The sequence below is a fragment of the Arachis hypogaea genome, chromosome 5 (assembly GCF_003086295.3).
Source record: "Arachis hypogaea cultivar Tifrunner chromosome 5, arahy.Tifrunner.gnm2.J5K5, whole genome shotgun sequence".
NCBI classification, from domain to species: domain Eukaryota; kingdom Viridiplantae; phylum Streptophyta; class Magnoliopsida; order Fabales; family Fabaceae; genus Arachis; species Arachis hypogaea.
In genome coordinates this window covers 93,600,592-93,672,680 of record NC_092040.1, presented here as the reverse complement: position 1 = coordinate 93,672,680, position 72,089 = coordinate 93,600,592, and the positions used below count along the sequence as shown (strand labels likewise).

At 32.9% G+C, this 72,089-nt stretch overlaps 1 protein-coding gene, 1 long non-coding RNA gene and 3 pseudogenes across 2 annotated transcripts in view; 3 read left to right on the top strand and 2 right to left on the bottom strand.

Annotated features, from left to right (window-relative positions):
- Positions 1 to 1,713, top strand: part of LOC112801987 (uncharacterized) — a gene marked incomplete at its 5' end in the record, with an annotated part of 2,359 nt that extends 646 nt beyond the window's left edge. Inside the window, 3 exons of the mRNA XM_072237465.1 lie at positions 417 to 724; positions 860 to 946; positions 1,030 to 1,713. Coding sequence (XP_072093566.1) covers positions 417 to 724; positions 860 to 946; positions 1,030 to 1,041 — 407 coding nt within the window. The remainder of the gene's footprint in view (positions 1 to 416; positions 725 to 859; positions 947 to 1,029) is intronic.
- Positions 1,714 to 18,574: 16,861 nt separating this feature from the next.
- On the top strand, positions 18,575 to 23,296 carry LOC112803772 (large ribosomal subunit protein uL4z-like; annotated as a pseudogene).
- A 15,888-nt stretch (positions 23,297 to 39,184) lies between these two features.
- On the bottom strand, positions 39,185 to 43,945 carry LOC112801986 (uncharacterized). The gene is made up of 5 exons (XR_011881690.1): positions 43,573 to 43,945; positions 40,668 to 40,738; positions 40,345 to 40,430; positions 40,140 to 40,225; positions 39,185 to 39,479 (listed from the first exon to the last, which is right to left on the bottom strand). It is a non-coding gene; the product is annotated as an uncharacterized lncRNA (long non-coding RNA).
- Positions 43,946 to 44,772: 827 nt separating this feature from the next.
- LOC112801985 (lupeol synthase-like) lies at positions 44,773 to 71,050 on the bottom strand (annotated as a pseudogene).
- Positions 66,412 to 66,895, top strand: LOC112801984 (uncharacterized; annotated as a pseudogene).
- Positions 71,051 to 72,089: the final 1,039 nt, after the last annotated feature.

The window sequence follows — 72,089 nt, the reverse complement described above, 5'->3', positions numbered from 1 at the left end:
CTGAATGCTTATGCCCATAACTTGCTCATCTGCTATTCAATGTTTTCTTTCTTTCTGTTATTTTTCGTATTCAATGATGTGATTGTGTCAGGATTTGAGTTAGAATTATGTCCCGGAAAGAGGAAAAAAGAGAAAAGTTTGCTCATGGAGTGTGTCATGAATCGTTGCACCTTGGTGGTAGTCATTAACCTCCCATCATAATATTCTATTGGATCATAGTCTAACTCTTAGCTTAATAATTGATTCGGTGCTAGTCATTCCTTTCTTTCTTTCTTTCTTTCTTTCTTTTACTTGTTTGTTGTGTTTGTTGATACGATATCATCAGAAGATAATATATCGAGTTGTTTTATTATGGCATCATTATTTGCATCATTCTCGGCATTACATTTTGTACTTAATCCATTTTCTTCATGCAGCTGCGCTTGGAGCAATTTTGCATGTAATATCCACTTCACTGCTTGGCATAACAGCAATCACGATGGCAAACACCATTGCTGGTGAAGAAACAGTGTATAAGCTTGCATCAATGCTACTTGTAGTTCTTGGTGGTGGTTATGTTATTTTGTTTTTAAATGGAAAGGGTGGCCATAGTCATTCACATAACCAACCCATGGAGAAAATGGTTGTAGCAGGACTTATCCTTGTTCCTGCATTTTGTCTCCTTGTGCTACGACGCTTCCGGTATTTCTCGCCGCGCCTCGCCGTCACCTCGACTCATCAACTTGTGTGTCTCATTTCCCTTCTAGAAATAAATTTCATAGTGTTGTACATGTTTTTCATACTTACCCAATTTTCATGCCCACCATTTGCATATGATTCAATAAAATTAATTGATAATTTGCCATTTTCCTCTTCTTAGTCTGAGAGATCGAGCTCAACAAAATTATTCTCCTTCTTGGAGCCTAATCTTTCTCATAGCACCTTGTTGGCTGGCTACTTTAGCAAGGTATATTTTGTAGTTGTGGCTTATCTGTTTAGTTCATTGTGATTTCAGCATTTGATATTAAAGTTGGCTCATTGTGATTTCAGCATTTGGTCTAAAGTTTGGAGATTGATAAGTTTCAAAATATGGAAAAGGAATGGAACTAGAAATGTCAGTGATTTCTAGCTGTAACTCCTCCGTTGTGATTTCGTCGATGAAGAACAAGTAACATTTATTGATTAAGACATTAATTTTTGCTGATTCTGTGATTCATTAGGAAAACAACTTGAAGAGTACATGGGATTTGAGCTTTTTCACATACTGCAAGATTTGTTCTACTATTATGTTTTAATTGAGAGTGATATGTTGGTTGCAGGTGTTCTCTTTGCTGGAGACTTAGGAAGAGAATGTCCTTTTGGAACATAAGTATGGAATCTAAGTTGAGCTTCTATTTTTATGAGGGCCTAAAAGTTTGATTCAGCTTTGTACAACAGCATGCATGAAGCACCTTGCTATGGTGAAGAATCTTTAAGTCAATTTTTCAGTTGGAATGTTATACCAGACTTTACAAATTGACAAATTGAGATAGATACAATTGTTTGGTCTAAGTAGATATTGAATAGAGTATAGTTATGTTCATGAATTATTTTTACCATATTTTAGTCTAGATTGTGGATCATAAATTTAATGTATTTAAGAATTTTCAATATGTTAAATTCTATATTTCTATGTAGACATTGTAAATGTTGTGGTATTTATTTGAAAAATTAATCTATACTCAATTCCTTTTATATTTTGTAGAAATATAATTATTTATGAAAATTTAGTTTTAATAGTTGTTAATATGAAATTAGTAAAAATTTATAATTATAAAATTAGGAACAATGACCAAGTTAGTGACCGATTTAGATTTTTAGTTCAGAAATTAGTGGCTAAAGGGTTCAGCGACTGATTTTCAAGAAAAATCAATCACTAAATCGGTCGCTATTCTGGTAATTTTTTGTAGTGTGAATAGGGATTATAGGAATATCTTTCATTGAATATTTATAATTTTACTAAATTTTCAATTAGATCCTTATACTTTTTTTCTTTTCAATTAGGTCCCTAAGGGTATACAAGTAATTTCACAATTCACTAACATTTTTTTGACGTTTAACGTTAATAGGGACTAAATTGAAAAAAAAATAACGTATATGGACCCAATTAAAAGGAAAAAAAATATAAAGAACTAATTGAAAATTTCGCAAAACTATAGGACCAGTAAAGTAATTAAACCTATTTTTTTTGGCCAAGTGCTTGAAAAAAATATATAAAAAGAAATAATTAATTAATTACCGGTTGAGGGAAGTCTCCATCTTCCATTTATAAATTTATTAGTAACTCCATCCAGGTTGTATGAGTGTTGGATCAATCTCAGCTTTTTTTTTACACAAAATAGCACAATATATAGTTTACATCTTATATATTAAGAAACAGTAATTGCGCATATGAGTATAATACTATATGTCACGTATAATAATTGCAGTGAAACAGAGATAAAAACAAGGGTGAAACTAAAATATGCTATTTCATATATAATATAGCTCAAACATATATATATATATATATATATATATATATATATATATATATATATATATATATATATATATATATATATATATATATATATAAGCCAAGTCTCTGGTGGCTATGGCTATGGTAACTAGTGGTGGCTAAGGTTACACTTTTAATTTAAAAGTGTAATCTTTCACAAAAAAAAGTGTCACCTAATGGAAAAAAAGTAAATTAGAAGATTTAAGAGAAGAAATAATTAAGTTATCAAAATTAATAGATCAAAAATTAATGATTTTAACTAATGTCAATTGTAATGACACCGAATTCTTAAAATCAATACAAAATGATTTTTCTCAAAATCTTTATTTTACTATAAGTTTTATTCAAAAACCTGAAAAAACTTATTTTTCACATGGAATTTCTAAAAAATGTTACCATGGAAATGATTCCCCACATCTATATCATACTTTTAACCCACAATTAAATTCTATAGTAGATATGCTTGAAGAAATATTAACATCCATAAAATTTCAAAGAAATAAGGAAAAAGAGAATCCCAAGGAAGAAAAATTCCAAAACATAATTAACATAACAGATTTAAAAGTAAAACCACCACTAAAATTATGAATATTGAAGAAAAATTAGAAGAAGTTACAATGCTTTTTAAACAATTAAAAATGGCTCAAGAAAATAATATTATGGAACATGGTTTTCAAATAGAGGAAGAATTAGTAAATTCTGAAAATATAGAAAATGAAGAACACATTCTAGATTATTCAAGTGACGAAGAACCAGCTATTCCAATACAAGTAAAAAATGAAGCTGGAACATCTAAGGATAATCAATCTCAATTTAAATGGGAAACAGGTTTTGATAATTATGCTTTTAAAAAAGGGTTTATAAATAAAGATTCAAAATATGCAAAAATACCATCAAAATACGTTCCTAAAATCCAAGAAATGGAAGGAGAAAGAATGCTCGATTTAGACTGCAAAAAGAACGAAAAAGAAATTTTCGAAAACTGGTTGAATTCCTTCTTATTAGAAGCCTTTACTAATCCAAAACTTGGTGAATTGTCTGGAAGGGACATTTGGAATTACATAGGGTTTCACACTAAAGGAACTATAAGAGATTATATGACATCAATAGAAAACCAAATAATAGAAGAATTAGAAACAAAAACAACAGCTTATGATAAGATATTATATATAATGATGATTCTATATAAAGAATTTTTTGGAAAAAATATTATAGATCATAGACAAGAAGTCTATAATAAAGAATATCAAGAAGCAAAAAACCATTTAGCTAATATTCAGATATATGATTTATGTAATGTGGAGTCCTATATATGTGAATATAGAATGCATTATTACAAACTAAAAGAAGAAGATAAAAATCATTATCTTAGTATGTACATAACAAGACTTCCATATCCTGCTAATGAATTTATAATGGGAAGATTTATAAGAGAAATAAATAGAGGAACAATTGAAAATAATTTTGGTGGAGCAACCTCTGCTATAAGAGAGGAAATAAAAGAACGTTGTATGCAAGAAGCAACTCAAAAAAGATTTGCAAATATAATCAGAATTTGCTGTCAGGATAATGAGGAGATACCTCAAAAATATGGTCTTAATAAAAATCTTCAAAGAAAAAGAAAATATCAATTTAGAAGAAGAAAATACTATCCAAACTGGAGAAAAAAGAGATATTTTAGAAAAGAAAATAACAATAGAAACAAAAGACAAAGAAATAACTATTGCCCAAATAAAAAAGAAAATTGTAAATGTTGGTATTGCCAAGAAGAAGGACACTACGCAAATGAATGCCCGAAAAAGAAGGATAAAAAGGATCTTACTAAACAAATAGAAATTGCTAAATCTTGTTTCATGGAACCATTAGAAGAATCTGATGATAACTTAGACTATATTTTTGAATATGTCTCGGAAACAAACTCAGAGACTGAGTAATAATGCTACATTTATTACTATAAAAATAACAGAAAAGTTTATAAATGCTTTCATAGATTCTGGGGCAACACAATGCTTTGCTAGTTCAAGTATAAAACTTGATTGGAAAAAATTAAAGAAACCATTAAAAGTTAGAATAGCTGACAAATCAATACATAAAATTGACCAAAAAGCAGAGATGGTTGAAATTTTTATTCAAAATTATAGGTTCATTGTTCCATCTATATATATGTTAGATTCTGGAATGGATTTTATCATAGGAAATAACTTTTTAAAGCTATATCATCCATTCATTCAAGAATTAACATATATAGTTTTAAAAGCTCCACACGATTCTTTAATAAATCAAAAATCAAAACGTATAAAAATACCAACTACTACTATAGATAAGATCTTAAAGTTTAAAATATTTTCTATATTAGAAACATGTTATTTAAATCTATACTTTCAGATAAATATTCCAAAAAATAATCTTGAAATAAAGATAGAAGAACTCTTGGATGAAATTTGTGCTGAAAATCCTTTAGATATTAAAAATACAAATAACGAATTAGTAAGCATTAAATTAAAAGATCCCACAAAAGAGATAAATGTTCCAAATAAAATTCCTTATTCCGCGAGAGATAGAGAAGAGTTCTCATTAGAGTGTAAAGATCTTTTGGAAAAAGGAATTATAAGATTAAGTAAAAGTCCTCATGCGGCTCCAACTTTTTACGTTGAAAACAATAATGAAATTAAAAGGGGAAAACGAAGAATGGTAATAAACTATAAGAAAATGAATGAAGCAACTATTGGTGATGCTCATAAACTTCCAAGAAAAGATTCTATTTTAGAAAAAATCAAAGGAGCAACTTGGTTTTCATCTCTTGATGCAAAATTAGGATATTGGCAACTTCGTTTAGACGAAGAAACAAAGAAATTAACTGCTTTTACTTGCCCGACAAAGGAATCAACAAGTGTGTTGCTTTATGAATGGAATGTATTACCATTCGGATTAAAGCAAGCCCCAGGTATTTATCAAAGATTTATGGAAGAAAATCTAAAAGAGTTAAATGAATTTGTTCTAGTATACATTGATGATATACTAATTTTTACAAAACAGGATAAAGAAGATCATCTTCAAAAATTATTAATAGTTTTAGAAAGATGCAAGGAAAAAGGATTAGTTCTTAGTAAAAAGAAAGCAAGAATAGCAAAACAAGAAATAGAGTTCCTTGGATTAATTCTATCTACTCAAGGAAAGCTAAAACTTCAACCAAATGTTCTAGAAAAGGTAAATTTATTTCCTAATAAAATAGAAGATAGAAAACAATTACAAAAATTTTTAGGGTGTATAAATTATATTTCTGATAAGGGATTTTTAAAGAATATAACAGAATACACTAAAAGCCTATTTCCAAAAATAAGTACTAAAAAAGTATGGAAATGGGATGAAAAAGATAGCATACAAATTCAAAGAATTAAAGAATTATGTGAAAAACTTCCAGAACTTTATATTCCAGAAGAAAATGACTACTTAATAGTAGAAACAGATGCTTCAGACATAACCTGGTCAGGATGTCTAAAAGCTAAGAAAGCTATAAAAAGTTTGGAACAAGAAAAAGAATCACTAGATTCTAAATATCCCCCAAAGGAATTACTTTGCAGGTATATTTCAGGGACTTTTACTCCAACAGAACAGGTATATACTACTCATGAAAGGGAAACTCTAGCAGCAATTAAATCTCTTAAGAAATGGAAAATTGATTTACTACCCAAAGAATTTACATTAAGGACAGATTCAAGTTATTTAACAGGTTTCATACGATATAATTTAAAAGTTGATTATAATCATGGACGATTGGTAAGATGGCAATTATTTTTATTACAATATCCAATAAAAATTGAATATATTAAGGGTGACAAAAATGTTATTGCAGATACATTAACAAGAGAATGAAGTTCGTCTACAACGCATTAAATCAAGAAATTCAAAAATACGAACAAGAACTCAAAAAATGCAAGCATTGTCAGCAAATAAGGACACAGATCCAATCCCTCAAGAAGGCCATCGAAGCAATGAAATCAACACAACAACCAAAACTATCAGAGTTCAGCCAGCTAAGCGTGGTGGACAAATCAGGTGAGGAAAAAATTCCAGAAAATAAAACAATTGCTGAAATTATCAAAAAATCCACCCAAGATAAAAAACATTATGTAATTTATAATGGCCCCATGAAAGGAGTATATGATGCCTGGGAAAAAGCAGCACCATTTACACAGCAATCAAGGATAATTCATAAAGGAGGGTTTTTAACACTGGAAGAGGCAAAGGAATCTTTTAGAGAATATGAAGCTCTTCATCCAGAGCAAACCCTAAAAAGAGCAGATAAAGCTCCAATTCAAACCCAGAGAACAGGGATAATAAGAAACATTCCTACAAGGGCTAAAATCAAGGAAAAGAAAAGGGTTTGTAGATCAAATCTCAGAGAAACCCTTAACATAGTCTTGAATTGGACTGCAGAAAAAAGGGCGATCTTGGGATATTATCCTATTGCCAAAGAACAGCTAACAAAGTTGGTTATATTTCCAGAGGCTTCCCCATCTGACACCTATCAGTTTTTCCAGTATGGATTAATTGATACAATCTTAATTTTTAATGATTTAAAAATTATTAGTGAGTTTCCTGCAGGATTTATTGATGCAGTAAAAAGATTTAAAAATATGATTGACAATGTAAATCCAAGGGATATATCCCTAAAATTTACGAATAGTCAACCTATTTTTAATGAAGAAGAAGAATGCTTGGTTCCAGCACATCAAGTGATCTTCATGTCCGTCTTCCCAGGAAATTTTCAACCAATTGATCAAGTTCAAGATTTAACAATCTACAATCATGAAGGAAGACTAGCCAGCACACTAGCAAGGGTCTTCGAACGAACTCAAAAGATAACAAGGGAATCTCACACAAGAATCAATTATAAAAGCAGAAATACTTTGCTTGTGTCCAGTAAAAGGAATGAAATTGAAGAAAGAGAGATGAGACTCTTAGTAGAATTTGAATCAGCATTCTACAACTTATCTGGACTCTTAGAAAAGCTCCCCGAAGGGATAAAGAGGAATCTCTACTATTTGATAAAAGACAGAGAAGACCACAAGTGCCAGCTATGTGTCTCAGAGTTATCTGAAGAAAGCAATAATAAAACGGAATCAACCCACATGATAAAGGAAGAAGATAACGCATCTGAAGGTCACATGATGAAAGAGGAGGACAGCACATCTGAAGCATCTCTCAACATTATTGCATAGTGACGTAAGCGCTTAGGTCATAGAGCACCAACAATGTAGCTGGTGCAAGATAATAAACAATGACGTAAGCAATGACGTCATAAGAAGGGTAAGGATGGGAATTGTCCATCAGACCCAACCATTATAAATAGGTTGCTTAGGCAATTGTAGAAGGCATCAAACAATAGAAAGCAGAAGGCTAAGAGTACTCATATGCTAGGAGAGCAAGGAGGAAGCGGCCGAGGCGATTCTATAGTTTGAAGAAGAATTCCCTTAGGAAAAACCAATTCTAAACTCCCCTCTGGAGTTAGTATCTACAATCTCCCCTTTGGAGATAAAAACATCTTATGTAAAATATTCTAAATAAAGGAAGTTTTTCTCCAGAAAGGTACGCATTTATCTTAATCTCATAGTTATGAATTATTTAGAAAGTCTAGAATTAACGGAAGAATCTGATTATTATAGACTATCTGCCTTATTAGATAATGCAAAACAAGCTGTTCTAAAAACAGAATTAAATCTCAAATCAAATGAAAATTTTAATAAACAAAGTCTTTTAAAAGAAGTTTTTAATAGAAAAAATATAATATACTATGGAAAAATTCAACTTGAAGCCCCTATAAAGATAAAATCTGCTAATGGAGAACTTGAAATAGCTCTGATAAATGATGAAGAATTGAGTAAACAGATTGAGAAAATTAAGGATCAACAAAAAAGATCTAAAATTGGATGGATTCATATTAGTACTATACAAGTCTTAATCAAATCCACATACATGAAAGGAATTAATTCACCAATAAGCTTAGCAATCTGTGACAAAAGAATTACTGATGACCCAATAGATCAAATAATTGGAATTGTTCATGGAAACTTGGCAAACGTAAATTCAATGCCCATCTTGGATATGCTATACCTTTATCAACTGAAAATCTTGGAAGATCTATAAGTTTGGCTTATAAATTTCACAGAAAGAATCTAATGGAACAAGACGATGAACCATTTTCAATTACATATGCAATAAATTATGCTTTAACAAATAGCCATCATAGTATAATATTTAAAAACAGAGAAAGAATTTATGTCGATGAATTATTTCAGAAAATTGTAAAAACAGAAATACCAAAATATAAAGCTATTGAAAACCCAGTTCTTTTACTAAAAGAACCATCAGGAAAATTAGTTTCATCGAATTTTCAAATAAGAGAATCCAAAATTAATAGCCCTTTAAGTTTATCTAAGTTAAAGATTAAAGAAGAAAATTCTGAAATAAAAGAATTAACAAAAAAGGTCGAAAAATTAAATGACACCCTAAACACTAAGTTATGACAATAAATAAAGAGAAAATATATGTAACCTATCAAGACAAGAAACAAGAGCTCTTTGAAAGAAAAAATCGGTTGAATTATTTACAGTTTTCTGAAATAAATCAAAGAGCATTTGAAACTCTAAAAATAATCTATGACAAATTAAAAGGAGAAGTTGAAGTGTTAGAAAAATTAATAGAATCTCTAGAAAATAATGATGAATCGATGATAGAATTTGCAGAAATTCTAAGATAACTAATGAAGTATACAAAGATTGAAAGACCAGAAAATAAAATAAAAAGAAAAAGGGCGAAAAAATTAAAAAGTAAAATAAAGGAATATAAAAGAGAATTAAATAATCTTCAATCCGAAATTAATGACCTTATAAAAAGGATAGAAATAAGAACAAATATAAACAAGCTGGAGCTAAACTTAAAAAATTTATAAATGCCTGGAACACCATATTATGATTTAAAAGAATTAAAGCTGTTAAAAGAAAAAATGGAGAATGAAATTGAAAAATTAAACAGATATTTAGAAACAGGAGAAAGTGAAGAAATAAAAGAAGTTATTGAGGATTTGAGAAATTATATTAAAGAAAAAGACAAACAGATAAAAGATTTTATATACAATAATCCATGCAAAAAAGAATATTATAAACTAAAACAATATTGAAAAATTATGGTCAATACTTTTTATAAAGCACCTATACAAATAGAAATTTCGAAAAAGAAATTAAAAGAAAAATTCAAATTAAGATTTTTGGTATCAGAGCTAAGTTAACGATTAAGGGTAACACTTTCTTTTTAAGCAACACTTTTAGTGATACGCTTTCAGTTACCAAATGTCCACAATTAATTGGTAAACTCCTTTATAGTCACCATAGATACAATAAGATGATAGGTATCATAGAAGGCACCATATATATATATATATATATATATATATATATCATTCTGTGGTGGCTATTAAGTTTCTGTGACTACAATAGCTATAAGGGTTCTTTTAATTATTTGTTTACAATTGGTAGGTAACGTTGCCTTTTGACTTTCAAAAAAGAATGTTGCCTTTTGATGACTTTCAAAAAAGAATCTTTCAACACGGTAAAAATTAGCTAATAGAGGAGATAAAAATTTTAAAGGATAATTAGATAGAAAATTACATTACTTTTTGATAGAAAATTAAAATAAAAGATAGACATCTCCTTCCGAAATTAGTGAATGATCAAGTATAATTAACTTAGGGTTCTTGATGGATTGTTGACGGTGTCCTGTTGCAAGATTTGGCCATTAAAACATAATTGTTGTAACCAAAAGAGGGAGAAAAAATCACGGCAAAATCGCCGTCGAAATTGCTAGTAATAGCTGGCATGACAACTGACAACGACGAGTGGGAATCGGAAAAGACAGGGCAGATTATAAATAATAAATAAATAAATATAAAAATTTTAAAACAATATACGAATAAATAAATATAAAAATAAAATTCTTTTTATAAAAATATATTGATTTTAAAAATAAAAATGATTAAATTTATTTTACATGAATAATTAAACAAAAATATTTTTATATAAACAAAAATGTAAAATATTTATCCAAATTAATAATTGAAATTTTTAAAATTAGAGATTTAGTCTTTTAAATTTTAAAATATATAAAACAGTCTCCAACAATTATTTTTTTTCCAATTCATTCTCTCTCCAATTTGATTCGAAGAGTAACGTATAAAATTCTTTTTAAGAATTTACAATTATCAAAACAATTTTTAAAATTACTTAAAATTTTTAAAACAATCATTTCGATTACAAGAATCAAGTTGAAGGGAGATTGTATTGTGCCATAAAAGAGTAAATATTATGAATTATTTTGTGTTTTGAAATTTAGGAGATTCAAATGTTTAATATTAAAAATTTTAAATACGTTTTTAAAAATTTATTAAAAAATGTATTACATAATTAAAATTTAAAATTTTAAAATCTAAAATTTTTCAAATAATTTTGAATTAATATTACAACATTCTAATTAAACATCTACAATTTATAAGATATATCAGTATTCATAATACTAACATAAATAATAGAATTTTATTAAAGAAAAGTTTAAAAACCAGTAAAAAAAGAAAAAGAGTTTCAAACAAAAAAGAGGTGTCATAGAGGATATTTTCCTCTTCTTTTTATTTTTTATTTTTCCTCTCTAACTTGTAAATTAGATTTTCTCTTTTTTTTAGAGTCATGTATTATAAATTTGGTTATCGACTAATTTAGTTTAAAATAAAATAAAAAAACCCAAGATCTTTTCTTCCTAGTATTTACTAATTTTTGTCCGTATTAGTGTTGTGTTTTACATGTTTTTGTTGACATAGCACACAGCCCATATTGTAAGATTTAATTTTTGGTGCTCAAATTTTTATTTTATCCTGACATTAACATTTGATGAGTTATGCACTCTTATCATTTTCACTATTAATTAAGCAAATTTCTTTTCATAATCTTTTGACTAGATGTCACATATCTATTGATAAATCAACAATTAGCCACTAGACACCATTTCTTGTACCACTATGTTTTCCGTGGAAATACCACCAAAGATTTTACTTACCAGCCCTGCACCAATAAGGGACAGTAAAGCCCACTATGTTTGAGCTATGTTTACGCAATTATTTTCTAAATTTGTATACACCTGTTTGACAAAGAAATTTAGCATGCTATGCGAGAGCATAATTAACTTTATATTTTGTTTCTTTATGTCCTCTATATACTATATATATAGAGTACAGATTACTCATAACCAAAATAAAAGTAACATATAGAACTTGTTTTGACTTGACAAGTAACTTTCATCCCAACTACCATTAGGAAGTTGTTTTGACAACAAAAATTCACATGCTTTGCGCAATGAAGGAAAGTTATGGTAGTTCTTTCCAACGGCTTCTAGTCCTTCCACAGCAAACCATGTGCCATATGTATAACAAATCCCCCAACAGCCATATATATAATTGTGCTTATAAACTTTGAATTATTTTTACAAGAAAAAATACAGGTAGACAATGAAAATATTAAACAATATGAACAAATCAATATATTGAATATTCATTTCACTAGATGTACAGATGGTTATTTTAATATTAAAATTTAGATGGATAATTTGAAGATATAATGTATTTTTATTTGATTAATAGTTGTTCATATTATTCAAAATAGTCTATGTTTACCTAACACTCCTCATCTTATAATTATATTTTTTGAAAATAGAAAAAAATTGAACAACAATACCAAGAGCGATCAGGATTCTGTGTGCTTTCAATGAAATGGATTGACTTGGAAATTGGTTGATCTATTTCCTTTCTTCTGTGGTTTGGGTAAAGCTCTCTGAATATAACCAATCCCAGCATTGCTGATGAAGTGCACTCTACGTCGCGGTGAGAGTGACAATGGAGATGGCGGCTTCCCTCAGCAGTGGTAGCGGCGTTCTCCAATGGCATAGGCGTGACCAAAAGCTTCGGCAGCGACAGATTTGGCGGCGGTTCAGACGAGGACGACGACGGCGATGCCACACACGCGTCCCCTCTCCCCACGCAAACTCCCTCTCTCTCCTCGGTTTCAATAGCGACGACGGCGTCTCCAAGGCGAACTAGCGGCGACGACGATGGGCTGTTAGTGCGAAATTTATAACCCACAAACTAACCGGCAAGTGCATCGGGTCGTACCAAGTAATACCTCAGGTGAGTGAGGGTCGATTCCACGAAGAATGATGGACTAAACAATAATAGTTGATTGATTTACTTAGTTAGACAAGTAAAAAAGAGTGTTTTGATGTTTAAAAGCATAAACAGTAAATTCAGAATATCAAAAGACATGCAATAAATAAGTTGGGAAAACAATATGAAGAAGGCAGTTAAGACTTCAGAGTTATCTATTTTCCGAATTGACTTTTCTTATTAATTTATTTTAATCATGCAAGATTTAATTCATGGCAAACTATTTTAATCAACCGCCAATTCCTTGGTCAATTAATTCCAATTAGAGGGTGAAGTTCAAATTCCAGTTTATATGCCACAAAAATCCTAATTACCCAAAAATAAGAGGATTATATGTCACGTATCCCGTTAAACCCAGATAATTAGAATTTAGGAGAAATTATTTTCAACCTGTTGTTCAAGTAAATAGCTTTTCCAAGTTATAAAAGAACTCAATTAGAAAGAGGGACATACTTCCGTTCCATCAAAATTCATAAGATAAAGAACGAAAATAATTCTTGAAATATAAATCAAAATATGAATTAAAATAGAAAAATAATAGTATCAATCCATACAATAGACAGAGCTCCTAACCTTAACAGTGGAGGTTTAGTTGCTCATGGTTCAGAGAGAAAATAAGGATTCAGGTATTCTAAATTGGGTTGAGGTAGAATGAATAGTTGAATGGAATAATATTAACTTTTATATCTAATCCTAATTAATTTAATATCTAATTTCTAAAATTAAAATAATATCTTTTTCTATTTTAAAATTTAAATTTAAATCAGAATTAATTAAATAATCCGCGCTTTGTAACGTAGAGACCACTTGGCTTCACTGGATTCGTGCCTAACTTGACAGAGAGCTGCGCCTTACTTGAGTGCCAAAATAGGGCCCAAAAATCTCCCCCAGCGTTTTCTGCGTTTTCTGCACGTGGCGCATGTCACGCGTACACGTCAGTCACGCGTACGCGTCAGTCACACGTACGTGCACGCGTCGCTGCACGAATTTCCAAATCACGCGCACGCGTCAGATACACACACGCGTCGCTCCTCCCTGATCATCTCCTTTAATTCTTGTGCTCCTTCCATTTGTGTAAACTTCCTCTCCATCAAATCCAGCCAAATGCTACCTAAAATAAACAAAATTGCACGAGACTCAAAGTAGCATCCATAGTGGCTAAAAGATAATTAATTCTTGATTAAACTCAACAATTTAAATACAAATTACCAGAAAAAGATAAAAAAGATGCTCACGCATCAGCTGGTCGGATCGTCGGCAGCGAAGGGCGTCTCCTCTCCTCGCGGCTGAGCAACCTCGCGCACGTTCTTCCTCTCTCTTCGGGAGCGCCAGCGGCAATGACGTGGGGCTTCGATGGTGTGGCGTGGCGGCGACGGCTCCTCCCTCCAGCTCGACGACAACGTGACGGCGGCCCACGCCCTACCGGTGACGCATCTCCCTCTCTCGGATCTCTCCTCCATGTATGTGAATGTATTTGTTTTGTCTGTGAATGGTTGGAAGGTAGAAAGATTAAGGAGAGGAGGGTTGGGGCTACGCAGGGTGTAGAGGAAAGAGAGGCGGTGAGGATAATAGAATTAGGGTTAAGGACAGTTTAGTCATTTTACTAAAATTAGGGGGTAGTAGAGTAATTGAAAACCAATTTTAATTCAACAAAATTATCTTTAAAGAAAATATTATTTAATCATAAATTTACAAATTAATTTTAATGAAATATTCTAATTAAAGGATTAGAGATAATATAATTAATTTTCTTTGTTTATAAGAATTAAAGTATTAAATTCCAAAATCTAAGCTATTTAAACCAAATCATATAAAATTCTTATTATTTTACATTTGCTAAACATTATAATTTAAATATAGAAAATAATTCAATAATTACAAAATCAGATAAAACCTTAAATTATTTTAAACTAAATTAATCAAAATTTATTTTAGTTATCTTTAATAGAATAATTTAGATTAAAATACTTAATGATAAATAAATCTAAATTAGCTCTTAATAAGGTCTTCTAAAATTTCTAGGTCTTACATTATTTTTTCGAAACACTTAAGCTAATAGATAGGGATTCCAGTTTTCTGTGGAGTGGGTATCCGCAGAGATTGACCTGCCAAAGGAATGGGTATAGGGTGTTTCTTGTACTTGCAAAGGCGAAAAATGGGTACCCGTTAAATAAACAAGATGGGGACGGGAGAAGAGGTCCCTGTTTTGTGGGTACCCATAAAATACCTATTTATGTGAAATAACTAAAATATCCTTCGTATATTTTAATAGATTGTGTTTGTTTTTAGAGACTGAGACTGAAACTGAGGGATTAGAATTTAATATTGTGTTTATTAGTAGTCCGAAACTGGAACTAAAATTTTATTTTCATGACACAAAATTTCAATCTCTTCAATATCTCCAGAAAGTGGGGACAACACAGGGGACTGAAATTTTTTGAATAGGGGATTGAAATTTTTTGGACAGAGACGAAAATTTTAATAACATTTCTTCTCTAAAATACCTTCATTTAATTTTTCAAATTTTAAATCTACCTTCAATCTCTATATTTATCTTAAACTAAACATAATATTGAGACATAACACTACAAAAAAATTCAACGAGCATTACCAGCGGATTTAGCAGCGGTTTTTTCGATGGTTACGAGCGAGAATTCATTCCTCGAATTAGTTACCTTTGTATTTAAAATTTCGTTCCTAAATCTAATGGTAATTAGGGACTCCAAAACTGTTTTTATTAGTGCCAAATTTAGTATAAAATTTTTCGTCGAAATTTTTTTACGGTAAGAGGATTTCAGTGAAACACGGCACTTAGGCAACGATGACCACATTACTGTCAAATTTTTTTGCTGGGAGGAGGATGAAGATTTGCAAGAATGCAAAAGATGCAAGACATCTAAATGGAGCAATGCTAAAAAAAATCGACAAAGATCTTGCGATACTTTTCACTAAAACCGAGACTTCAACGATTATTTATGTGTTTTAAGACTACTCAATCAATGTGATAGCATGCTTCGGCAGAAAAGAAAAATTTGAAGATGAGGCATCCGTGGAATTCTGAAGCTTGGAAGACATTCGTTTTACTTCTATCATTGTGAAGAGATGAGACAGATGATGAACTATTAGATGATGACATTAGAGAAGACGAACACATGTCAGAATAGTTAATAGGTTAAATTAATTTATGGTATGAAAATTATATTTAAGTTTTTCATTTAGTTATAATTCACCTTTAATTCTATACTTATTAATTATTGATTTGATCTATTATGCAGAGATGCCAAAGCAAAAGAGGTACAACAATCTACTTAAAGCAGCAGATGCTACAAATTCTTCCCAAAACAAGTCAGTAGCAGTTGCAAATTCATCTCGAGACAAGTCGACAGCTACAAATTAAATTTCTCCCAAAACAAGTCAGCAGCAGCTGCAAATTCATCCCGAGACAAATTAATAACTGCTACATCTAAAAATTCATCTCATAACAAGTCAATAGCTGCTGGAAATGTTTCACTAGACAAATCAGCAACTACTACATCTAGAAATTCATCTTCATCACAATCCTTGTATTCTTCTGAGCCATCATCAGTTGTTAATTTTTATAAACAGCATGCAGCAATAGGAGAAGCAGCTGAACTCCTTGCAGGAGTTTATGGGTAATTGGCCACTAATTGTGTAGCATTTTCAATCAGTTTTGAAAAGTGATTAGCCATTCCAGAGAGCTTTTTTGAACATCAATAGAATATTTTTTTTGGTTTAATTACTCTATTAGTCCTTATAGTTTCGCGAAATTTTCAATTAGGTCTCTATACTTTTTTTCCTTTTAATTGAGTCCCTGCATCAATTTTTTTTTCAATGGAGTCCTTATATTTTTTTTCCTTTTATTTGAGTCCCTGCACAATTTTTTTAGTTGGGTCCCTATATAATTAAGCCAATTACTACTAAGAGGGACCTAATTGAAAAAAAAAATTTGGTGCAGGGACCAAATTAAAAGAAAAAAAAAAGTATAAGAACCTAGTTAAAAAATTTACAAAATTATAAGGACCAACAAAGTAATTAAATCTTTTTTTTCTAGTAAAAAGATTATTCAAACTCTAAATCTTATTTTGTCACCATTATTTAGTTATATTTGCTGGTTAATATATATTTTTTGTTTTATATATTGAAGATTTCATTTTACTTTAAAGTGAGTGATAACTTGGCCAAACGATTTTTGCTTTAATTGTTTGGCAAAAAATAAAGAGAATATAGGATAAAGATTTAGAATGAGTTTTATGATCCAAGATTGAAAAAAATTGAAATCATAAATAATACACTAAAAATATTACTCTTGATTAATAAACTTTATTCGTAGAATATTATTTTAAGCTTGAAACTTAGATAAATATTTATTCTCCTAGTTAAATGTTGTCTCTTTTTTTTGCTTTATTTTTAATTTTACCGCCTTTGGAATATATATAATCATTAGGCATACCCACTAAAAAGCTTTATCATTTTTTTAACTAGTTAGTAAGATAAACGGTAAGGGAGTGGTGTTTGCATTTTCTTTGGAATGATTATTTATTATTAGTTAGACTTATTGAAGGGAGGTATAAAATAATTTTGGTCTCTATCGCCATACCCACGGCCATTATTGAATTTATAAAATGAAACTTATATGCATTAAACAGTGTTTGACTTTATTATAATGATGATGATGATTTGAAGTTTTTGTTGAGGTTGTTATTTTTTTATTGAGTCTTTCTATTTTTTTCAATGTAATAAAAGTAGCATAGAATTAGCTGAACATTCTTCAGAAAATTCATTAGCCATTGAAAAGAGAGAGAGGAAGGGGGGAATGAAATTTATTTAGAGCATGAGAGTTGGTAATAAAACGAAGGAGTTGAAGCTTCTCATGGAGTAGCTAGTAGTGCTTTCTTTTGCTCTCTTGAAATCATTATTATATATTTTTTTTTTTGATCTCTTTTTATAAATTTTGTTATATGTTAAATGCATGTTTGACTTTATATAATTGTGTCTAAATTTATTTTGTAAAATCTTTGTAAGAAGAATAAAAAAATTTGGCAAAAATAAACAATTTCTCATACTTAAGGTGCTAAATTAATTACAAAAAGAAGGACTAAAATGATAATTTTTTTAATATATGTACTTCAGGTGCTATATTTATGTTTTAAATTTGTTTTTATCCTCATAAATATATATTTCAAATGGAACAATATTAGATACTAAGAGTTAATCCGTCAATTTTTGACAACTAAACTAATAATTAATAATTTTAAATTATTTTAATAAATTTGAATTTCAAAAAATGAGATTAATGCAAAATTTGAATAATAAGAATTGTGTTGAGTAACCGCCTACAATGTTATTGTGAACAGCATTTGTCTTCCTCCTAGACCCACGATCGCAACCCACTCCTCTTTAGGTGCTGTCGTCATCGTGGTACTTGCGTCGTCGCCATATCACCGAAAATACTTCTATTAGCAGATACATCCAATACAAAAAAGACACCTCCAAAACCACAAAAGACACAGATGCATCCAAAAAAGACACCTCTAAAAAAGACACAGTCGTCAAAAGACACGACAACAGAGGGAGAAGAACCTGCATGACGCGTCTTGGAAGCGGTGCTGGTTGCAGCTGTGCCGACGTGTTGGTGCGCTGCACAGCAACGGACCACTTGGGATGGTTTGTGGGGGTGGGTAACGTTGTCTTCAACGGAGAGGAGTCACGGCCGATGACTTCGTCGTCTTCCTTGCATCGTGACTCGAGTTGTCGTTACCAGCGTCTTGTAGCGAATGGATGTTCAGATCGAGACTGCCGGTGCGGTTGTGCGAAGGTTGATGGCGCGGAGGTTCTCTTTGGTGATGGTTCTGGTTGTCGTCTCCGGCGTCTTGTCAAGGAGGACGCTCATCGGCACTGGTAGGGGGCGGTTGCATAGTTGTCTAGGATTTGCGGGTACTGTAAGTGAGATGGGAGAGGAGGGAGAGGGGAGTGCGGCGTAGCTGCTTAGGTTAGGATTAAGTTGGGATGATTTTTTTTATGTTAGTAGATTTTGGGTCCAGTCCAATAAAAGTTGGCAGAAGTTGACAGATTCTATGTTGATTACCTAGCGAGATTGATTTTAAATTTTAGACAGAAGAGACTGAAAAAGAAGTTAGTAGGGTTTAAATGTGGGACATCACTCACAAGAAAAAAGATGAAAGTTATGTTAATGAAAAGGTTAAAGAAATAGCGGTAAGACTAAAGTGCAATAAGTAACTTATTTGTATTTCTTTTTCTTTCTTTTTTATAATATGATACTATGTTTAATTCTTTCTCTTTCTTTTTATATATATAGGAGAAGATTGAAGTACATAGCAGTCAATAAATGATGAAAAAATCAACTGTTAATTCTCCTCTTGATGCCCTTAGAGTAGTTTTTGGGAAAGAGCACTCTGGTCGTGTTCGAAGTTTAGACATGGGAGATGTTCCAATAGTTGTTTTTAAGAACAATACTATAAGGATTAGTCAGATGAATTTAGGTTCTTTAAATGATGTTGGCATATCATTCACTTGTGGTCTAAATATGAAAGAAGAGTTAGATACCGTTAAAGTGTAATTGCAAGTGCTAGTCTCTTATATTACTTCTAAGAAAAGAAATAAAATTTCAGTATAATTGGCTGAAATGTTTTTACTGAACAAATTTTACGAATACAAATACAATTTGTGTTTTTAATACTTTAAATTTATACCATATGAATGCTTGTTTAAACCTTAAAATAAATGTTGCTCTGAATTCTTTGGTTAAATTAAGTGCTTTCGGAAAAATTTAGGAGTTGAGTACTGTGAGGATTAAGAAAGAGTAGGGATAGAATGGCCTTCTTTCTTTTGATTTTAGTTCGGTGATAACATTGAGACCTTTGTTGTGTAGTGAAGAACAAGAAAATGACATCTCTGATAGATGAGGTTGCTGATGTGTTCTTTTAAGCACAGGAATAGGACAAATTTGGGTACTGAGTGTGAGTGATCCTAATCGAGGAGAATATAGAACTATTGAAAGCCAACTGTAAAAGTGCATCAAGCTGTTCCAGCTGAATAAGAAATCATCCATATGTTTTGCATTGATACACATCTAGGCTGCTAAGTTGGTATGTTTTTAAAGTAATCTTGCTAGCATAATTAGGCTGTTAGGAGTCAGATTCACTTAAATCTTGTAACCAATTTATTATTATTATCTTTGTATATGGGAAGAGAAGAGAGATAGATAGATATATATCATTAGTTTAATTTCACATTATATTAATTAAAATAACATAATAGAAAGTTTAATTAGGTGATTAATTATTTATACTTTCTAAAATTTATACTTTTTTATTTAACTCATAATTATATTTTTGTTAGAATTTGGGCCTGTTTTGAACATACATATATTTTATGTTTCTACACAATGAACACACACATTATACACGCTTGGATTTTCAATCCAAAACTATAATGTTGGTTATTATTAAATTATTATTTTTGTTTTTTCAAACTCAACATATTTTCTAAAAAAAATAAAAAATAAAAAATAAACAGATCAACTCGTTTAATATGTTGAGTTAGCTATAAATGTTATAACCTGTAAACAAAACAAAATTACACAAGCCAAATCCAAGGGCTGTGTATAGCTGGTTTGAGAAGAAGGAAAGGGAAGTTGATGAATTTTGTTAATGATGCAAAGTTCATAGAGAGTAAGAGTTTTGGTGGTTTGAAAGAATGGAATTTTGAGTTTTTTTTTTTTTAATATAGTTTTGGTGAAGTTATAGGAAGGGTGCTCAAGTCTTTTGTGCCAAAGATCAAGGGAGATTGTTTTATTGGTTTTTGGAACTGAGTTGGTTGGTGATTTGTTGCTGATTTTGTTTGCATTTAGTGTATCAGATGCACATGTATGGGAGTGATGTGAATTGGGACTAGCATTAGCATTAATGTTGTTAGAATTGGAGTTGTCATTGACACCATCCGAGTTGACATTTGTAAGAACAGCAAAAAATTTATTTGCAGTGGCCTTGCTATTTGGATATCATCAAATTTATATAAACCATTTTTAAAATTGACTTGGAGCGGAATCTTCTTGAATTTTTGACATTTTACAGCACATAGATAAAACCAAAATTTAAAAAAGACTCTATTGTCTAATACAAACTTTGAGACACTAATTAAGTTCTTTAAGATTATTGGTACATAAAGCAAATTCTGACGTTTGAAAATTTTGTTTATTATAGAGCATGCATATGATAAACCTTTCAATATTAGCAATATTCATACATTTTTATTATCTCCAAAAATTTGTTTGGGTCTTTCATACTTTGAGTTGTTGATTAGGTTCATTTGATCAAAAGTGATGTGGTGTAAGGCTCTTGAGTCTGGATACAACCCTTGGTTAGAGCCGCTGTCTGTTGCAAGCAAAGCTTGAGGAGGGCTGTGATTGGTTCTACTTGATTGCTGGATTGGTTGATATGAAGGTTGAGAGTGCCGAATTTGCTGGTGAAAGCCAATATTTGGTGGAGGGGACCATTATTAGAATTTTGCAATTGAGGATTGTAGTAGTTTTGGTTGAACCGATGAAAGTACTGTCAGACTGTGTGCCTTATCCTATCATATAATTAGTATTGAGATCTGCTTCCATGCCACCTTGTTAAACTTGGCTATTATTCAATTGTTGTTGTACCTTGCTTCTTGATTATCTTTAATTGAGCCTTTAGCATTCTTATTTTTTATTTGAATTTGAAAGTGAAATATTCCTCCAGTGCTTCCCAAATTTTGTGTGCATATTCATACTCTACTTAGGGATGCACACAAATTGGATCCGATCCGATCCGCATACTTGCATATCAGATCGGATATCGGATATATATCCGCAAAATTAAAAAAAATTGTTTTAAGGTCATTTTTTGCTCTAGAAAATCTATTTTTTTCACCTGTTTAAGCCTATTTACTCCTAAAATATTATCAATAAAAGTTCTCTTGAATAACAAAAGAAAAATAATAACACAAGATCTAAGTTTAATTATTCTAAGTTAAAGTACAACATAAAAGATTAAAAACAAGATATCATAAAATTCATAAAACAACACACTAAAATTCATTTCACATTAGGGTTTATTTTCTTAAACCATGCTATTTATATGAGACGTGCGGATTTGCGGATACACTACAAGAAAAAAGGCCTATGGCCACGCTTTTTTCTTGCCACGCTTTTATGGGGTGGCAGTTGATTAGAGATTTTGCCACGTTTTTTTTGCTACGCTTAAAAAGTGTGGCGAAAGGGGTTTATGGCCATGCTTTTATGAGGGTGGTAATTGATTCGAGATTTGGCCACGCTTTTTTTGCCTCACTTCATAAGCGTGGCCATAGAGGGTAACAGGGGCGCTTTTAAAGTGTTGTGACATAGTTTTGTTACAGTGACATTTTAAAAGCGTGGCCATTTCCTTTAACTTTTTTGGCATGCTTAAAAAACGTGGCCAAAAGATTTAAGAAAAAAAAAGTTCAAAATAGTTTTGAAACTCTTTCAATTTACATGAAAACCTCTTGGCCGTTCCTAAACACTAAAACACTAGCAAATAAACCTAAATACCAGTGACGGCAAAGAACCCCAGCACTCCAAGAACATCGCCTGCGTTCGCAATGCCTCCGTCGGTGCTCCCTCTTCTGGCACTCCCACCATCCCTGGTCCCTCCGCCGACACTCCCTCTTCTCGTTGGTGACTCCCTCTGGCAGTGACTCGGACAGTCCCTCGCAAACCCTCCATCGAAGCTCGCTTCGCCACCACTCCCTTCTGTCGCGGCAAACCCCTAACCCTTTCCCTCGCCGCTCCCTTCTGTCACAATGCCCTCGTCAGTGCTCTCTCTTCTGACACTCCCACCATCCACTTCTACATCCAACAGAGGCTTTTCTTGGTGAGTTTAGCTCCTTTATAGTTCTTTTTTTCCCTTTCCCTTAAATTTTTTGTGGAATTTAGTGGTCGAGATTGTTCGTTGGGGGGATGAGGAACCGCTACTACATTTTTCCGCAAGGGACCTCTGATCATGTATGGAACTGAAGGCGCGAAGGCCGTTAAGGCTTTCAGGAACATTCCCGGCGTGGAGGTCGCAAATTTGGAGAGGCTGAACCTTCTGAAGCTCGCTCCCAGTGGCCACCTTGGCAGGTTCGTGATTTGGACCAAGTCAGCGTTCGAGAAACTCGATTCGATCTATGGAACCTTCCAGAAGGCATCAGAGAAGAAGAAGGGTTACATTCTTTCAAGGTCAAAGACAGTGAATGCTGACCTGGCTAGGATTATTAACTCTGATGAGGTTCAGTCTGTTGTGAGGCCCATTAAGAAGGAGATCAAGAGGGCCACTCTCAAGAAAAACCCTCTCAAGAATTTGAATGTGATGCTGAGGTTGAATCCTTATGCTAAGGCTGCTAAGAGAATGCCCCTTCTCGCTGAGGCACATCGTGTTAAGACTAAAAAGGAGAAGCTCGACAAGAAGTGCAGCACTGTTTCCAAGGTATGATTCTCTGTCTTATTCTTCATTCATATCCATATTGCCATAGTGATAGTTTTGTTTTCAACTATTTAGGTGCAGGGTTTGATTGTATGATTAGTTGCACTGTACTTTAAAGAGTTGGTAAGTTATTATGTGTTCTTTAAATTTGTGCTGCATTGTTTTTTGAAACCTTTAAATTTGTGCTGCATTATTGCACTGCTATGTGTTTGATTTAAATAGAGCTTGTAATCATTTGCATTGTTATTCGAACTCAAGATTTATTTTGTAATTAAATATTAGTTTTTTAATGTATAAAATAATTATAGCAAAAATTATATGTCTTGATATATTTTGTAATAAAAATTGCATATTATATTTATAGGTTTGGAAATAAAAAAGGACTGAAAATTTATATTGTGCAGGGTGCAGCAATGAAGATAAAGTCAGATTTTTTTTTTAATTTGACAAGGCTATTGCCACGCTTTTAAAGCGTGGCCGTATTTCTCGCTATTGCCACGCTTTAAAAGCGAGGCCATATCTCGCTATTGCCACGCTTTAAAAGCGTGGCCATATCTCTCTATCGGCACGCTTCAAAAGCGTGGCCAGATCTCTCGCATACGGCCACGCTTTTAAGTGTGGCAATCTGTAAAAAGTGTGGCAATAGGTCAACAAAAGCGTGGCGATAGAGCAACCGCCGCACTTGCAGACATGACCCTTTCAAAAGCGTGGCGTTAGCTCAAAAAGCGTGGCGAAAAGCTATCGCCACGCTTTTTTTAGCTTTTCACCACGTTTTAAAAACGTGGCAATAGAGCTGTTTTCTTGTAGTGTATATCACTGCCAAATCTGCAATCCGATCCTATTATAGTGTGGATCACATCCAATCCAATCCGATGGCTCTGCAGATCGGATAATATCCGTAGAATTTGGATCGGATGCGGATAATTACTGCGGATATGTGGATATTATCCGATCCATATGCAGCCCTAACTCTACTACCTTGTTCATGAAGATTGCGTTCATGGCAAAAAGCATCCAAGCTACCAAGTATTCATCTCATTGTTCCCACTAGGGGTGGAAATGAGTCAAGATATCTCGAGCTCGACTCGTTAATAGCTCGATAAATTGAAGTCATGAGCTGGTGGGGCGAACTTGAGTTTGGAATTGAGCTCATAAATTAAACGAGTTGAGCTTGAGTTTGGATAAGTTCAACTCATTAACTTGTGATCTGGCTCAATAATAATAATAATAATAATAATAATAATAATAATAATAATAATAATAATAATAATAATACACATCCTATATGTATTTAATTTATATTTTTAATATATATATATATATATATATAAAATAATTATCTTAATTATTTAAAATTTTATATTTATTTTTTATATATAATTTTGATGTTGGACATAAATAAAAAATTTATAATTTATTGATAGATAGAGAATATATAAAATTGATCTTTTTAAAATTTTTTAAAATATATGAATTATAATTTATTGATATAGAATTATAGATTATGTTCTTATTATTTGAGACAGCTCGTGAGCTTTCAGTGGGCCAAACTTAAGCTTAAGAAATAGACTCGATTATTAATGAGTAGAGCCGTGAGCCAAGCTCAATTTTCGTCAGACGAGTTTAAACTTGGTCTAACTTGGCTCAACTCAGTTCACTTCCCGCCCTAGTTCCCACTCTTTGAATTCTTGAGACATTTTACCTTCATTCTATATTTAATAGTGCAATAACATGATTTTGTTGCTTGTTAGCTTTGATACACGCGAGTACTTGACGCTTCTACGCCTTGAAATTATTCTCATCCAATTTATTTGTTGCTAGAAAATTTGCTATTGAAGTTATTGAAATTGCTGATTGTAGTTGAAAAGCTTGATTCGCCTAATTCTGCGAAGCGGAAAAAGTTGAGTGTTTCATGGATCAGAACCGAAGTTCTGATAGATACCATGTAAGGTATCAATAACTTGGTTCTTAGAAAAAGAAAAAGAAAGATCAGAGAGAAAAAAAAGAGAGAGCATAAAGAAAATAACGAGTATTCTACATTGTGATTACCATTAAAAAGTTGGCTACAAGATGTTACGAGGTTGATATTTATAGTAGCTGAAATAAGTGTAGAGAATGTGATGGTATAAATTGGCTAGAGATATAACTAAGACTGAGGTGGCATAATAACTTTCTGATTAGGAAAAGTTCTATATTCACTACACTAGCAGTTGCATCATATATGGGGTAAGATTAATGAAACTTCATAATCTTTGTATATTTTAGGGGAAAAAATGTCCATGCCATTTTCTTTAGCTAGTGTTGGGTTTAGTCAATGATTCCTTGCTAGTCATTCTGAAATTAAATAACTTCGGAAGTTCGTTCATGATGTTTGGTAGCAAACTATTAGCACTGTATATTTCAAAGATTGTGTTGTCTTTGTTTCAGCAATATGGATATTTGGCTACCTATGTCAAGATATTGATTGTGAATTTGTGCGGTTTTGTAATAATTATGTTGCGTTTTACTTTTCAAATCAACATAACTGTGTCATGCTCATTTTGTATTTGCTTATAAAGAAATAAATCTATTATCATCACATCTATAATCGGAAGTAGGATAAATAAAGCATGACCAAGAACTAATATCATAGTTGTCAGAATCGAACCGGTAATCGAACTGGTCAGACTACTGGGTCACTGGATCATTGGTTCAATCAGTGGGTCATTGGTTGAACCGATTAACCCAGTCCCACATAAGTAACAATATTCCCACACTAAGTAACAATATTCCCAATTCCCTTCATCTGATTCTCTGACTAATAATATTCTCACACTAATATTCTTCTGTCTCCATAGTATCAAATTTGCAACTGCAATAAACAAAGCAATGGCATTGATTTCATAACATAGATTCAATGTCAATGATGTCAATTCACTTTCTTTTCTTTTGGCTTTCTCACTTGAAAAGCAAATGATATCACCACACCCCCATAGTCCCACTATCAAAGAGTACTCAATGAACATAAACAACACCAAATCGTGATATTGAATTAGCATTTATCACATTCAAAGTTCACAAGATCTGTCCACGAAATTCAAATTTCAACTCTCAATGACCAATCTCCTTTAGATAATTTCTGTCATAAAGATTTGCATCACAAGCAAAATTAAAAATTCAACAAAGGAAAGATTTAAACAAAACTAACCAGTCTTAGCTATAATGGGCTCAAAAACAAGCTTAGCTTCAGTAAGATACTCCACAAGCACATCAGTTTCTTTCTTCTCCTTGTTACTATCATCAAGCAGAGTTCTAGCCTTATCAATTGCAGAATTTACCAGCTCTTTATCCGCAGGATAAAGCTTAGAAGTTAGAACCGATTAAGGCTTTCTCCATGTCATAAACATAATCTTCCAAAGCAAGTATTGAAAAAAAAAATAAATCCACTAACTACTAAGAATAATGCACTAACTACTAAGAATAATATACAATAGCACCCAACATATATAACACTGTTCCGAGGGTTACCTGAAACTATAGGTCGATCTCGGACGAGATCTTCTGTACTGGTCGGGCTATTGTGTCCGACTTGGCGATGGTGCTAATCCTTCGTCCCCGGAGGGTGGGGGGTACCTGCAAGGGACTCTGATGCTTAAGTTAGCAAGGGTATTAAGCAGGTATTGAGTATAATCAGAGTATGAGTTATACCTGAAGAGGTTAGTCGCTTTGTCTGTAAAATATCCCGGGTTGGAGAGCTCGACCCAGGGTATGAACAGTGCCCCTGCTCGAGCTCGGTCTTTATTTGGAGGTAGAGTCTTAGTTTTTAGGACTTTGAACCTTCTCATGTGAAGCCGAACTCGAGCATTTTGTCGATTTTGCCTTTGTAGGGTTCCTTTTTGAATGCAGAACGTTTCGCTTCCTTTTGAAAATGCGCGCTTTTGGATTAGCGTCCTGGCCTTGGGAACGTGCGAGGGTTTTTAATGCCCCATTAATTGGTTTTTGATGCTCCGTTTCTCTTGGCTTTTATTTTTGAATTTTACTCTCAAGAAACGCTTTTTCTCCTCACTTGCTTTTGCTGTGATTTCCCTTTTTCTCCTCTCCTTCTGTTTTCTTTTGAAAACTTACGTTTCTTGGTGTTTCTTCTTGCAACGTTTGTTCGGTGATCGTAACTGCTTTCGACGGAGATTTCTAACCTCCTCCTCTTCAACCCTCTTGCGTATTCTTCTCCTTTCTCATGTTGGTTTTGCTTTCCTTTCACCGTTTATTTCTGTTGTGTTGTGTTTAATTTTGAAGCTTTGATTTTGACTGAGTGCATGTTGGAAAGCTTGATATTTTATCGCGCCTGGTTTGTTACTGTGATGCATGCTTTTTCCCTTTTGACCTTATATATGCCTCTGAGTGTATTTTCCTGGTTTTGGCTCTTTAGGGCTTTGTATGCTGCTGCTGATTTCTGAACTGTTGTAGTCTTTTCTTTTGGCGACTCGTTTGATCTTCTTTGCATTTGTTTTTCTTGGAAAGGGTTTCTGTTGAGACATTAGTTTTGTAGATTTTCCTGAATCTTTATTCCCTGATTGCCTCCAAAGGATGCCCCTGGACCTTGGGTTGTGTCATGGGGTTTTCCTTTTTTATCTGCTGTACCGCGCTGGAATGTGCTGTCCGAGTTCTTTTGATTTCGTCTGGGATGTCCTTACCTTTTTAGTAACCCAATCTTTTTCTTGCTTTGTAGGATTAGTTGGCCATGTCTTCCCGAGAAAATATTGTTGAGGCGTCTTCTGAGGTTCCCGAAGGGATGTCCGATTGGCTGGACTCTCTTGTCTTGCTGTGTGTTTCTTTAGTTGATTCAGAATTTTGTGCGACGCTTAGAAAGCATCATCGTGTCTGTAGCAGCGCGGATCAGGAGGGCAATTATGAGTTGGTAGCACCTGATTCTGGCGATAGAGTTTGCTTCCCAGTCCTGATCCAGGGGGAGCGTCCCTTTTTCTATACTTATGACTTCTTTTTTAGCCAAATGAACATCACCTTTCCTTTTGCTTCTTTTGAAACTGACCTGTTATGGTCTTGTAACGTATCCCCGTCACATCTCCATCCGAATTCATAGGGCTTCATCAATATTTTTTAGCTTGTTTGTCAAGAATTTGGTATTACACCTTCTCAAACTCTTTTTCTATATCTTTTTGTGTTGACCAAACCTGGGACTACCAAGAAGAAAGCTTCTTGGATTTCTTTTAGGTCTGCCCAGCGGCACAAGGTTTTTTCCATGTATGACGAATCTTTCCGGGATTTTAAGAACTACTTCTTTAAGGTCCGGGCTATTGAAGGAGCCCGACCTTTCTTTCTGGATGAAAATAATGAGCCCTGCTTTCCCTTAGAGTGGCAGAGGAACGTAGTGGTATCCCAATATACTTGGGAGATGTTGAGCGAGGTCGAGCAATCCTTTGTGAGTGTTTTGGAGGATATTTGGGGAGAACCTCCTCACTTGGATACTAAAAAGTCATTGGGAGATCCGTCCCTTATTCGAACTGCTTTGGGTTCTGCCTTGATATATCTTGTTTATCTTGTTTTTCTCCTGCTTTCTTCCTGGCGTGATAAATTGTTGTTTTTCATTTTGCAGAGATGGCTAAAAATAATGATGCAATGAAGGCCTTCAAGAAGGAGAGGAAATCTACTGCGGCTCAAAACATCTCGGCCTGGGCTGATGGGGGAGGAACTTCCCAAGCTCCTTTGAAGCCATCCGTGCCGAGCTCTCCTGGCCTGAGGAGAATGATCCATCACCTCAGGCCCATTTAGTGGATCCCCTCAATCTTCTACTGCTGCTGTGGTTTTTTCTTCGGCCGCCCCTCCTCCAAAAAGACCTCGAACTGTGGAACCTTTCAATCTAGATGCCCCAAAAATTGATCCTATTGGTTTTGTAGACCAGCAGATCGTACCTTATGGTGCTCTTTCAATGGATGATGTATCTCTCCTCCATCACTTGGATTTTATAACTTGGAGTAGTGTCAAGATGGCCCATATGGGAGCTGCTTTGTATCACACTGCCCAAAATCTACCTCTGCATGCTACCAAAGCTTTTATGGAGGAGGCTAAGCAAGAATTCGATCAGATGAAGGGTCTCAAGGAGGAGTTTGAAGCGGAGGTAACTAAACTGAAGAAGGAGCTGGAAGGGGAGAAGGCCAGCTCTCTTGCCCTGACGGCCTCTGTGCGATTGGCTGAGGATGTGGCTTTGAAGCACAAAGAAAGCTATGTCACGTCCTACCGAGAAGTGATGCATCTTCGGGATGAACTAGAGTCGGTTTGGGTTGATTATTCCAAGCTCCAGGGTCATCTTGTGGGCAGCGTAACTGCTGCTTATGAGAACCTGAAGGAACAGGTTCGGGTTATTGTCCCGGAGGCTGACCTTGCCTTGTTTAGCTTGGATAATATTGTGAAGGATGGCAAAATCGTTCCCGAGGACCCTGATGATGATGATGTTGAGCCTCCTCCTGTTCCTTCTACCAAAGTCTCCGTTGTGCTGCCCTCTTCTTCTCAGGCTACTGAAGTCATTCAGCCTGAGTCTGATCCTGATGTTCAAATCCTGAACCGGGATGATGGGACGGTAGATGCAGTGCCTCTTCAGACTCGTCCTCCTTCACCCCGGGATGCTGCTACTGGGCAACCTTTGGACTCTCTTTGATTATTCCTGATGAATTTATGTATAGTTCGGCTTGTGGGCTTTGAACTCTTTTTGTAAATGGTGTTTTGTTGACTGTTGATACTTTTTGTTGCTTGTTTAGCAACTTTGTTTTGAAAAACAAAGTGACTTTCGAGCTTTCTGGGTTGATTTGGGTGGCCTCTGAAGCTTGCTATTATCATAATTTAGTAGTTTTTATATCCTGTCTGCTTTGCACTCGTCTTGGCACCTTCGTAAGTTTTTATCTGACATGATTAACTTGATCCTTTGGCCTGACGCTGCTCTCATCAATCTTAAACTGTTGTAATACTGATATCGCTGAACTTGGTTTTTGTTTGTTTGTAGCCCTCCTTTTTGGACCTTACTTAAGGTCTCTTCCAAGGGTAGCTTTATTGTGTCGGTTCCTGTCAAATTACTCGGTAATCCTCTTTCTGGGACTTTGTTCAGGTCTCTTTCAGGGATTACCTTTGTAGCTTTGTATCTTGGACCGACTTCGTCATGTCTGGCTTTTTGGTCGAGTTACTTGATAATCCTCTTTCTTGGACCTTGTTCATGTCTCTTTCAGGGATTTATCTTTTGTAATTTTATCTTTCCAGGCCGACTTTGTCACGTCGGGCCCTGTCGAGTTACTTGATAATCCTCTTTCTTGGACCTTGTTCAGGTCTCTTTCAGGGATTTATCTTTTGTAACTTTATCTTTCCGGGCCGACTTTGTCACGTCAGGCCCTGTCGAGTTACTTGATAATCCTCTTTCTTGGACCTTGTTCAGGTCTCTTTCAGGGATTTATCTTTTGTAACTTTATCTTTCCGGGCCGACTTTGTCACGTCGGGCCCTGTCGAGTTACTTAATAATCCTCTTTCTTGGACCTTGTTCAGGTCTCTTTCAGGGATTTATCTTTTGTAACTTTATCTTTCTGGGCCGACTTTGTCACGTCGGGTCCTGTCGAGTTACCTGATAATCCTCTTTCTTGGGCCTTGTTCAGGTCTCTTTCAGGGATTATCTTTTGTAACTTTTGTAGGAGTCCGACTTCCTCATGTCGGGCTCTTCGAAGTTATAGTAATCCTCTTTTAAAGGGTTGGCCAGACCTCTTTCCAGGGCTTTACTTATAACTTGGGTTGTTGTGCCTGGTTCGACTTTTTGTGCCTGGTCCGACTTTTTGTGCCGGCCAGTCTTTCAGTTATTTTATAGCAATCCATTTTATTAGGTCCTCGTCAGGTCCTTTCTATGGATCACTTTCTGTAACTTCTTGCATTATTCTGTTTTCATCTTTGCCGACTTTATAGAATTTGGGTTTTTAGCCCTCGTTTTTATCGTGATCGCACAGTGAATTCGATTTTCACTTTTTGTCGATCTGTAGCTTTATAATCGGGCGATGAATATTTTCAGAATAATACGACTTGAGCGTTTGTAGAGAATCTGAAAAAATTTTATTAAAAGAAAATGCAAATATACATGAGGAGTTAATTTCCTAAGTCGGGTGATTTGTAGGTCTTGGCGGGGCACCTCGTTAAAAAATCTTTTTTCAGGAAAAAGAGTGTGCCTTGTCCAAGATCTTTTATCATCCCTAACTATAGTACCTTCTTAGGTTGCAAGCGTGCCATGATCTAGGAAGCTCTCGCCCATCGAGTTCGGAAAGTCTGTAGTAACCCTTTCCCAGTACTTCTATGACTCGGAAGGGTCCTTTCCAGTTTGCTGCCAGCTTTCCTTCTCTAGGTCGAGTTGTTCTTATATCGTTTCGAATTAGGATGAGGTCGTTTTCAGCAAAGGCCCGCTGTATTACTTTTCGGTTGTATCTAGAGGCCATTCGTCGTTTCAGCGTCTCTTCCCTTTTTCGAGCTTTTCTCAGATTTCTGGAAGTAAGTCGAGCTCTTCCCTTTGAAGTTGGGAATTGACTTTTTCGCTGAAATGGATTACTCTGGGTGATCCTTCTTCGACCTCCACTGGGATCATTGCCTCCATTCCGTAGGCTAATCGGAAAGGTGACTCTTTTGTCGTGGAATGTGGAGTCGTTCGATATGCCCATAGGACTTGCGGGAGCTCTTCAGCCCAGGCTCCCTTTGCATCCTGTAATCTCCGTTTTAACCCTGCTAATATAACTTTGTTAGCAGCTTCAGCTTGCCCATTGGCTTGGGGGTGCTCAACAGAGGTGAATTGTTGTTTTATATTCTGGTCGACCGCTAGTTTTCTAAAGCCTGCGTCTGTGAATTGGGTACTATTATCTGTAGTGATGGAGTATGGAACTCCGAACCTTGTGACGATGTTTCTATATAGGAATTTCCAACTTCTTTGAGCTGTGGCATTGGCTAGGGGTTCTGTCTCGATCCATTTTGTGAAGTAGTCTATTGCTACTATGAGGAATTTGACATGTCCTGATCCTTGAGGAAAAGGTCCGAGGAGATCGAGTCCCCATTTTGCGAATGGCCAAGGTGAGGTTACGCTCATGAGTTCCTCTGGTGGAGCGGTGTGGAAGTTGGCATGCTTTTGACATGGCGAACATGTCCTTACGAATTCTGTGGCTTCTTTTTGTAGAGTTGGCCAATAGAATCCTGCCCGAAGTACTTTTTTGGCGAGTGCTTACGCTCCGAGGTGATTGCCACAAATGCCACTGTGTACTTCTTCTAGGATATCCTTAGTGTTGGAAGTCGGCACGCATTTTAGCAATGATGTTGAAATTCCTCTTTTGTATAAAGTATTATTTATGATGGTGTAGTATTGTGCTTCCCATTTTAACCTCCTTGCCTCTTTCTCATCTGTAGGGAGGGCTTCTGTTGTGAGGTAATTAATTATGGGGGTCATCCATCCCTGATCGCGACCTGTTATGGCTAGGACATTTTCTTCTTCTGAGATTGATGGATTCTGTAGAATTTCTTGGATGAGGCTTCTATTGTTGCCTCCTGGTTTGGTGCTGGCTAGTTTTGAGAGTGCATCGGCCCGGGCATTCTGTTCTTGGGGTATGTGTCAAATCTCATACTCTCCGAGTTGTCCGAGCTGTTCCCTGGTTTTGTCCAAGTATTTTTTTATAGTGGGATCTTTGGCTTGGTAGCTTCCTGTTATTTGTGAAGTGACTACCTGTGAATCGCTGAAGATGATAAGTTTTTTAGCTCCAACCTCCCTAGCCAGCTTCAAACCAGCTAGTAGTGCCTCATATTCCGCTTGATTGTTTGAGGTAGGGAACCCAAATTTGAGGGAGAGTTCGATTTGGGTCCTCTAGTCGCTTTCAATTATTACGCCTGCGCCACTTCCCGTTTTATTTGAGGAGCCGTCCGTATAGATTCCATTCTGCAGGGATTTCCGGTGTGTCCGTAAATTCCGCAATAAAGTCGGCCAGATATTGAGATTTGATGGCCGTCTGAGCTTCGTATTGAAGGTCGAATTCGGACAACTCGACTGTCCATTGCAAGATTCTGCCTACCAAGTCTATTTTCTGTAAGATTTCTTTTATGGGCTGGTTGGTCCGAACTTTAATGGTGTGAGACTGGAAATATGGGCGAAGTCGTCGAGATGTTATTATGAGAGCGTAAGCGAACTTTTCTATTTTCTGGTAGTTCTGCTCGGACCCTTGTAACGCTTTGCTGATAAAATATATGGGTTGTTGCCCACTGTTGTCTTCTCGGACCAGTGCTGTGGCTATTGCCCGATTCCCCACTGTGAGGTACAAGATGAGTGGTTCTCCTTCCTGTGGCCGACTTAATATAGGTGGCTGTCCTAGAAATTTTTTGAAGTCTTGGAAGGCTTGCTCGCATTCAACTGTCCATTCAAACTCCTTTCCCTTCTTTAGAGTGGTGTAGAAGGGAAGAGATCTTATTGCTGATCCCGCCAGGAGTCTGGACAAGGCTGCCAACCGCCTGTTGAGTTGTTGTACCCCTTTGATACAAGTCGGGCTTTTCATGTCAAGTACGGCTCTGCACTTGTCTGGGTTTGCCCCGATTCCTCTCTGTGTGATCATAAAACCCAAGAATTTACCAGCTTCTACTGCGAAGGTACATTTCGTGGGATTGAGTCGCATGCCGTGTCGTCTCATAGTGTTGAATACTTGTGTCAGGTCGGATAATAACATCTCTTCGTTTTGCGTCTTCACTAGCATGTCGTCTACGTAGACCTCCATGATCTTTCCGATGAGATCCGAAAAAACTTTGTTCATTAATCTTTGGTAGGTGGCTCCCGCATTTTTGAGACCGAAGGGCATAACAATGTAGCAGTAATTTGCCTTTGGGGTTAAGAAAGAGGTTTTTTCTTGGTCAGATGGGTACACTGGGATTTGGTTATATCTCGAGTATGCATCCATAAAGGAGAGGTATTTGTATCCGGAGGAGGCATCTACCAGTGCATCGATGTTTGGGAGCGGATAAGGATCTTTCGGGCAAGCTTTGTTGAGATCGGTATAGTCGGTGCACATTCTCCACTTCCCATTTGACTTTTTTACCAAAATGACATTAGCAAGCCATAGCGGGTATTTGACTTCCCTTATGAATCCTGCCTCTAGTAGAGCTCGTACCTGTTCTTCCACTGCTTGAGAGCGTTCTGGTCCTAGCTTTCTGCGCCTTTGTTGTACCAGCCGAGATCCCGGGTAGACTGCTAGCTTGTGGCACATTAGTTTGGGATCTATGCCTGGCATGTCTGCGGCCTTCCACGCAAAGAGGTCGGCGTTGTCGCGTAGGAACCGTATGAGTGATTCTTTTATGTCCCCTTTTAGGAGTGTGCCGATGTTGGTTGTTTGGTCCGGGGTGTTCCCGATCTGGATTTTCCCTATTTCTCCTACAGGTTGTGGGCGGAGCTCCTCCCGCCTCCGAACTCTACCGAGCTCGATTGTGTGGAATTCTTCTCCTCTGCCTCTGTGGTTTAGACTTTTGTTGTAACAGCGGCGCACCATCTTCTGATCTGCTTTTACTGTGGCTATTCCTTCTGCGGTTGGGAACTTCATGCATAGATGCGGAGTCGAGACTATTGCGCCGAGTTGATTTAACGTTGCTCGACCTATTAGGGCATTGTAGGCTGAGCTTACGTCAACTACGATGTAATCTATTTTGAGTGTTCTTGACTGACTTCTCTTTCCAAAAGTTGTGTGGAGTGGGATGTATCCCATTGGTTGAACCGGGGTATCTCCTAACCCGAATAGGCTGTCCGGATATGCCATGAGTTCTTTTTCTTCCAAGCCGAGTTTGTCGAAAGTGGTTTTGAATAAGATATCGGCAGAGCTCCCCTGATCTATCAATGTGCAGTGAAGATTTGCGTTTTCCAGTATAATAGTGATGACCATGGGATCGTCATGCCCTGACGCGATGCCGGATGCGTCTTGCCTGGTAAAAGTGATCGCCGGGATGTCGGGTGTTTCCTTCTTTTCTATGACGTGGTATACGTCTTTGAGATGTCTTTTACGGGATGATTTGGAGATTCCTCCCCCGGTGAATCTGTCGTGTATCATGTGGACATGTCTTTCTGGCGTCCGGGATGATCGCGCGGTTGGTCCGACGTCTTCTGCTCTTCTTCTTTTCCTTTTTTCATCATCACGGGTGGCCAGGTATCGATCTAGCCTTCCTTCTCGTACGAGCTTTTCTATGACATTTTTTAAGTCAAAATACTCATTGGTGGAGTGCCCGCGGATCCGATGGTATTCACAATATTCAGCCCGGTTTTCTCCTCCTTTTTTGCCTTTGAGTGGTCGAGCTGGTGGTATTTTTTCTGTGTTGCAAACCTCTTTGTAGACATCCACAAGAGACACCCGAAAAGGGGTGTAATTGTGGTATTTTTTTATTTTCTCTCCATGGCGATCTTCTTTCTTTCTGGAATCTTTATCTTTATCCCGAGAGGTGAACCCGGCCTTTGAGTCTCTCCTAATCGGGAGTTTTCTTCCATATTGATGTACTTTTTCGCTCGTTCTTGCACCTCGTTCAGAGACGTGGGGTACTTCTTTGATATAGATTGACTAAAAGGCCCTTCTCGCAGGCCATTAATGAGGCCCATGATAGCAGCTTCTGTTGGCAGGTTTTGTATATCCAGGCATGTCTTGTTGAATCTCTCCATGTAGTTACGCAGGGTTTTCCTTTCTGCTTGTCTGATTCCCAGTAAGCTCGATGCATGTTTAGCTTTGTCATTTTGGATGGAGAATCTGGCCAGGAACTTCTTGGCCATGTCGTCGAAACTCGAGATGGATCTAGGAGGGAGGTTGTCGAACCATCTAATTGCTATTTTTGTTAAAGTAGTTGAAAAGGCTTTGCAACGAACTGCATCTGAGGCGTCGGTGAGATACATTCTGCTCATGAAGTTGCTGAGATGATGGCTGGGATCCGTAGTGCTGTCGTACAAGGTCATGTCTGGGAGTTTAAATTATTTTGGGATTCTTGTTTTCATGATCTCCTTGGTGAATGGATCTTGCTCCTTGCGGGCGCTATCTTCGGGAGTGGCTCGGCTGGCTTTAGTCTTGAAATCGGCTTCAAGTTTTAGGAGTTTATTCTCTAATTCTCGGCATCGCCTTATTTCTTTTTGTAGATCCTTCTCGGCCTCTCGTTGACGTAGAGCGTCTTCCTCAAGTTGTTTTAACCGATCTTGAAATGCATCCAGGGCTCCCTCGTTTGGGGAGTTCTTTTTGTTGATTTGGGGAGTATCTTTTGGTGTGGAGTCCGCATTTTTGTGCGGAGTTCTTTCTTCTAGATCAGAGGTGTGATCGTTGTCATGATCGTCCACCATGGTAATAGGATGACTTTCAGGTCCCCGGCAACGGCGCCAATGTTCCGAGAGTTACCTGAAACTATAGGTCGATCTCGGACAAGATCTTCTGTACTGGTCAGGCTATTGTGTCCGACTTGGCGATGGTGCTGATCCTTCGTCCCTGGAGGGTGGGGGTACCTGCAAGGGACTCCGATGCTTAAGTTAGCAAGGGTATTCAGTAGGTATTGAGTAGAATCAGAGTATGAGTTATACCTGGGTGCTCCAGTGTATTTATAATAGTGTAGAATGACCTTCTTAGATAAGATAAGTTAGTTGTCTTATCGTTATCTTTTATCTTTTGAGTGATGTCATCTTATCTTCAAGGGAACCGTCTTTATCTCTACGGGCTTGGGCTGCCTTTGGATTCGGAACGTGTTCCTCTATTTGGGCCCTTTATTGGGCTTTCCTGTGACTTGGCCGATCTCTTTGAGAAGAGGTCGAGTCGTCCTGTCCTGAATAGGTCGGTCGCTTTGTCTGTAGAACATCCCGGGTCGGAGAGCTCGACCTAGGGTATGAACAAACACTATAAGAGATAATCAAGAATCAACAATCTAACAACAATGGATAATCAACAAACTGAATAGAAATAAAAAATAAATCAACAAACAAGAGAGATTAAACATAAAAACATATGTGGAAGTATTCATGTTTTCATCTGCCAACATACAGAAATCAAACAGAAATCAAACATATGTGATTATGTGAACAATCAACAATCTCAAACAAAAACCAACATACATAATCAATCTACAATAATCAATTAATTCTAACTATCAGTACTAAATTATTGAAAATTTAATATCCTGAATAACTTCAAAAAATTAAAAATACATACCTGGGCTAGACCCTGGAGGGATGGAGGGATGAGCACTCGAGCAGAGAAGAGAGAGGCCGGAGGTGACGACTGACGACTGACGAACAAGAGGTAGTAGGCGACGAGGCGGCAACTTAAATCTTCGATGGACCGTGGACGTGCTTCTTGGCGGTGGTGAATGGCGCACTAGTGTGGTTGCACACTAGTGGACGTGCTTCTTGAATCTTAGTCTAATATTACATTAGACATTTAATAATCAAATAGGAATATGGATTAAAAAATATTATATATCATAGAACCAATAACATATATAATATTAAAAAAATATGCAAAAAATTATATAATATAAAATTAATTACAAAAATATATCGATAGAGAATATATTTTAAAGTATAAAATTATGTGTGTACTTTTTATTAATAAAGTGGTTGATTCTTCGTAAGTATTATAAAATTCATCGATAATAGAATCTGTGTGTGTCAAATCTTTCAGCAATTTTCTTCTCAATGTAATTAAAAGATAATTAGCAAAAATTCACCTTTTATTTTGTTTTTGAATTATTCTTCATAATATTCATAGCTGAAAAAGATCTTTCAGTTGTAGCAATTGATATAAAGAAAATTAAGACCAAACAAATAATAAAGGACGATCATAAGAAGAAAAAGAATCCATTTTATGAGATTTGAAAAAAAAATTAATTAAAAAATATCAGTAATAATATTTTTTTCATATTTTTTTAATATTGTTATTACTTACTTTTTAGATATTAAAAATCATTAATATTTAAGTTGAATTAGACTTTTATTTATACTAGACTAAATACTAAATATATTTTTACAAAATTATATCATACTTAATAAATTATTAATATTAATTTAAAAAAAAAAACTGGGAGCCTCCACTCGCCCCTATGTCCATCCCTATAATCAAATACAACGTTTACATTAAAAATGATACATCTTTACCATTTGTAAAATGACTATGGAATCGATAAGAGAAAATTGAAAATATTCTTATAAGTTATGCTTACATTATCTCAGATAAGGCAATTTGTATGAAAAATAAAAAAACATACGAAACACAGTTTACTTGTTGTAGACAGGCAAACATATACTACAACAAATTCGGGCTGAAGTAACCCTTTAAAAACGTTGCCTATAATAAGGAAAAATGTTGCCTTTGATCAAAGGCAACACTTTTCGACAAAACGCAACGCTTTTTGGGGATTGGCTATACGGCCGTTACCTTTGGTCTAAGGCAACGCTTTTGTGTATCAAAGGAAACCGTTTTTATGGCAACCTTCAAAAAGCGTTGTCTTTTCTACAAAAAAAGCAACTCCTCATAAGGGTTGCCTTAGAGGACCCAAACACAACGCTTTAGACAAGACTTTATGGCAACACTTTTTACGAGTTGTATTTTCTAATACATAAAGCAACATTTGTCCAGATTTTTTTAAGTTGTCTTTTCATATACTTAAAGCAACACTTGTCCAGATTTTTTTAAATTACCTTCTTCGTATACCTAAAGCAAGACTTATCCAAAATTTTTTTAAGTTGCTTTTTTCATAGACCTAAAGCAACACTTATCTAAGTTTATATGCAGTTGTCTTTTTCTAATACCGAAAGCAACACCTTATTGAGTTTTTGTTAGATTCTCTTTTTTTATATCTAAAGCAATATATTTTTTTACCTTTGTTAATGACAATTGAAGGATATATAGCACACACTAATAATATTTAAATATTTAAATTCAATTTATTCAATATAGGGAGAATAGGCTAATAATATATATTGCATGTATATAGAAAGGTGTTCCAAGTACCAATGAACATATTTGCTGCGTTACCAAGTCAAATAAAAATTTAACATAAGCAAATAAAATACATGTTTTTCTCATGATGAACTTGAACAAAAAAAATAGTTTTTTTCATTTGAAACCAAAAGGACTTTGTGCTTCACTGTTGTGCCAAGAATCGCCTTTATCTCTTCAGAAAACCTCATCCAACTATAAGCAAGTTGTAGCCAAATCTAAACGGACAAAAAAAATATATAGTCAAAACATCAGCTTAACAATAACAAGTATACTCAAGTGTTACAATAATTTAGCACACATATACCTAATCATGATTCGGTATATGAGTCAATAGAGATTGGTCCAGATTCTTAAAATATTAACATGTTTAAGAAAAATATGAATACATTTATTAAATATCCCTCTAATAAGGAAACTAAGAAATCCTCGAAGATTATAGGATATAAAATAGAGGATTTCCATCTATTTTGTACTGGGGTGTAAATTGTTTATAGTTTAGTGGGAAGGCTCCATGTATGTGATTTGTCTAATAGTTTAATGGATGGCAGTTCACAGCCGCTTGTTTACAGTGTCACCACAAATGGATGCCTCAGTAACATAAAAGAAATCAAAAGAAAACTCTTAGGAGAGACAATCACTGTTGAAGAGCCAAGAAATGGTTAGGTTCTCCAATCTGTATACTTTGTGTACACAAACATCCACTATAGTACGAAACTTATTTTTACCTTTTCAAAAACTATGGCCATAAAGATCTACTGAGCTATAATTCTAAAATTTCTCCAACCGTTCAGTTTTGGTTTTTCTCCTTATCCTATTCAGTAATCAGTACTATGTATGTAAGTATGTTAAAAGAAAGTAGTAAATTTTAGACAAACCTCGAGTTCAAATGGCATTGATGGCCCTCCGTTACAGTTCTTGGGGTTCAACCTGGGCAACAATGACTCCAGAAAAGCTTGCCCTCCTTTACATGTAAATATCAACAGAGGCAGAAGTTTGGCTTTAGTCCACTCAAATAACTTTATCCATGAAATGATGACAGTGATGTAACCATAATGTATTAATTTGGAATTAAGACATTACCGATTATATTCAAATATAAGTACACAATCTTTCATTGCTATTGCTTGAAGGGAGCCCAGATTTAGAAGTATCATATGCTCATGAACCTAATTCAAGACAAAGAAGCTGAAAATTAATTGATATAAAAGGCAAGTTCTATAAGGCTACCATCCTTGATTATTTGATAAAAGCAGACAATGCAGCAAAGCCATGTAAACTTTACAAATTATAACATCATGGAGGACAGAGCACTCCGTGACATCTTCATGAAACTTGAATGATTGCATAAACATACACCACAAAGTATTACTAAATAGTGAGGATGCAAACAAAAGAAACTATACCAGCAAAGAGGGTACCAAATTCGTCGAAAACAAAGATGGATCCACACTTCGAATGTCCCGAGGATGAAGACCTGAACCATCATTAAAGAAAACAAAGCGATCACAAATAAATAAATAAAATAATATCCTAAGGAGATATTGGTACAAAGCCTTTCTTTGACTCTTCAAATCCAAAAACAGAATAAAATGCAAGTGAAAAGTTCCATCAAGAAGAGGACTAAATAAAAAAGAATTAATTAGCAAAATTAGATCACCAAAACTTTCTTTCAGTAGTATCCTAAGGAGGTTTAGTACTCCTAAGTATAACAATTAAACCTTGTCCCTCCGAATTATAAACCTTGTTTGACAACGCTATAAACTAAATCTCTTTCAAGGTTCATTCAATTTCGTTTAGAATTATTCATCTAATTCTCAGATTTTGGTAAGGAAAAAAATTAAATTAAAAAAAAAACTAAAACTCAAATAAAATTATAGTAAATAAATAAAGTTGAGGAGAAATAAAAAGTAATAGAGTAGAGAATTCTAAACTTTTAATGAAGAAAATTATTAAAGAACTTGTTCGAACATAAAATGGTGTCTCAACAAAATAGTTTCCTCAGCATAACATGATACTTTCAAGCACAACATGATAGCTAACTCAAATAAATACAGAGTTTTATAAACTTATTTTCTAACATCTATAAAGGTAAAGTACTCCCTTAAACAAAAAATAAATAAAAATAATGAATTCAATTTTTTGCTCGACTCCAGAAACATAACAATAAGAAAATGATACTATGGCATCTAAATTATATTCCTTTCAATGAGTCAAGCATACAATTACATAACCCTACTGAGCCTCAAATCTCATGGTCTTCACACATAAAAGTATACAGAAAATTTGTCAATACAAAACAACAACAACAACAACAAAGCCTTGTCCCACTAAGTGGGGTCGGCTACATGAATCAAACGACGCCATTGTGCTCTGTCATGTATCATGTCTACAGAGAGACCGTTTACATGTAGATCTCGTTTGACCACCTCATGGATGGTCTTCTTAGGTCTTCCTCTGCCTTTCGCCCTTTGTCCATCTTCCATCTCATCCACCCTCCTGACTGGATGTTCTATCGGTCTTCTTCTCACATGTCCAAACCACCTGAGACGCGATTCAACCATCTTTTCCACAATAGGTGCTACTCCAACTCTCTCCCTTATATCTTCATTCCTTATTTTATCCAATCGCGTATGACCACTCATCCATCTCAACATCTTCATCTCTGCCACACTCAGCTTATGTTCGTGCTCCCCTTTAGCCGCCCAACACTCCGTACCATACAGCATAGCCGGTCTTATAGCGGTGCGATAGAATTTACCTTTAAGTTTTAAAGGCACTTTTTTGTCGCATATAAAACCAGATGCACTCCGCCATTTTGACCAACCTACTTGGATCCTATGATTTACATCATGTTCAATCTCTCCATTATCCTGTATGATGCACCCAAGATACTTAAAACTTTTAACTTTTCGTAGGGTGTTCTCTCCAATTTTCACCTCTATATTGGAGTTTTCCCTTCTCAGACTGAACTTACATTCCATATATTCCGTCTTGCTACGGCTTATGCGCAGACCATACACTTCTAGAGCTTCTCTCCATAACTCCAACTTCTTATTTAGGTCTTCCCTTGACTCTCCCATAAGGACGATATCATCGGCAAAAAGTATGCACCATGGCACAGGCTCTTGGATGTGCTCTGTGAGTACTTCTAAGACTAATGTGAAAAGGTATGGACTTAAGGATGATCCCTGGTGTAATCCTATACCAATAGGGAATTCCTCTGTCACACCACCTTGAGTCTTCACACTAGTTGTGGCCCCATCATACATGTCTTTAATTGCCCGAATATATGCGATCCTTACTCTCTTCTTTTCTAAAACCTTCCATAAGACCTCCCTTTGTATCCTATCATACGCTTTTTTCCAAATCAATAAACACCATGTGTAGATCCCTTTTATTACTACGATACCTCTCCATCATCCTTCTTAATAGGTATATCGCTTCAGTGGTAGATCTGCCTGGCATAAATCCAAATTGGTTCTCTGTTACTTGTGTCTCTTTTCTCAACCTCCGTTCTGTCACCCTTTCTCATAACTTCATAGTATGACTCATAAGCTTAATCTCTCTATAATTTCCGCAACTTTGTATATCCCCCTTATTCTTGTAGATAGGTACCAAGGTGCTCTTTCTCCACTCATCAGGCATCTTCTTTGACCTTAAAATCTCATTAAAAAGCTTGGTTAACTAGTTGAATGCAAAATAAAAAATGCAGAACATATAATCAAGAGTGTATCCAATTGAGACAAGAGCATTAACTAGGTTCTGATTTTTTTTAAGTACTCTATTGCAGTAATAAATAATGGTAATAGTCTAATAGAACAATAAAAATAATGTAAATCAATGCTGATTATGATTTTTATCCAAATAATAATTTAGATGAAGCGTGAGAATATCCTATCAAAACAAGACAAGATAGAATGGATTTTATATTTTAATTACCATAAGAATATGAACGCCTGTGTAAAGAAACTTCAAAATTATTCTGACATTCTGTGCTATTTAATCCTAAATATTCTCTCTGATTAGCAATTCTTTGTGTGTTGCCATATACAGCAAGATTGTTTACAATGTTTGCGAAGGCTTTTAGCATCTCAGTTCAATAATCTCTATATCACTCTATATTATTATTTTTATTTGCTCTTATATACAAATAACAAACTTTTATACACAACAATAATAATCTGTAGAACAGCAAAATCACAAACCAGCAAATCAGAGAACAGAAATAATTTACTAATAAAAAATTATAATCTAACTAAACTGTAATGAATTAATTCAAAGAACATCAAAATCAGTTTTCTCAAATACCTGGAAACGGAGGAACAGAGGAAGAACAAGGAGAAGAGAAGGGAGAGGGGTTTCTCGCGATTGAGGACCGCGCCGTCACCGTACGTGGAGGAGTACACCGTGATTGAGCACTGTTGTCGCCGTTAGGAAGGAGAGAAAGTGTCTGTGAGTTGTTGCAGTGGCTATGTTAGGGCTTGTGGAGAGCACCGCACCATCGCCTGTCGAGGATAGCAGCGCGCCGTCATCATACGTGGAGGAGTGCACTGGCAATTGAACGTTTCTGACCTGCTGTCGCCGTTAGGAAGGGGAGAAAGGGTACGGTGGGTGCGTTGTTGCAGGGGAGAAAGGCTTAGGGCTCGTGTCCGTGTGTTCGTGAAATGAACCTCTGAAGCACATTTATATTTTTGTGTTTAAGTTATTTTTTAAAACCCCCACAAAATACAAATAAAACCCTCCACAAAACTAATTTTTATAATTATTTAATGATTTTTTTAACAGAGGGACCGTATTGTCCCAAAATAAAAAGGTCGAGAGTCGAAGTGTCCCTTTTTTTTGGACAGGGATCGCTTTGTCCTTCGTGAAAATGGACAAGGACCGGATTGGGTCTTTACTCGGGAATATGATTAAAAGTTTTTTTTTTAATTTTTAACAAAAATTAATTTTAGGCAATTTTTTTTAAATGTTATTTGTTTAATTTTTTTGACAACTCTTATAAAATGTTGTATTTTTATTTAAAAATGTTGTCTTAAAAGTTTTTATTTTGTAACATTTTGTAAATGTTGTTTTAGATATCAAAGACAACTCTTTTTATGGATAGTTAAAAATTTTGTTATTTTTGTCTTACTCAAAAACAATTCGTAAAAAATGTTGTCTTTGCCTATTTAAAATAATTTTTGTTAAATGTTGCTTCGAATAAAGGTATTCATGATAATCATACAAGGTAACATTGTTAATCATACTATAGATGGTAGCTATAGCACATAAATAAGATCACAACCTTTGATGGATGTGGTCTTCATGCTTACAAAACTCTGGCGATTCTCTCCCAGAAACCATCTTCAACACTAATTCTCACTCGGAAAAAAAAAAAGTAGGATGACTAATTAAAGTACGACCAATTAAATAAAATATTTATATAAATTCTGCTTACATTATTAAAGAACAAGATGCATTATGTTTGCGGAAAGACAACTTGTATCAAAGCCAAACAAATACATACGAAATACGAAACACATTTTACATATTGTACACAAACAACCATATTATTATGATAAAAGCAACTTAAAAAAGTGTAGGAGTGAATTCGAGAATTCGATAACTTTGGTAACTAAATTATTATGGATGCAGTGGTTCATGTATGCAAAACTCTGCTGCGATATTCTCCCAAAGCCCAAATAGGAAATATCATTCGATACGATGCATAGTTCAAGAAGCAGTTCCTAAAAAATACTCCTGTGGCATCCTGTATATATGTATTTGAAAATTATTAAAATTATGTTGATGACTGATTAGTGAATGACACAAGTATATACATTGTTTTCTGCTAAATGCTAAGAAAATAAATATAAGGAGGACTAGTTAATTAATTAATTAATTACCGGTTGAGGGAAGTCTCCATCTTCCAGTTGTAAATTGATTAGTAACTTCATTCCACGGTGTATGGGTATTGGATCAATCTCAGCCTTTTTGACACAAATAATAAATAATAAATTCTCTATCTCAATATTATATTGTTTCATATTTTTCGTTCCAAATACGGCTTAAGATTTTACTTACTTGCCCTGCGCCGATAAGGGACAACAAAGCCCACGATGTTTGAACTATATTTGCACGGTTGCCTTCTAAATTTGTATACACCTATTTGATAAAAAAAATAACCATGTTATATGAGTACAATTCTAATATAATGAAAATGGTATATTGGATATCATGACATGATATCTGTGCAAATTGTTGTAGAGATGCACTTTTGTAGTGAGATCGAAAGTAATATAGAACTAGAGAGAAAACTTGCTATTCAAGAAAATTAGAATGAAAATATATCAATTAAGTGTGTATTAAATGAGAAGACGGGTTAAAGATATAATTATTTATATATTTTTTTTAATTTATTTTTAGGAGAAGCACTTTCCTTTCAGTTTTCTTTTTATCTTCTTTTTATAGTATAATATAGTATAGATTATTCATAAGCAAAATAAAAATAATATATACCTTGTTTTGGCTTGACAAGTAACTTTCACCCCAACCACCATTAGGAAGTTGTTTTGACAACAAAAATTGACATGCTTTGCGCAATGCAGGACAGTTATGGTAGTTCTTTCCAACGCCTTTTAGTCCTTCCACAGCAAACCATGTGCCATATGTATAACAAACCCCCCAACAACCATACCTGTATATGTATCATTGTGCTTATCATCTTTAATTACTTTAAATTCTTATCATTATATTTTTATATAAAAAACGGAAAAAATTGAACACCAATACCAAGAGCCATCAGGATTCTGTGTGCTTTCAATGAAATGGATTGACTTGGAAATTGATTGATCTATTTCCTTCCTTCTGTGATTTGGGTAAAGCTCTCTGAATATAACCAATCCCAGCATTGCTGATGCTGTGCACTCTACGTACCTATCAACTCATATTTGTTAAATTAGTATATGTAAGATATTAATTGTTCCAGAATTTCTCGGGAAAAGTTAACAGAGAATATATATATTTTTGGAAAAGTCTAGGGGGCCAGCAATTTTTGTGATTGTTAGCCATCAACTAGCCATCAATGATGATTTGATGGTGTGAGATTGGTGTGAGATTTCATCAAATGGCTCACCTTCCTCTGCTGGTTACATGCTGGCCAAAATTCAATAAAACTGCTGGCCCCCTAGCATTGCTCTATATTTTTTACGATGTGTTATTTTATAATAAGTCTACATGACGACGTTTAAAGAATTCTAAAATGAATAAATAGTAAAATTCATTTTAAAAGATTAATTATTTTTTAAATTGATTTTTAAAAAAAAATAATTAAATTGTTTTTCAAATATTTTATGTTGGTCATATTAATCCTTTCGTTATTTTTATTGCTGTTGGTATTAAATTTTGCTGATATGACACGTTAAATAATACAACAATATACATTTAATGATTCTAATTAATTGCTAATACGATAAATTTGTAAAATTAGATCAAATCAATTATAAATAAAGAGATTTCAATTTCTCAAAGCTTTCTTAATTTAGAGTTAATTTAATCTAAATTCATAAATTTATTATATTAGTAGTTACAGTTTTGCTATACATCCAATTATTTTTTGCAATCAAATCCAACTAAGTTGACCCAAACTCACCAAAAATTATTTTCATCACACCGGTGTATACACAGCTCATTTCAATAATACAAAACATATCCTTCTTCATCTTCATCTCCTCCTCCTCCTCCTCCTCCTCCTCCTCCTCTTCCTCCTCCTCCTCCTCCTCCACGCACGCAAGTTTTTCTTCTTATTCTTCTCTTTCGTTATCATCATTGCCAACAATACTAACATTTTGCTAACATCTTTATTGGTTCTGATTTTCTCTAGTATCATTAATAAATAATTTTGGTTCAACTTTTAGTTTATTTCGATTCATTTGTAAATTAATTTTTATTTATTTGTGTATTAATTGAGGTTCACCTGATGTTACTGATAAGTATTGACCAAATTTTTTATTTCTTAAGTAATTTCGGTTCATTTCTTAGTTTGTTTGAAGTTCATTTGGATATAAAAAATGAGTTCAATGTGTTTGTGTTAATTGAGACTCACTTGATGTTGCTGATAAGTATTGACCAAATTTTTTAGTAAAAAAGAATGAAATTATTGATTATCACTTTATTCAATTGCATTGGATTCTACTCTATTCCATTCAATTAGTTCAGATTTGAACAAGCAATTAAAAAAACTCAATCATTAACAAAAACACATCAAATTTATTTTTAGATCCAAATAAACATCAATTAAACTAAGAAATAAACCGAAATTACTTAAGGAATAAAAATTTGGTCAATACTTATCAGTAGCATTAAGTGAACCTCAATTAACATACAAATGAACCGAAATAAATTAAGAAATAAACCAAAATTATTTAATGGTAACAGCAGAAAAAATCAGAACTAATAAAGATGTTTGTAAAATGTTAGTGCTATTGGTGATGATAATAACGAAAAAGAAAAAGAAAAAGATGTAATATTGGAGAAGGAAAAGGAGAAGGAGAAAGAGAAGGAAAAAGAGAAAGCGAAGAGAAAGAAAAAGGAGGCGCGTGATTTAAAAAATTGTTATAATAATTTGGTTAGACTTAGTTAAGTATTTTGCTTGGATGTAGAACTTTATTGTAGTAACTAATTAAAATTATGTAGTATTGAATCATATCAATAAATTTTGACATTATTAATGACAAAAAATTAATATGACAAACTTAAAATTTTTAAAAATAATTTTAACTAAAAAAGTTTTTCATATACCAATTTAAAAAATAGATAATCTTTAAAAAACGAAATTGAATTATATAATTGGCTCATAGATATGTATCAAACTTAAATCTTACTCCATTTCAATGATGACGCTCTCAAAGAATTCAGTTGGATTGAATTTCTGCATTAAATAAAATTGTTATTCAATTAAAACAAAGTCTTTAATTAATCTCGTGTCTAAATAAATGTCTTCTAAATTTTCTTACCTCTAACCATCGAAAGGCTATCCGAGGCTCCCACACGGAGTATCCACCATTACTACTCTGCAATTAAAATTCAATCAAATCACATTAAATTATTTGAATCTTTGTTGCTTTCACCAAATTATTGGCTGAACAAATTGATTTAAGTATTTAGAAAATAACGACAATCAGCAAACAAAAATTTGAAAATTGTACATAACTATTTAAAAATTTTCACATTTAAAATTCATATGGGCTAATATTTTTGTTCAAATTTATCCAAGCTAAAAAAAATTTTAATCAAATTCTTAATAACAGTTGACATTAAAAGTAAATAGAATATTTCTGATTATATTTGCTACTTTTGGATGTAAGTTTAGTTTAAATTATATAGATTATGGTAAAATTATAAGGATCAATATAATAATTAAATCAATGAAATAAAAAAATTTTATGGATTAAATTTTGCTTATTAACTATAAAAAATTAATAATAAACTTTTAGCTGTATAAATCATTTTAAAATTATAAGAAGTTACCGAATAATTAAACTAACAGAAAAAGAATGCATATACAGAAATAAAGTAATAATAATAAAGAACGTCATGATATATCGACATACTTGTAGAGAGAGAGTGACATTCACAGTATCATAGAAACATTGTTCTTCCATTTTCTCCCCAACTAGTTCAGTTGGCAATTTTGACAATAGAAGTGCAGCCTACATATAAATTTAAGGAAAATTTACATAAAATAAATGCATATTAATATATATTATTATATCATTTTAAACTAATTTTATTATATATTTATCTTCTTTTTATTAATTTAAATCATGAAAAAGAATTAAGTATTATATTTTGTATTTAAAATTTAATCCTCTTCCTACAATTTAATAGAAAAAATTTACATTCGTATATATAACTAAAAATAGTCATATTACATGTAAAAAAAGTCATCAAATAAATAATTATTTATATAAAATATATACATGCTAAAATATTAAATATATATTAAAAAGTAATTAAATAATATATATACAAATACATAAATAACTGATTTAACAACTAATTTTTTTTGTATGTATATAATAATTTTAAACAATCATGATAATATCCTAAATTCTAAATTTTAAAAAATAAAATAAAAAATATAATTTATAATAAAAGAATTAACTAATATTAACTACTTAGAATTAATATACCAACTTATTTACTATCTGCCAAATCCGCCACTTCATATGATAAGATTTTATATTTCGATAAAATTACGATATTATATTTTTGGTATGTCAGTATTTCAGTATTTGTCTGTATAAAATATTATATTATACTAATAATATTATTACGTACATATTAAAAATTAATTATTAGGTAATTATATAAATATATATTATTTAATTTATTTTTAATATTTATTTTATATTTTAATATATATTTTATATAATAATTAATTTAATGATTTATTTGTTATATATTTTTAATAAGGTTGATATTATACAACTAAGATAGGATTATATTGTTATCACGTATGACAAACAAACAAACTATATTACTATTTATTTTTAAAATATAATGCATTTAAAGATTTATATTTATCTTTTTGATAAAAAATACTAGATAAAAAAACATTTTTAACCAACCAAATTAAATCTCAACATATAAAAAAAAGAACATATAAAATTTATGAAAACAAATACATGAATTTTTCTTAACTAAAACAAAAAAGGATAAACTTTGTCGTTGAAAGGTATCAGGAACTTGTGGTGTGTGATAGAAAGAATCAAGAGGGAGAGTGAATAGTGAAGCAGAGTTTCAAGAATAGAGAAAGAGAAAAAAAAATGTGACCTGAATCTATTTTAAATGTGTAATTGGTAAAATATGTGTACAGTAAGTGAGTGAGTCATTTTATACTTATAAAAAAAGTTCTTCTAAAAGGATATGGAAGTGTTAACTTATAACTAACAACTAAACTGAATTACTAACTGCTAATTGAATTGCTAACTTCTAACTAACTTCTCTTAAACAGAAAAACTAGCTTCCTAATCTCTTTTAGCTGACTCAACAATAATGCAATAACAGCAATAGGCTTAAGACACTCCTATCATCATCTCCACTTTCTTTTCCTTCAAATTCTTCTGCAAGAACAGTACACATGAGAGTAAACTTCTGCACACTCCCTTTAGGTGCTGCTGCTAGTTCTGGTTTCTTGACTAGTTTGTTGATTACCACTCTCTATTTCAACAATATTCAGCCTGGACCTGAACTGCAAGAACTTCTCTGAAGGTATTGCTTTTGTCAGAACATCAGCTACCTAAATGATTCCTAGAATATGGCTAATTCTAACATTTTGTTGTTTACATGACCTCTTGCAAAGTGAAGGTCTATTTCAAAGTGTTTGGACTTTGAGTGAAGGATTGGATTGTCATAGTACATTAGTGGTGCTTCTCTTAAGGGATACTGTAATTCAACCATAAAATTCTTTATCCACAGTAACTCTGCTATCAGGTTAGCCAAGCTTCTATATTCTGCTTCTGTACTGGACCTCCAGCCCAATCTGAATCACTATATGTAGTGATTTGCATCGAGTTTTCTTGCTTCAGGTGCAGTCTATAGTGTCTTGTGCCACTGAGATATCTCAGAATCCTCTTTACCATTTGTCAGTAAACATCCAAAGGAGCTTGAACAAACTATGCCATTTTGTTGACACTGTAAGAGATTTCTGGCCTAGTTACTGCCAGGTACTGAAGACTTCCAATTACTGACCTTTATAGTTGAGGATTTGCAAATTGTGCCCCACCAAAAGTTGAGAATTTTATAGTTGAAGGCAATGGGGTGTAGCAGCTTGTGCAACCAATTATGCCAGCTTTCTTTAGAATTTCACCAATGTACTTTTGCTATGATAAGAGCAAACCACCAGCTTTAGCTCTTTCCACCTGAATGCCAAGGAAGTAATGAAGACTCCCATGTCTTTGAGAGCAAATTTTGCATTCAGTTGTTCAATTGCTTATTTTACCAGCTTCTCTGATTCACCTGTGATGATTATATCATCCACATACACTAGTATATAGGTCTTTATGCCATCAACATTTCTCAAGAAAACTGAGATATTAGACTTTATTGCTTGAAAGCCGATTTCACCTAATCCAGTTGCTAGCTTGTGATACCACTCTCTTGGGGCTTGTTTTAACCCATAAAGAGCCTTGTTCAGTTTGCATACTAGGGATGAATCACTAGTTTCATACCCTCTGGGTTGTTTCATGTACACTTCTTCTATCAATTCTCCTGCAGGAATGCGTTGTTCACATCTAGCTACCTTATCACCCAAGACTTTGCCAAGGCCATTGACAGAAGTAGCCTGATGGAGGTTGGTTTTACCATTGGACTATATGTCTCAATGAAGTCAAAATCAGGATTTTGTGCAAACCCTTGTGCTACTAGCCTGGCTTTATGTTTTTATAGGGACCCATCTGCATTGTACTTGATCCTAAACACCCACCTGCTTCCAGTTGCTTCTCTATTAGGGGGAAGAGTGACCAATTCCTAGGTTTTTTCCTTCATTAGCGCTTTATATTCTGTGTCCATTGCTGCTTTTCATTCGGGTATGCTGAAAGCTTGTTGTACACTCTTTGGTTCTACACTTGCTTGAAAGGCCTTTAGTTTGAACACTCCTACTTTGCTTTTGGTGACCATCAGATGTGAGTTCCTTGACACTGTTTGATTAGTTTCCAGGTCTGAAATTGGCAACACAGTTTCTATGTCATTTATTGAAATTGGGATGGGAGTTGCTGATGCTGTTGCTGGCCTCTGTTGAGGTGTAGTTGCTCTAAGGTTAGGTTGTTGTTGTGCTGTTTGGATTGAGCTTCCAGTTACTGAATTTTGTTGGATTGCATTTTTAGGAGAGTTTGCTGCTGCTGCTTCTGAAATCTGTTGAGATGAATCTGAACTGTGTTGAGTTGAAGCTGTCCTAGTGACTTCACTAAGCTTTGGAATTGTTGGAAAACTTGGAGTTGAGGTCTCTGAGTCTTGTCTGTTGCTGGCTACTTCTTTTGCTTCTTGAAAAGGGAATCTTTCTTAAAAAAACACTACATTTGGAGTTGTGATGATTTTTTCTTGTTGATTGAGGCATTTGTAGTCTTTTCAGACTGAATCATATCCAATGAAGGTGCACGGTGAGGATCTGAAATCAAGCTTGTGCTTGTTGTAAGGCCTTTGATGGGGAGAGCATAAGCACCCAAATACCTTGAGATTCTCATAGGTTGGTTTCTTTCCAAGTAACTTTTCTGTTGGTGACTGCCCTTCCAACTCAGGTGTAGGTAGTAAGTTGATTGGTTTTGCTACTGTAGCAAAGGCTTCACTCCAGAATTTTGTAGGCATTGAGGCTGCTGCTAGTAAGGTCAGTCCCATTTCAACCACATGTTTGTGTTTCCTTTCAGCTGAGCCGTTTTGTTGGTGCACATGAGGACATGAGAACCTATGTATGATTCCTCTTTCCTGCAAGATTTTAGACAAACTCATATACTCAGCAGCATTATCACTTTGTATCACCTTTAGTTTTGTGTTTAATTGCAATTCAACCATTTGTTGGAAGTGATTAAAAATTGATTTTAGTTGAGCTCTAGACTTAATGAGATAAAGCCAAGTGAACTTTAAGAATGCATCAATGAAATTCATAAAGTACCAATTTTTATTATTTCAAACATAGAGGCTGGACCCTAGATATCTGTATATACAAGTTGTAAGGGTTGTGTATACACTGTTTATGAGGTTGGAAAGGGCAATTAATGGGACTTTTCAATACAACAAGCTGGACAATCTATTTTATTACTGGCTGGAAAAGAAAAATTACAACAATTGCTCAGAACTTTTCACAAAACAATTCGGCTAGGGTGTCTTAATCTAGCATGCCATATTAGGAGACTGTTCTTGTTATTTAGAATGGTCACATGAGCTTCTGGTGGTGTGTGTACAGCAAACTTGACAAATTTATAGAGGCTTTTATCGACCTTCCCTTAAAGCACAGTTTCTTTGGTTTCCTGTTATTTAACACAATATTTATTAGCATGAAATTCAAAGAAGACTTTGTTATCATAGCGAAATTGGTGGACATTCATTAAGTTTTTCATAATTTCAGGCACAAATAGAATTTTCCTCAACTTAAATAGCCTAGAGCTCAAATCAGATTTAAAACACGAATTACCAACTAAAATGATTTGCAAACCTGATCCATCTCCAATGACAACTTGTTCACCTCCCACATATTCTTCTTTCTCAACCAAATTTTGTTCATCATGTGTCATGTGATGCGTGGCACCTGAGTCCGGATACCAGTTTGGATCCTAGATGGTGGCAATTGCAGCTAGTACTTTGCTGAAATTAGCTGCAGGCTGGCTAATCTGGTTGCTCTAATCCTCTTCATACTGATTCTCACTATACCTATACCAACATGTCTTTGCTGTGTGTCCTATTTTATCACACACTTGACATTGTGGCTTTTCATACTGTGATCTTGTATTGACGAAATTCCTTGCACCACCACCATTCGCTCTACCTTTTCCATGCTGTGCTCTTCCATATTCATTTTCTTCATTGTATTGTTCTTGCATATCTCTTCCACCACTGTATGATTCTTGCATCATTCTTCCACCAGTGTATGAATTTTTGCCTCCTCTGAACCTACTACCTCTGTCTCGGAAGCCACCTCTGAAGCCTCCTCTCATTTGCTGACTTTGTCCATATTGATAGCGCTGAGCTAAATTGGCTTGCACAAGCATTTCTTTAACTGTATTACCTTGGCTTTGATTTGAGAAGAGAAGTGATCTTCAAGCCTCTTCCAAACCTGCCATGTGTACACACATCCAACCATCCTTATTGTAAACGGTTTGCTCATTGAAGCTAATAGCCATGACTTGAGGAGTGCATCTTGCCTTTTCCACTTCTGAAACTCAGAATTTGCTGCGCGAGTTCCACCGTTCTCAGACACCAGAAACTGCTGAGGTATTCCTTCTCCTGTGATGTGATTCAGCATGTCATTACCTTCAATCGTTGACTCTGCCTGATCTTTTCACTGTAGGTAGTTGTTCTCATCTAATTTCATCGAGATTGGAGTTGCTGTGAACCCTTGCGCCATGGTGATTGAATCTTGCTGCTGAACAGGCTTCATTTTCTTGAATTTTACGGAAGTTGTGGTACCAAAGGCTCTGATACTGTGAAAGGTATCATGAACTTGTGGTGTGTGATAGAAAGAATAAAATCTAAGAGGGAGAGTGAGTAGTGAAGCAGAGTTTCGAGAACAGAGAGTAAGAAAGAATAATATGACCTGAATCCATTTCAAATGTGTAATTGGTGAAGTGAGTGTATAGTGAGTGAGTGAATGAGTCATCTTTTACTTACAAAGAAAAGTTCTTCTAGAAGAGTATGAAAGTGTTAACTTGTAATTAATTACTGAACTAAATCACTAGCTGCTAACTGAATTGCTAACTTCTAAGTTCTAACTAACTTCTCTTAAATAGAAAAATTAGCTTTTTAATCTCTTTTAGCTGATTCAGTAGTAATGCAATAACAGCAATAGACTTAAGACACTTCTATTAGTCGTGACACATCATTTATTTAGTGGAATATGGTTGAAGTTGAACTAACCTTTAGTGCTTCTCCAGTGCAATCAGAAACTTGTAAACCATTGTCACGAATTGAGAATGCCCACGCCCCTTTTGATATATGTCTATGCATTGCCTTGAAGTCACCTTTTGGATTCTCACGAATCTTTGATTAAGACGAATAATGTTATTGCTTCTGTATGGCACATATATTATATTATTCAAGTCATAAATGATTATTTATTATTACCTGTGAAGCTTTGATAAAGTCATGTGCTTTCTTAAGTACATGTCCATACTCTTCGTTCATATTACATGCAATTATTGCTTGTACCGCAAGTGCAGCATCCCACAATTGACTTCCCATAGCCTGTATATATTGAATTTAAATAATGAATCTATCATAAACGAAATGTACGTTTTTTGGCATTGTATATTTTTATTAGTTTACCGCCCAAGTATATTATTTTCAATTAGTACTAGCATATTTCTCTCGAAATAACTTTTATTATTGGCTAATTTTTTTATAAATTATGTTCTTCATCGATCCGTTTATAAAATTTGATATACTTTTATTGGTGGATTCTATATATCTATACTACGGTAATTATGATAGTTATATAAGTATTGTTAAAATTAAAATAATAATATTTTTATATTTTGATAATATTTTTTATTTTTTTATTTTACTTTTAGTAATACTTTTAAAAAAATATTGGATATACAAGAATACACTACTTTTATTATTGTGATATATAATATAATTTTGAAAATATAAATAAATACTGACTATTAAATATGTACTAATGTTTGAATTTTTAAATTTCATAACTTTGATTATTAAGATAATATGAAATAATCCAATTATTAAATGGCTGAAATTTATAAAAAGTTATTTAACGGTAAAAAATTAACAAGACTTACACTGCATTATCCATTATCTAATTATTAAGCTTCTCTCTTACAAGACCAAAATGTACTTTAATTTTTAGAAAAGGACAATATACTAACCACAATTTTTAAGCCATCTTCAGCAATCCAAAAGTAATCAGGGATTCGAGCTAAGTGAAGTTTGAATGCCTCTGAATTTGGCTCATGAGCCCAATGTGCAATCAAAGACAAAACCTTTCATTTCATTTAATAACAGTTAATTGCGTTAACCGATATTGAAACTGAAATTATATTATCATAACAATTATACTACATCTATATATATAAAAAAAAACACTTGTCATATAAGATTTCATATTTGGTGCAAAAATACCAATAAATATATTTAATGGGTAGTAATTGTTATATATATACCTTCTCAACAACTCCAATGCAAAGGTAGTGACTAATCTCATCCTCATATTTTATATGATTCATTGTGATTTTTAATGCCTTTTCTCTAAGCTTGGAAAAAGGCCAAATGTTTAGAAAACGTTCTCCAACGTGATATAAAAATCCCCAAAACATATCTTGGATGAGAGGATGTGGATAGTAGAGGTCCTCCTGAAATTACATCTCATTAATTTGGATCTCATAAATATCGTTTTATTATAAAAAATAATTTAATTTTAATGTATTAATAATATAAAATAATTATATATATATATATATATATTTAATTACGTAATATTATATCAATAAAAATAATTATTTTTTATATTAATAATATAGATAATTATCTAAAAATATAGATATAATTATTTGATTATATAAAATATTTTGCTCTACTAATGCATCAAAAGCAAACTTATAAAAACTTAGGCGACGAAAAAATCTAAACCTCCTCAGACTCAAAAAGCAATAGTAACATGTATAATCATTTTCTAATAAAGTTTTTCAAAATTTAAACTCCTAAATATTCTAGTTGTGAGTGAATATAAGTGAATTAGTTAATCTTTATTAGTTTTGATTGTTGTTATATTATAAATAATTTTATTATATATGTTGTATTATTTTATTATCTAATATAAGTGCTACAATTACAATGTATGAATTTTAGTTTTACTTTTGTATTTCAAATTTTTTTTTCTAATTCTATTTTCTGCATTAGTGAATGAGAACACTCTCATACCTCCAATTCTTTATCTATCTCAATTGTTGTTATGATATCCAGAACTTGAGATCCTACTTCTTTTCAAATTCTAATTTCTCTTTTATTTTCTTTCAATTTTTGTCCCAATTTTATCCTAAGTTTGCCCTAATTTTCTTTTCTCTTGCCTTTGTTCTTCCCCCTTTTTTTTTCTTTATTGATTTCTTCAATTTGTGTTCCATAATGTCAATTACTCTATTAGAATCTTCAACCAAGAGATCGATCTCCCCAATTTTTGAGAAGTTGGACCACAACAATTATAATACATGGAGATACCAAGATTTGTTTACAATTCAAAGTTTAAGTCTTGAAGACCACTTGTACCAAAGCAAGATTCCACAACAATACGAAGAAGATGCCGCCAAGAAGATTAAAACAGAAACTGAAGCCTTCAAACAATGGAGGTTAGATGATCTTACTCTATCAACTTGGGTTCTTGATCAGTCATAAAGTCCTTCAAGAACAAGATCCTTCAGTGTCATCAATTTTATAAAATTTGAAATGCACTTAATGACTATTTTACTGAGACCTTTGTCACAAAAATTCAAAGGTTAAAAGCTCAACTGAAATCAATAAGAAAAACTAGATCAATACCAGATTATCTCTAAAAAACTCAAGATCTTGTTGACGTTCTACAATCCATTGGATATCAAATTCAACAAGATAACCATATCTCAGCAATTCTTAATGGTTTATCTGAGGAGTATAGCTTCTTTATTACTTCTGTAATGTCAAAATGATCAACCTACAATGTGCCTGAAGTTGAGTCTTTCCTCAAAGCCTATGACGATATGTTGGAAAGATACAAGAAACTACAAGGTGGCATCCCCATGACAAATCTGGCACAAGCATCATCATCACCATATACCATTCAATCTCAGAGAGGCTCTTTTATTCGAAGAGGAAGAAGGAGAATATTTTGAAGAGGAGGTCATTTTTCTAACCAAAATAATCGACATCAGTATCAACTTTGTGGTCGCTAAGGCCATGTGGTTCAAACTTGTTTCTATAGATTCGATCCTAACTTTCAATCTTATGGAAATAGCTCATAATCACCACAATCAACATTTCCTTACTCTAACACACAACCACCACCACCATCATCACAGTTCCATCAACCAAGAGCTTATTTCTCAAATTCTCAAAATTATCAAGAATCTATATGGTACCTAGATTCAGGAGCAAGTCACTATGTCACACCAGATTCACTCAACTTGATGAATTCCAGCTCTTCAATTTCAGATTATGATCAATTATTTGTAGGTAATGGCCAAGATACGAAAATTCTAGCTCAAGAAACTTCAATTCTTTGTGATAAAGACAGTAAAATCATGTTTTTTTAAACAAATTACTTCACATGTTCCTGAAATCACATATAATTTATTACGTGTATCTTAATTTGCTTTAGATAACCATGTTTATTTTGAATTTTGGCCTTATGATTGTATTGTGTGTGATCAGAACTCTCAAGAAATTTTTTTCCAAGACAAAGCTAGAAATGGCATGTACTCTTTTAAAAATTTATTTGTTCATGTGCCTAATAAGTCCTTAATGCATAGTTCTTTGAATAATTATGTTTCTTGTAAGTATAGCATTATAAATTCTTCTATTAAAAAAGTATTTGTAGTTCAAATCAACAAAAATGTAACTTTTGACCTTTGGCATAAACGCCTGGATCACAGTTTAATAAAAACTGTACTTTCTGTCTTGAAAACATGTGGAGTTCTTATTCAATTTAATTCTAATTTTGTTCAAATATGTGAATATTATGCTATGAAAAAAATACATCAGTTACCTTTTACAAAATCTGAAGTCTATAAAGCACCATTAGACTTTGTTTTGTTGATATTTAGGGACCTAAAAATGGATATACTATATCTTATTTGTGGATGCTCATACAAAATATATAATTATTTTCTTACTAACTCATAAATCTCAGTCATTACAAGCATTGAAAAATAATAAAGTGTTTATGGAAACTCAAATAGAATTGAAGATTAAGGCTTTGCAAATTGATAGAGGTATAAAATTCATGTCACACTCCTTCACTCAATTTTTAACTGAATATGGTATTATGCATAGAATCTCATGTCTTTATACACATCAACAACAAAGTAGTATAGAGAGAAGACATAGGTATACAACTGAAGTAAGATTGTCACTTTTGGCTACTGTTGCATTACTAATGTTATTTTGGAAAGACTCTTTTACATCAGTAGTATGTATCATCAATATATTACCAAATTTTGCATTAGAAAATAAATCACCTTTTGAAACTTTATTTGAAAAATTACCAGATTATAAGGACTTTAAAATATTTGGATGTACTTTCTTTCTTTATTTAAGATTTTTTAACAAAGTAAAGTTTGCATTCAAATCAGAAAAATGCTTATTTCTTGGCTATGATAGTAACTACAAGGGTTATAAGTGCATGACTAAAGATGAAAAAATTCACTATTCGAGACATGTGATATTTGATGAAACTGAATTTTCTTACAATTCTCTATTTTACAATAAAAATATAGTAGTAAACCAAGATATAGTTAAAGATCTGCCAGCTTTTATATTCAACATTTCACCCAAGACTTCTAACCATTTCCAAACTCCACCTCTTCTAAATATCTCAGATTCTCCCTCATTGATTACTTGCCTTGACACTCAAATTACTGAGCATACCTCTTCTAATACTAGCCTCAATCAGAATCCTTTCATCCCAATTTCAAGCCTTAAAATTTGTCTACCTTTTGAAAATATTACAAATACTAGTTCTACTACATCTTCTAATACTCACAATATGCTCACAAGATAAAAAACCAGAAACAATAGACCTCAAGTATTAGCTATAACTTTAGTAGAACCTTATGATTTGATTAACAATAACCCAAAAAATATTAAACAAGATTTTCAGTGTTTACACTGAAAAAATACAATGGATGCTGAAATTCAGGCTTTAGTAAGATGTAACACCTGGAATTTAGTTGAACCACCAAAGTATAAAACTGTTATTGATTCTAAATGGGTATTTGCTATAAAAAGAGATCTATTAGACAACATCATCAGGTACAAAGTCAAGTTAGTTGCAAAGAATTTTTTGCAAGTTGAAGGCACAAATTATAGCCAAGTATACAGTCCAGTTGTGAGACCTACTACTGTGAGAATTATAATTACTATAACTCTATCATGTGGATGGACACTAAGGCAATTTGATTTTGATAATGCCTTTCTAAATAGTATTATTGAAGAAGAGGTATACATGTCTCCACCAGCAGATTATCAATTTGAGAATGCATCACAAGTTTGTAAGTTGAACAAAGCAATTTATGGATTAAAGCAAGTTCCAAGAGGTTGGTTCAATACATTGACTGCTACGTTATTACAGTTTGGTTTCACCAAAATCAAAAGTGATATTTCATTGTTTGTTAAACACACTAATACATCTACCACCTTTATCTTAGCCTATGTAGATGACATTGTTGTCACTGGAAGTGATACTGGTGAAATAAACAAACTTATCTCTGATCTCAATAAAATCTTTTCGCTTAAAGATCTTGAAAAATTTAGTTATTTTCTTGGGTTAGAATTCTCTTATTTAACAGATGGATCTATTCTAATTTCTTAACAAAAGTATGCTCGAGAACTGTTACAAAAAGCTAAAATAGACACTGCAAATTCAATGCCTATCCTTATGATCTCAGCTTTGAAGCTTACATCAAACGGTTTTGAGCATTTTCAGGATCCAAAATTGTATAGAGAGATTGTTGAATCACTTCAATATTTGACTTTTTTTAAGATCAAATCTTGCTTTTTCTGTGAACAAGGTCTCTCAATACATGCACTTTCTAACAATAGAGCATTGAAAAGCTGTCAAATGCATCCTCAGATATATTGCAGGTATAATATTAGCAGGCATTGAATTTTAAAAATGTACTAACTTGAGATTACTTGCATTCACAAATGCAGACTGGGCAGAGGATTTGAAGGACAGGAAATCCATAAACCTCGCTAAAATCGATGAATGATTAGTCAATAAATTGAATTTTAATTAAAAAAATTAAAAAAATGCAAAACCAATATCAAATAGGATAGAGATTTTCAAAACTTTGATAGTAATTTCAAAAAATTCGACCCAAAATTGGACCGAACGGACCGAATCGAAAAAACTGGACCCGAAATGAGCCCAAGGCCCAATTCAGCCCAACCCATATAATCTCTTTCACCCCGTTTCAGCCACAAACCATCTGATTTCATTTGGAAAGAAGGGAGACACGGTGAGGAGAAGAGAGAAAGAACATAAACTTAGGTTGAACTTCAAACCAAGATAACTTTCGATCCGGAGCTCCGATTGACGAGTCGTTTGCGACAACACATTCGTCTCGGAGTCCTCTTTAATTCTATCTAACAAAAAGGTATCTCTCTCTCAAATTAGTTCCCAGTATTTTGTTTCCCCTTTATGTGTGAAATTGGCTTGAGCTTTGAGTGATTTTGATGATTTTGGTAGTTTAGGTATAATCTAACATTGGATAATTATTAGATTATACTCCAATTATCAATGGGTAAGGTGAGAAAATCATAGCTCTATCTAATTTCTGAATTTGGGTAATAGATATTGAGTTGGTATATATATGTTGTATATTTGTATTAGGTGGTGTGTTTGTAAGTGGAATTTGATGTTGTGGACATTGGAGGCCTTGGATTGGTGTCAAGTCTTAATGATCTTATGAATTGAGGATCTGTGAGCATGGCTTAAGTGTTGCTTTGGACAATAAATAAAAGCGGCCAAGGTATAGTTTAAGTTTTGTGCATCTAATATATAAAGTTGTGTGAAAACTTAGGTTAGAGTATTATAGGATAGGTTGAAATGGTTTGATATGTTAAATGGCTAGTATTTGTGAAGTTGATGAATAAATTGATATGGTATAGTGTTGAGTAATTAATAATGAAAATTAAATGTATGTATGTGTATATGCTTGTATGTTGGTGAGGAATGAAGCGTGATGATTTTGGCAAGTAATGGTTGGTTGAGATAGTGAATGGTATAGTAAAGACTTGTTGGTATTGATTTGATAATTAGTATTGTAATGAGGACTAAAAATTTTCATGAAAATGGTAAGATTGAGTATGTGTAGTAATATGTGGTTTGTGTCTAGATTAGTAAATTGGGTGAAATATGTTGTTATTGAGCTAAAGTTGTTGGAATTATTGTGTTATGGTAAAGGGTTGATTATGTTGATGGTTGTGGTATGTTAAAGTAGGCGGAGAAGAGGTTTGAAAGGAAAATGTGTTTTTGTGGTTTTGATAACGAAATGGATTTTTGATGAACTTTGGGAATCCAAAACTTGCTCTTCAAATTTTTGATGGAAATGTGGTTTGTTTCAAATGAAAGATGGTTTTGCAAACTTTTGAACGATATCAATTTTGTGAAAAATAGAATTTTGTAGAGAAAGTTATGGACGACGAAAGTTTGGTGTATAAAACTGTGTTGCAGGGTACCAAAAACTGGTTTGTATCAGCTTTCTGGGCATTCTGCCAAATTTGGGAAAACGTTTAAACATGCGTACGCGTGGCCTACGCGTACGCGTGGTGTGGCATTTTAACGATGCATACGCGAGTAGCCATGCATGCGCGCAGTGACGGACCCAGAAAAATTTAGTTGTGGGGGCAAAAAAATAATAAAATTTAGATATAGATATATTTTTTTGGTTCTTCATAATATTCAATAAGTTAAGAACTAATCTATCATGACTTTGAGTTTCATTTAAGAGGGCCAATAAGTTGCTACACACACGAAATGAAATTCAAACTCCCAACACTTATTTAAGCGGACAATTAAACTAATCACTCGACTAACCCAAATTTGTTTAGACATATTTAAAATTTTAAATTAGAACTATCTATACATATTGATAAGAATTAAAAACATACATACAATCACTTATTATATTATTTAAAATAATAAAAAGATAATTTCACACAGTATAATATTTAAAATAATAAAAAAATAATTTATAATGATTTTTTTTATTTTTAACATAACTAAATATTATTTTTTTATATATGTTCTTAACAATTATTTTATTTTTTATTATCTCATATTTAATTATAAAATCTACTTATTATAGTTTTTATAGTATACATAAATCTTTTATCCAAAATAATTACTATAATCAATACCATTTTAATAATAAATATTAATAGAGTATATTAATATATAGATAATATATTTTTTTATGTTAAATATTTTTTAAAAAATTACTAATAATTTAAGTTGTATTTAATTAAAAAATTAAATGTTAATTTAATTATTAACTAATTAACTAATATAATAAAATTAATTATTACAATTTTTTGAGTTTATTTATTTTTTATTTTTATTCTAAATCAAATTTAATAATATAATTATTATTAAATATTAAGTTTAACAAAATATTTTTTAATATAAAACACACAAAAAAATTATTTACATTTTATTTTGGATAAATATAATATAATATAAGGCATATATATATTAAGTACGTATTAGTTTTTTTTTTTTTTTAAACTCTGTGGGGGTAAATGTCCCCTCCTCCTTCAATGTAGGTCCGTCTCTGCGTGCGCGTGAGCTCATGATCATGCGTACGCATGACTCATGCGTAGGCGCGACGTGTTATTCACACCATGCGTGCGCGTGGCCTATGCACACGCGTGGCCTATACACACACGTGACCACTGCTTGCTGCAAAATCAGATTTTGGCTCTTTTGAACCAAATTTTCACTTCTAAACCTCCATTTTTCTTGCTTTTAGACTTAGGGTATAGTACTAAGTCCAGTAGCTAATTGAAGCCAGGATAATAAGATAACTTGAGGATGAGTAAGAGATAAAATGATGAGTTATGTGAAGGAGATGAGAAGGTTAAATGAAGTTTAACACCACTACTTGATAAATGATTATATATTGATTATGAAAATAAAATGGCTTATGAAGGATGATATTTGAGATACGAGTTTTCCTGGGTGAGAACCGTGGCTTGCCACCACGTGTTCCAGGTTGAATCTCGATACTCTGTTGACCCTATGTCGTAAGGGTGACTGGGCACGTATAAATTCTCGGGCACGTATAAATTCTTGGGAAACTTATGTATATATGTAAATATTCTCCGGCCAGTCTTGGCTTCACAGGCTGGATTAGGAGCTAGTTCCACTGTATTCTTGGCCCTCTTTTCCCCTTTTGCTTATTCTCATCTCTAACTCTTAAGGTTTCTTAGCACGTAAGTAATTCCGTTTTCTGAGTGTTGCGTTTTTTTTTCATTTCGCAATTTTGCTTTACCCATTTTTTAAGGCTCTTAGTATACTATAACCTGTTATACAATATTATGTACATTTTATTTTAGAGATCGTAATACCACACCACTTCTGTTTTACATCCTAGGTGTAAAGCTCTGTGTGGTAGGGTGTTACAAAATCAATTACTGGCTATTGTGTATACTTAGAAAGCAATTTGGTATCATGGATCTGGAGAAGCAATAAACAAGCCAAAGTTAGTCGTAATAGCACTGAGGCAAAATATAGGAGCATGGCAGCATCTCAGTTAGAACTAGTGCTTATACAGTAGCTTCTAAAGGAGCTTCGAATTCCACAACTAATGGCACCTACTATTTACTGTGATAATCAAAGTGCTTGCTCATTAGCTGCTAACCCGGTCCTTCATATTAGATGCAAACATATGAAAATAATTGACTTTCACTGCTTAAGAGAGATAGTAAGTCAAAAGCAACTCTATGTCCTCTATATATTTTCTATAGATCAGATTGGGAATATTTTCACCAAACTTCTCTCATCAACTCTATTTCACAAATTTTGAGACAAACTTAGAATGACTCTTTAACCCACTGCTAAGTTTGAGAGGGCCTGTGAGTGAATTAGTTAGTCTCTATTGATTTTGATTATTGTTACACTATAGATAATTTCACTATATATGTTGTATTATTCTATTATCTAGTACAGATGCTATAACCACAATATATGAGTTTCAGTTTCACGTTCATATCTCAAGTCTTCTTTTCTAATTCTATTTTCTATATCAGTGAATAAGAACACTCTCATACTTCTAATTCTTTACTCTATCTCAATTGTTGTTACTAGTAAAATTTGTCCAATTGTTTGACACTTCATTAAATTTATACATTTTCATCCCGTTCACCATGAATATGATGGTAAATTTATATCCAAAAGAATGTTTTATAGGGTAGTAGATTATATATGACCTTAAAACCTATGTTTTAAATTAAGCAAAAGTGAGCAAAACTAAAATATAAACAATCAAGTAATTAATAATTTTTGAATAACGATAAATAACCAACTTATTTCAACTAACATCGGCTAATCTTTTAAAATTATCGTGTTTATCTTAATTTTTAAATTTTAAATTATAAATTTTTAACCTTAAATTTTAAATTATAAATCTAAGCACTAAAATTGACTAATTCTAATTAACTAAAATTAATTATCTAGCTATATTTTTTCAAATAAAAAAATATAAGAAACTAACTTTTAGTTAATCATCATTAGTCAATTTTAATATTTAGATTTATCATTTAGAATTTAAGATTAAATTTTTTTTTATTTAAGGTCTCAAATTTAAAATAAATAAAATAATTTTTTAAAAAATATTTAATGTTTGTTGGAAAAAAAAGTTAATTACATACCATTATTAATCAGAAGAAAATAAAAAGAAATTAAATTAAAGTTTGTATATTGACCTTAGCAATAGTATTTCTGGCTTTATTCCAGTTGATTTGATCATAAGGTTGGATGTACATTTCTTCTCTTAAAGATTTGATTAAGTCAGTGATGGGAGCCACAAATTTCTTGCCATATACGTATGATAAGGGCAAGTAAACCAATCGACAATAGCTCATCATGTAACCTATTATCATATAAGGAAGTACTGGTCTTAGCAATAATGGTTATGCCAAAAAGAAATTATAGAAACTCAAAATTTTAATTAATCTTGAACGAACCTGCATGGATAGGGCTAGATTTGGGTAAGCCATAACTCTGGTGGAAATGGATTGGAACCTGACCATTCATAAACTCCAAGCACCTTCCACCAAATCAATTAAGTATACTAAATTATTAATCAACTAATGCTAGCAAGGATATTAAAATTAATCACAAAAATCAACTATCAATATAAAATATATATTAAAATATAAAATACATAATAAAAATAGGAAAAACAACTATTTGTACTCATGAACTTTACGGACGCGGACAAAAATATCCATTAAAGAGGAAACTAGTATTGTATCCATAAAAAATAGATTCCATACGATAAAAGTACCCAAATCCTAAATTTATGTTGACTTTTTAATAAAATTCCAGAATTACCCCATCTTTTATCTTGATCCCCTCCTCTCTTCAACCAATCGGATTCCAAAAATCCCTCCTTTCACCGGAACCACCCACATGCCATATGTCCCAACGCCACCGCAAGCCACACCAACTATCATGGGAGCTGAGAGAAAATGGCTTTTCACGCTGGCGGTGTTCCTCACTTTTATAGTTCTGATAATGTCTTCCTTCTCTTCCTTTAGCTCCCCAAAGACTTTTCCTTCCCTTGTTCAGCATGGTTCTCCTTACCCTCCTTCTTTTACGTACTTTATCTCTGGCGGACACCAAAATAAGGATCAGATCTTGCGGTTGATGCTGGCAGTTTATCACCCAAGGAATCGGTACCTCCTTCATCTTGGAAGGGACGCCGGAGATGGCGAGAGGCTAGCCCTTGTCTCCGCTGTGATGGCGGTGCCAGCTATTCAGGCTTTTGGAAACGTTGATGTGGTTAGAAATGCTGATTGGATCACGTACTTGGGTTCATTCAATGTTGCCCTCACACTGCGTGCTGCTGCCATCATGTTGAAATTGGATTTTGGTTGGAATTGGTTCATCACTTTGAGTGCACGTGATTATCCTCTCATCACTCAGGATGGTACGCCAAATTTTTTGTTATGAGATTTGGGAAAGAAGAGAGGAGGGGATGAAGATAAATGATGGGGTAATTTTGGAATTTTATTAAAAAGTCAACATAAATTTAGGATTTGGGTACTTTTGTCGTACGAAATCCATCTTTTATGAATACAACGTTAGTTTCCTTTTTTAGTGGATACTTTTATCAGCGTTTACAAAGTTCATGAGTATAAATAATTGTTTTTTCAATCAAAATAAGATAAACTATACATATATTTATACACAAATATATAATGACTAATTTTACACTACAACAAAAATTATTAAAAAGGTTTATTTAACATATATATATTTTTTGGCAATTATATATTTGCTATTATTACTATTTATTATAATGATAATTATAATTTTTTTATCGCCATTAAAAAAAGTCTTTATTAGTAATTATATAATTACTGCTAAAATCTTTATCAGCAAAAATATAAAAAACCAATATTTAATTAATAATAAATATATTAGCAACTATTTCTATTGTTACTAAAAGTAATTTTTTTAATAATGTAATAATTGGTTTTTGGTATCCAAATCATATTTTTTGTTATATTAACATGCATGTATATATGTGTTCATTTGTCTAGTAACTATACTAAATTATTAATATTAATATTAATATTAATATTAACATGCAGGTATATATATATATTTATTACATTCCTCATTAATTGATTAATGTCTTAATTAATAAGTAATAATATCTTTACCGAAACCCAAAACTTTCCCCACGATGGAATAGCCACTAATCCACCGTGGTCAAGTATCCACTTTCTGGCTTTGGCCATTGGCTTGTCTTCATGATCTTCAAGTTTTTCTCCAAGTATTCTCAATGCAATGTAACTCAATCCTGATCCAAACATTGTACTGTGACCCAAAATATGGAATCCCCAGCCACCATCTTCGTTCTGTCTCACCATATATATTCAAAGCATCAATAACTAATTAATAATAATTGCGAGATAATTAAGGATATTCTCCCTATTTTGTGTCACTTTTGTTTGAATATAATTGACTTTGTTGGATAATATATCAAGATTTGGAGAGATTGTATAGAGACAAGATGAAATAACAATAAGATTGGGCTCATATTTGAATATATATATATATATATATATATATATATATATATATATATATATATATATATATATATATATATATATATAATGGTTGCATAGTAAAGTAAAGATTAAACTTTTTTTTTGAGAACTATATATTAGGTCAATGAAAAAGTATAGAAGCCAATTTTTGAAAAATTATATTTTAAGTTTATAATTTAAATTTTTAAATTAAGTATTTATTATTTAACGTCTAGAATTTAATATAAATAAAATAATTTTTAAAAAATTAGTTGTTATTATTAACGATAAAAATGGACTCTTTATCGTTATTTTTTTTAGGGCTGTACACAGATCGGATCAGATCATATATAACCTATAATTCTATTTGATCTACACTGCATTTATTGGATCGGATAGGATACGATATCAGAATATTTTTTAAGTTGGATCCGATGCGGATCGGATCGGATATCGAGTATATCCGCATAATTCAAAACAAAATGTTTTAAGGCCCTTTTGGCTCTAAAAAATTTATTTTTTCACCTATTTAAGCCTATTTATTCCTAAAATATTATTAATAAAAGTTTTCTTGAATAACAAAAAAAATAATAACACAAGATCTAAATTTAATTGTTCTAAGTTAAAGTATAATATAAAAAATTAAAAATAAAATATCATAAAATTCATAAAACAACACACTAAAATTAATATCACACTAGCGTTTACTTTCTTAAACTATGTTATTTATATAAGACGTGGAGATATGCGAATCTCTAGATCGGATCTGCGGATATCACTGACAAATCCGCATTCCGATCCGATCATAGTGCGAATTGAATCCGATTCGATCCGATGACTCTGCGGATCGGATTATATCCATAAAATTCGGATTGAATGTGGATAATTACTATAAATATGCAGATATTATTCGATCCATGTGCAACCCTAATTCTTTTGATAAATATATTTAAAAAAGGTATAGTAAATTGTTTACCTGGTGGTTATACAAATAGCGAATAATTTCCTTCTTATGTTCTGCTCCTAAAACAACATCTAAGTGTCCTGTAATGTATAGTATCATTACCTGCACCACATACATTTATTTTATCCACAATTAACATTAGTGATTAATATATTTCTTTTTATTTTTCTTATGATAATTCTTTTTTACTAAAATTTGAACTCTAAATTTTTTGAGTATAAAATTTTTTATATTATATTATAAAATTATTTTTTAAAAAATTTAAATTAATAAAAAATAATATAAATAATTAAATCTATAACAATTTCATGAACAATAATCAAATTCCTGATGTTATTAGTATTGAGTTCCCTTTGAATATATAATAAAAGTATACAATTAATTACAATAATTATTAATATTTCCGATATTTTAAATAATGGGCATAATTAGGCTCACCAAGGGTTGAATGAAAAACAAAGGGCAAGCAAACTCAGCAGGCCAGTGACCTTGATGTGATTGAATGGATGAAGAGAAAGTGAGAGCTCTTCTCATTGTTGTAAGCAATGCTTCTTCTGTTATCTTCTCTTCTTCTCCCACTTTCACTGCTTCTGGTATTGCTCCACATTTGTTCTCCTTTCTTAGCTGCATGTGTGCGAGTTAATTTATTACTTATAACAGAAAAAGAAAAAAAAATGGTTAACTTTTTAATTTAAAAATACATAAGGTTTTGAATACTCATTAAAAATATAAAAATATTTTTTTAAAATATACGATATTTTAATTTTTCGCCCAAAATATATAAGAACAAATGAATTTTCTGAAAAAACTTAGATATCTCGCGTTTTAGAAAGTAAAAGACGATTTTATATTTTTAATTAGTCAATAATCAATTTGCCTTTGAGATAAAAAAGTTATAAACTTATTTATCATTTACTCTACTTAAATTTTAAGGTTAACTTTTTTTGTGGGACAAATTTATCTGTGAACTTTATTTTTCAACAATTTTAATGTTACCTACATTATATTAGTATTTTTATAACAAAAGACTTTAGAATTTTATTTTTATTATAAAATATATATATATATATATATATATATATATATATATATATATATATATATATATAAACAGAAAGAAAAAATAGGCAAAATTTGATACTTCAAACCCTCAAAAAAGAGATTCGTGCCAGAAGAATGTGGTAGAAATGTAATAATTTGTGTTTCTTCATATTTGTTTTAATATTTTGAATAATTAATTTTATGATAATAATAATTAAATGTGCCGATAAGGATAACTCTCTCCTAATAATTGTAACTGGGAATGCTGTTGTAACTTGCATTGTTAAAATTAGGTAAAACTTTGAAAATTGATATGTGTAAATTTTTTTTATTAAAATGTCCAATTTTAAAATTTTTAAAAATTGATTTGAATAATTATTTTAAAAAGTATTTATAAAATCAATATAACTTAACAAAAATTATCCAACAGAGTTCAGGGTATATTTTTTTGTTTTAACAATAAAAAATAAGCTAAATTTGACATGTTTTTTAAATAATGAATTAGATAGCTACATACATGTCACAGTTAGTTCTCATACCATCTACGCCTATTGACTGATTTGAGTAGAAAATTCAAATCCAGTTTTGGAATTTTTATTTTTTTTGGTTTGAGTTGTTTCATTTTTGAAAAGTAAAGCTAAGAAATTAATATTAAATAATATAATAATTTTGGATACATTAATTTTAATTTTTTTATTTTTAGGGTATTGTGAAAAAAGAATGTTAGTTTTAGATATATACAATAATAAGAATAAAATTTGTGTTCTTTAACAATTTTAGATGTGTTATACATTTGATTTAAGGAAAAAAAAAACAAAAGAAAAACCTGCATCCTCGTTAATAGGTCAGAGCTCTGTTTGATGGAAAAACGATTTTTTGTGAAGTGTTCACGAAGGATTTCAAGATGAGCACGTTCTTGTGGTGTTCCTGCATTTGGATCAAACTCCCAATGTTGTCTTCCTATGAAGTTGTTGGCTGAAATCAAGTCCTTTCCTCCTTCCCCAATCTTCAACTTCCACATCCTTCACTTCAATCAACTTCTCTCCTTCCCCTTTGGTTAGCTCACTTATTGATGAGGATGAGATGTATATTGGTATTTATATAGGAAACGACGAGTATCTTTCCTAACATTTATATGCTTAGGTAGTTACATTTATATATCTCATGGTAATCTCCTAAGTAATTACATTTTCATACTTCTCATGATTTAATGTGAGTTGAAGTTAAAATTCATTAAACTCTCTCACACTTCACAAATTTTCAAACCCTTTAGACTGGATTAAATCAGCTCTAATATCATGTAAGTATAATATTCACAAATTTATTAATCTAAGATCACCTACTCACATAAATAACATTATCATATTTTTTATTTCTCAAACTTACTAACACTCATAATAAATAAAAAAACAGAGGAATATTTTTTAATTTTGAAAAACTATGCTTATTTTTTCATTTCTAAGAGCACATACATAATCATAACTCATAAGTACATATGACCTTTATCTAGGTAAAGGTTGATGCTAATGACTCTTAACTTGTCAATTGACTGTGAATATACTTAACAGACTTTACTTTAATTTTGACTATTTGAAATAAGCAACTTCAGCATTGTTGTATTCAACTAAAATCTACTATGACTAGCTTCTAGGAAAATCTAACGTGATAATTGTTGTATTGTTCAACTAAAATTTTGCTTCATTAATTTTTTGACCATTTTAACTTCAATGCTTTTGGTAAAAATTTCTATTCATATGAAGTGATACAAGTTGATTTATAATTAATAACAATTAAATTTATCTTTTAAATTAATTCTTTTATTATTTTTATGGTTAATGATGACAAAATTTATTAATATGAATATTAAGTGACACTATAATACATATTTAATAGTTCTAATGAACGGCTAATATGATAAATTTATAAAATTAGATAAAATTAATTTTAAATTGAAATATTTTTATACTTCAAAGTCCTTCCCAATATAAAATTAATGTGATATAATTTTATAAATTTATCATATTAAAAGTCAATTAATTAAGATTGTTAAGTATATATTGTGGTTAATATAATGTCATTCAACATGTTACATCAATAAATT